Here is a 72089-nt window from a genome sequence, read left to right on the forward strand (position 1 = left end):
TCGTGCAAGCTCCAGGATGTGGTGAAGGACAGGGAAGCCTGGCATGCAAAAGTCCATGAGGTCGCAAAGAGTTGGACATGTCTGAGTGACTGAACAATAACCACAAAGCATCTGCAGGGTGACCTAAGGATGGGGCACTATACAGTTTCTGAGCACTGGACACCGGATCTTCCTTTTTGATAAAATTTCCCTCCATCTTCTGCCATCACATTCATAATACAGCTAATCTATGGATTGAGCATAAACAAAAATGAGATGGAAAAACTCACAACAGTGTCGGAAGAGGACTCATTCCATGAATTGATTGACTCATTCATCAGTATAATATTTACCAAGCACCTAACCTACTGTGTGTCAGACACTTTGTTGAATGATGATAGTATAAGGGCTAGTGAAAAGACTAGCAGATATAGTGCTTGTCCTTAGTGAATTCATCAACCAACAGTGGAGGCAGACAAGTGAATGAACAGCTACAATAATGGAAGTGATAGATGCCAAGAGAGAATAATACATAAGGCCAATATCTAATTTCTTGAGAAACCATAAATTCTTTGAAATGGCATTTGTCTTTCACAGTTTCCAGCTACATGATGTGTAGAGGGTAAGCACTCAGTAAAGAGTCAAAAGGCCTAGATTCTGGTCCCAGCTGTCTTTGACCAGCTATCTATCCTTTCCATTAGTTATTTCAGTTTTTGGAGCCTCAGTTTCCTCATCTGTAGAACTGTGACTGATAATATCAGTCCTGATTAACTCACTGTGTAATTGTGAAGATCAATGGTCATGAGAATGATATTTTAATTAATTGTAAAGATCTCTACAAAATAAAATATGTAATCATGTTATACCTTTAATTTTTTTGATAAAACAGATGTTCAGCACTTCAATAAGTACTGAATAATTCCTTAAAAAAGAAAAAAAGCAAAGGAAAGAAAACCAGCAGGTAAGGATCACTGTTGCCACCTTCACAGTTCAAAGTAGGTCTAATTTGATATTTTCAGCACTCTAGATAAAAATTTTAGCTCTTCCCTGGTGGCTCAGACGGTAAAGATCCCGTGGAGGAGGACATGGCAACCCACTCCAGTATTCTTGCCTGTGGCCCACCAGGCTCCTCTGTCCATGGGGTCGCAGAGTCGGACATAACTGAGGGACTAAGCAGCAGCAGATTATTATTATTATCCCCATTTTACAAATCAGAGAAATGAGGCGCCAAAGAATTTATGCAAGAGCACAATCTCTTCAAAACCCAAGCCTGGGCTGCTTGCCAAGGCTTTTGCTGAAGCTTAGTCTTGATGTTGTGCCTGAGTACTTCGGGTGACCCCACGGACTGTAGCCTGCCAGTTGCCTCTGTCTACGGGATTTCTCAGCAAGAATACTGAAGTGGGTTGCCATTTCCTACTCCAGAGGATCCAATGTAGGGATCGAACCGGCCTATCGCAACCAGATTCTTTAGCACTGAGCTGCTCTTCAACAAAAGCCAAAAGGATCGAACCCCAGAACTCCTTAACATCTTTTCTCTGAAACTCCGCTTCCCCAGCCTGGAAGGAGCTGGCCGAGGCGTCGACTCCGCCCTATGACGTACATGGCCCCGCCTTCAGGCCCTCCACCTCTCGCGGGATCTCTCGGGAGGACGGCTGGGGTCAGGTCCTATCATGGCGGCTGAAGAGGCGGATGTGGATATCGAAGGGGACATAGTGCCAGCGGCGGCACAGTCTGGGTGAGCGATAGAGACTGGGCTTGCACAAGACGAGGAGGGACACGGCCGTGAGGAGGTACCCTCTAAAGCCCGCGGTTCCGGCAAGGGCCGGGGGAGTGGAAAACCATCCGCTGGGCCAGGGTCTCCTGCCGGCCTGAGGCGCGCCTCGCCCATCCCGTCTGTTGGCTCCTCCTGAACCCAGAGGGCAGGTACCGTAGACTAGCGTGGGACAGCCCTTTTACCGGGATCCTGTGAGGGCGCTGACCGCGCCTAGCACATTGCATACTCTTAAGCAATTAGATTGCTTCTTCCCTTACTGCCACCCCAGAACACGCCTCCTTGCCACCGCCCAAAAAATAATTAGAACAGGGGCGGTCCCTGGACAGAACCGAGCTTAGGTATTCTTGTTCCCTCGCTTGCAGGCCGTGTGACCTTGGGCATGTCGTTTTGTCTCTACTAGCCTCTGGTTTCCTCTTCCACGTAGGGATAGTTGTGAAAAACTTCCCGACAGGCAGCGTGATCTAAAAGAAAGGGGTGGGACTTAAGAGTTTGACAGCTGTGTATTGACCCAGCTAGTTACTAGCAGTGTGACTTTGGGCCTCAGACAACTCATGTGTAAGCTGACTATCACTTTATGTACCTCATAGGGTTATTGTGAAGATCAAATGAAATTATTTGGGGATGTGCTCTAGTATAAGAGAGGTGCTCTGAAAGTGTGTTCTTTACCTTCCCACCACGGATAGTATTTTGAGGACCCAGAGAGAGGTCACCATTTGGTACCAGTTCCTGCAGAGCAGGGCAGTGTGACTTTTAAAAAGCAGCCTCCAGCTTGAGATATCTAGCTGTTTGACTCCTTGCTTGCAGAGAAAAAGAAATTGATACATGCGGTTTTAAAGATGTGCTTTCAGAATTGTCTTTTAGTAATAGAAGAGGCTTAGACTGGTCAGGATCAGAAGACCTCAGTTCTCAACTCAGCCAGCTGTGTTGCTTATAACTATGAACAAATTCATTAGAAGTCTCTACATTGAGCCAGGTAAAATTGTGAGGCTTAGACCATTTTTGACCTGTAAAATAACAATTTCACATGATCCAACCTAATAATATCATCTTTGTAAATTGTGAAGAAGAGTACCAACCCTGCCCATGAGGGACTGAAACAGAGCCGTTTAGTTTTCCTGAACTTAAAACACTATAAAGTAACTAAGTCTCCTTCAAATGTTTAGGCAAAACAGTACAAGTCTATACAAATGAACAGAAAGCCTTTGATAACAATCTTTCACATTTGTGTAGATCAAGTTAATCTTGACCAAGTGCTTTTGCATGCATGGTTTGATTTACTTTCCACAATAAGTGTATGAAATAAGTGTGAGGGATTCTTATCTGAAGTTCAAGAGAGATGAGCTGCCTTTGGAAACTCCAAAGATTATCTGAGAGCACTGACTCTTCCCCTTTTTCCATAGGTTTTTCTTTATTTTTATGATTGTGTTTTATTTCTGTTTTTCTTTTTTCTTTCCTTTCTCTTATTATTCTGTTTGAGCCCAAAGTCTACTGGTGGCACTTGTCGTCACATTAGTCTCATGAAACCAGTAACCGGTTGTTGGTTTCTGGTGGTCATCGTCATTGTCTCACACAATTCTGTAGAGCATCATGAACAGTACAGTCTAGTGACAGTTGTTCCCTAGTGTTGGTACTCTAATCGTGTGGAATTTGGTGTGAGTAAACACTTAGATGCCCCTCTGAATTGTTCAGTTATAGCTGATCATGACATCTTGAGGATTAATTGAAAACACACTTTTAAGTCCTTGGTAAGTGCTGGTTACCAAGGTTAGAAGATGCATTAAAATGTTTTGTTTTCCTTCTACCATTCTTTCTTATCCTCTGTTTCTTCTACTTGTTCTCTAAATCACAGTATTTCCAAGGAATTTTTGTCATAAGACTTCTTACTGACCATACAGTCCATCTCTCAAGGCTTAAATTTCTGTTAAGTTGGACCATATGAAATTTTCCCAATGTTCCACCAATTTTGACCCACACAAATGACAGTTAATCTTAAATTCCATCTAATAACAGGCTGATATTGCCCAAATCTGTCACCAACTCAAATCTCTCTCATGATCATCAGATCCATTTATCCATTTTCCTGAATCTATTTGCCCTTGGGTGAGCCACAAGCTCCTCAATCGCACTTTATAGAAACTTTCCTTACCCAACCTGCCTCTTCAAGTTCCCTAGTTCAATAAAGGGCACCATCCACCCGCTCATACAGGGAAGAGATCTAGATTTTAACCTTTTTCCTTACCTCTCTCCTATCAGAGAGTCTGTTGATTCTGAGTATTCTCTCAGATGTGTTCACTTCTTCCTATTCACATTGCTTGTGCTTCAGGTCTAAGGCTTTAGGTCTACTGTCACTTCTCTCTAGTATCTATGTAATCACTCCCTCTTAACTGCTTCCTGTCTCTTTGACCCTCTTCTAGTCTTTTCTGAAGTTAGAGTAGTCTTTTCTTACATCCAGATCTGATGATGGTACTCCCAACTCCCTAGAGACCTGTCTGATCCATACCCCACCTACCTGTTCATTCAGTCATTCAACAAATATTGATTATCGTTTATATGCCTAGCTCTGGGTTTATAGCACTCATCCAAACTAAGTTCTTGCTCTTATGGAACTCACATTCTTATTGGATGAGACAGACAATAAACTTTATATTATAGCAGTTTCTAAGAGGTATAGCAGTTTCTAAGAAGTATAGACTGGGAAAAGTCACTAACTAGAAAACTTTTATAACTTCAAAACGTATAGAAGCAAATTTTAAATCATATCACAGATTGGGCCTCCTCATATGAAGTGAACACTGTGACTTTCAGTTCAGTTCAGTCGCTCAGTCGAGTCTGACTCTTTGTTAGCCCAGGGACTGTAGCATGCCAGGATTCCCTGTCACCAACTCCTGGAGCTTACTCAAACTCATGTCCATCGAATCGGTGATGCCATCCAACCATCTCATCCTCTGTCATCCCCTTCTCCTCCTGCCTTCAATCTTTCCCAGCAACAGGGTCTTTTCCAGTGAGTCAGCTCTTCACATCAGGTGGCCAGAGTATTGGAGTTTCAGCTTCAGCATCCATCCTTCCAATGAATATTCAGGACTGATTTCTTTAGGATGGACTGGTTGGAGCTCCTTGCAGTCCAAGGGACTCTCAAGAGTTTTCTCCAATACCGCAGTTCAAAAGCATCAATTCTTTGGCGCTCCGCTTTCTTCATAGTCCAACTCTCAAATCCATTCATGACTACTGGAAAAATCAAAGCTTTGACTAGATGGAACTTTTTGGCAAAGTAATGTCTCTGCTTTTTAATATGCTGTCTAGGTTGGTCATAGCTTTTCTTCCAAGGAGCAAGCGTCTTTTAATTTCATGGCTGCAGTCACAATCTGCAGTGATTTTGGAGCCCCCCCAAAATTAAGTCTCTCACTGTTCCCATTGTTTCCCCATTTAACAGTGGAAGTAACTATGACTCTCTTAAGTGTGACTTCAGAGAGTTCTAAGTAGTTAAAAGGCTGAGAATTAACGAAGTTGAATCCCTCATGGACATAGAAAAGCCCCCAGATAACTCGTTAATTTTTGTTATGTGAGTTAAAACATCAGATTTCTTAGATCTCTTCACTGTTCTGTCCTCCTTCAAGTATTTTCTTTTGTTTCTTGTATTTTGTCTTGCTTTTTCTTCCATTTTGAGAGTGGTACTATTAATGGGTGGCTTTTATGCTTTAGATATAACCAAATGAGTCATAAAGTTGAACTCCTGTATAGATGTGTGTATTCATCAAAAGAAATCTGAAGCGTTGGTTCATAGCCACAGAACATGTTGTGTGTGGTTGCTGTTTGGAGGTAGTTTTTTCCTCATGGAGTTGTTTATTCTTGGGAAACAGAGGAGTAAACAAACTTTATATTTGGCAGTTGAAATAGGATGGAGAAAGGAACTAAATATTTGTTTAACATATGAAACCTGTCAGTCACTGTGCTGTGTAAATTATGTTCATTAACTGGTATAATTTCACTGTCATACCTATTTTCTCAATTATTACAGAAGTGATGAAAATACAGCATCTGTTTTACAAGATCATTATCTTGATTCATCATGGAGAACTGAGAATGGTCTTATTGTAAGTATTTTATGGAAATATCAGGTATATTAAGCTATTACTCAGTGCCCAGAGTATCTCTTTTTTTTTTTTAACTTGGTGGTAGTTCTCAGTGGTCACAGAGGTAATATAGTGAAACCTTTTTGTTAACTTAAAAATAGAAGGTATTCTTTTTTCTTTTGACTGAAAAAATGGACTTCTGGGAAACAACTTTGTTGCCAGCTAGATTTAGGTACAAATTGGTGCTCTACCACTTATCAGATTTAGGAACTGCAGTTTCTTCATCTAAAATATGGGGATTGTTACGCTGTTCATTTCTTCATTTAACAGTTATTTATCGAGTACTTGGGCTTCCCTGGTGACTCAGTAAAGAACCCCCTGCCATTGTAGAAGATGCGGGTTCGATCCCTGGACAGGAAGATCCCCTGGAGGAGGAAATGGCGACCCACTCCAGTATTCTTGCTTGGGAAAGCCCATGGACAGAGGAGCCCGGTGGGCTGCAGTCCATGGGTTCACAAAAGAGTCACACACAACTTAGTGACTGAACAACAGCTATTGAGTACTTACTATGTGCCACACACCAGGCCAGGTTTTGGGGAATACAACCATAATCAAGACAGACATGGTGAGGGAAACTGAGAAGGTGACATTTAAGTTGAAAATAGGAGTAGGAATGTGAAGAGTAGAGGAAAAATACTATATGCAGAAAGAACAGCAGCACGAAGGCTGTTGTTGAAGTCCAGTATCTAGAATATAGTAGGGAAGGGGGAGAGGTGAGAGCTCTGACAGGTTGGGGAGGCAAATGATGGCCCTGCCACACCAACAGGAGGCAGGGAGAAAACGAGAAAGGCTAGTTAGGAAACGTTTGTAGGGACCTAAGCAAGATTTGGTGATGGCTTGGCCTCAGGTTGTGGCAGAAGTTGACAGATTTGAATTATGTTTTGGTGGTAGAAATGCTTGTTATATTGGGTTTGGGGATTGAGGGAAAAGGAAAGAATCCAGGATGATTCCTGGGTTTCAGGTTAGAACAGCTTGGTGACTAGTAAGTAATGCTGCTTACAAAACTGGGAGGGCAGGAGAGAAGCTGGTGAAGGTTCTGCTTTGTTAAATTTTGTTTTGAATATGTGAAGTTTAAGAAGCCTATTAGGTATCCAAGTGGAAATTTTGAGTGGGTAGTTAGTTATAACAGTCTAAATAGAGCTTGGAAAAGAGACTTGGCTGAAAATGTTTACGTTTTAAGAGTTAAAAAGAAGTACGCAAAGATTGTGGCTTAAGGGGAAAAAAGGAATTGTGGTGAGTTTTGGAAATATTAATAGGTGAGGTATCTAGCAAAATCTTAATAGTATCTTAATAGATCCTCATACAGGATAACCATTATTACTTTATCATGACTAGGAGCCAGAGCCTAGGAATCTAAGGCTCAAGTCTCTTCTTTCCCGCTTGAAGCATTAGTGAGTGCTTCTATGAATGCATCTGTGAAGTAGTGATGCCTGTCTCAGCATTATCATGGGAATCCAAAGATACGTCTGTGTGCTCAGTAAATGGTAGCTTTATTATTTGTAATCATATTATTGTGTATTTTCATTTAACAAAACAGTAGTTGGTTTCAAAAAGCAGTAAATAAAAAAAATTATTCTTCCTTTTTTTTAATAGCCTTGGACTCTGGATAGCACCATCAGTGAAGAGAACAGAGCTGTCATTGAGAAAATGTTGTTGGAAGAAGAGTATCCTTTATTGACTATGAGGAAAGTAAAGATTTCAGGGTTAAAAATCCGTTAATGCAAAACTTACAAAAGAGACCACTGTTAGTTGCTAGATATAATGCTAGTATATAATGTTACCTACCTATTCTGTTTTACCACTAAGTCTGAGATCTGACCCAATACTTCTGAGTTTCTGTTGTCAACCAACTCTTTTAATTACCTTAATATTGGACAGAAATTATAGAGTTTTTTTTGTTGTTGTTGTTTTGTTTTTATTTTGTTATCTTTTTGCCATGCCACATGGCATGTGGGATCTTAGTTCCCAGACCAGGGATTGAACCTATTCTCCCTTTAGGGGAAGTGTGAAGTCCTAACCATGGACCAACAGGGAGTTCCCTATAGCGTGTTTTAAATCAGCTAGAATCCTTAGTTTAAGTCCAAATTTTCTAGTCCAGACCTCCATTTTCAGTTGTATGAGATATTACTTTGTCCAAAGACACAAAATTAGAATATGTAAAAGTTCTCGGTTCTTACTCTACCAATTTATAGGTGTTATTGGGAGCAATCTAAGTAAAAAGCACAAAACTATAGAATGAAGATTTTTTCCTCCCAGAAGTTGTAGGTCCTTATTCACAGTTCAGCCACTGGCTTATTGCCCTGTTTCTTTCATCTATTTGTGATATTTGCAACTTAAATTTTGGGGAACTCATATATTTTTTTACATGTAAAATAAAAGGATTGAATAAAAAGTTTTCTGATTTTCTGATTTGTAAAAATTATTAATGTAACTCTAAGTAAAGTAGTGAGTGGTTTGTTTTCAACTCATCTGTGTTTCATGGATTTTTATCTCCTTTTTAAGACAGAATTTCTGTTCCTTTTACTCCCAGTTATTGCTGTGTTGTTTTCAGGGTGTCTGTGTACCTTTAATTCTCATAGGTAAACCCCTTTTAGGCTTTCTTACTCACCAGCTGTCCCCAAACGTTACAGCTATAGCCTGGATCATTGCTTTTCAGTAGAAAATAGTGCACGTCACATATGTCATTTACAGTTTTCTAGTAGCCATGTTTAAAACAGGGAAAATTAATTATAATAACATTTTATTTGACCCAGTATATTTAAAATATAGTTCAACATTTAATATGTAAACATTGAGATGTTTTGCATTCTTTGCTTTATACTCTTTGAAACCCAGTGTGCATTTTATATACTTACAGTACATCTCAGTTTGTGCTAACCACATTTCAGGTATTCAGTAGCTACACATGTGGCTATTGGCCAATGTGTTGAACAGTCTCATTCTAGATTAATGAATATTTAGGTAGTCAGTGGTTCACTTCCAGACTTGGGAACAAAGTAATGATAGTAAAAGCCATGTGAGCTCTTCGATAAACAAGGATAATGTTTTCTTCTATCCTTGTCTTCAGCACCTCATATCTGCCATGATGCCTCATGTACATGATACATAGTCAATATCTGTTAAGTGAAGAATCTAAAAGTATAACAGTATAGGTTAGGTTTAATCAGTCTGAGAGGTAGATTTGACCCAAGCGTTCGTTATATTTGTTAGGGTAGAGAGCAACCCTAAACTCTTCTCTGTTACCTTCAGAAACATGAAAGCAGATACTCCTGAATTATCCTGGATGACCAATCAGATTCATCTGTTAGTTCTCCATATGTGTTAGGAAAAAAAGATTTAAATAAAACATTGAGGATATATCTTTTCTTAGCCACTTCTAACAGGGAAGAAAGAGAAACTACCATTTAGGTAGTATACATTTTGTGCAGATACTGTGTATGTGTGACTTCACATGTAATATTTAATCCAGACAAAACCCTGTAAGATAGAAACATTTTTGTTATTACACACCTGGAAAATTTTTTGAGAAGAATTGGTTTCACTTGAATTTAAGTGTGACTTTCAGGATATGTGAGTGCCTGCTTTATACAAATTGCATAAGAATTTATAGGACTTTATTATTGTTTTAAAAGTTTCTTTAATAATTATACAGGTATTACTTATCCAGTAAGTCACTTCCAGGAAAATTCTGGCTTGATCAAAAGGAAGATGATAAAAAATACTTGAAGAGGTACAATCAATTTATAATACTTTTAAAAGCCTGAATTGTATTTTTAAAAACTTCACAAGCTTCCTTATTTTCTTTTTTCATGTGGTGCAGTCTGCAGAAAACAGCAAAAATCATGTATGTACTTATGTTTTATACTTTAAACTCTTTTTGATTAGTTAAAAATTATGGGAAAATTAAACAAGTTATAATTGGCCTGTGGAAAAATCCTCTTGACCTTTGGTTTACACAAATATAAAATCAAGTTTTCTTGTACAAATGTTGGAATGTTACAAGATAATTTTATATTATTTATTTGTCAGAATCTTTATGGCCCTACATAGGCAATTTTATTAAACTATGGAAAAGGTGGTTTTCTAGGGGTTTGTGGGGAAATTTTTTTAAGCTGCCCTCTAATATATTATGGATTGACTTGATTTCTGTTGCCCCTGTCAGTTAATTTTCAGTTGTTTCAAATAAAACTTTAATTTAAATTTGTAGTTTTTAAAAATTATCTAGAGAAGTTAAGTATTAACTGTTTTATAAACATCCTTTCCCTGTAATTGAAGAAGGTTTGATGTTATTCAGTGTTTCTAAGCTTGCATGTTTATAATCCCTTAGAGGGTAGACTTGTAATTACCAAGAGTTTGAGCACTGAACAGACTTTGGCTTTTGCATTTTGCTGAACAAGCAACAACAACTAAAAAATGAAGTTAAAGGAAAGATTAATGGTTCACGTCAATCAAATTAGCTGGCTTCATCTCAATTTTATTTTTAATTTCTTAATGTCCTGCATTTCAAAAGCAATAATTATAATGTCATAGTACTTTTACCTCTTTTCCAGCTTGATATTTACATAGATTTACATAGAAGAATCGGATGATATTTCTAGAGCCAGTTTTATCTCTGACAAGCCTCTCAGGTTTTGGAGATGTATTAACATTTGCTGCTTTGTGTCCAATCTAAGGAAGCCTATTTGTTATTTCCTTTGATGTCTTTTAGTGTTATCTTCACTCAGACCCAAGGATTATTATGTCTTTGGGGGCTCCTGTCCTGAGCTAGAGAAGTATATAAGACAGGGTAAATCTGGTCCCCCAGGTGGAGGCTGCGGCCTGCTTTTTCTTCTCTTCTTTTTAATTCTTAGACTCAAAAAGTATTAAGTTTAGCCCATGGCTATCTATAACCTTTAGCTGCATAAATATGGAATGTTCCATTTCAGAAATTTTTTTGCAATTCCTCTTTTTCCCCTCAGGGTACACTCTCCTACAAAACCAGCCAGTTACTCAGTAAAGTGGACGATAGAAGAAAAAGAGCTGTTTGAACAAGGGCTGGTAAATAGAGCAATTTTTAATTTATAGTGAAATAATTCTAGAAGCAAATATTGATAGAATTATAAGGTTAAATTAATTGAGACCGAAAATTTCATTTTAATTACGGTAATCACACTTATAGTTTTTCTGTAGTTAAATGATGTAGTTAGTTAGAATGATTATGTTTGTAGTGTAGTATGAGAGAATTCCTTTTAACTCAACTTACTAAAATATTAAAATATTGATAGATTTGACTCAATATTTTAGGTAGTTTTTCACCCCTTTTTTGGTACTAACAAAACCCAAGAAATTGTACTGTGTCTTTATACGTTTTACCAACCACCTGTATTGAAAGGCAAACTTATTTAATTACCTGATCTTTTCTCTTGGGGAAAAACTTGTGTATTTGGAACAGTCAGGTGATCAGCTGAGTTTTTTTTCAATTCCGATTTTGGCATTTGTGCACACAATCTAAATATTTTAGTGGATATAGTTAAAGACCAGAAGCATTCCTTTTGCATGAATGTTTCACTGAGATCTATTTAAATGTCCACAGTTGCATAATGGAAAAAAAAAAATGTACACAAGTTTCTAATTATGAGAAAGTGCCTTAATATAATGAAACTTAAAATATTTGCAGGAATTTTTTTAATTGTCTATAGTAGATTATATTTTTTTCTTTAAGGTATATATTACCCAATATTAATTAATTTTGAAATTATATATATTTATATATTAAATGTATATGTAGAATATTTATGTAATATTATGTAGGATTCATGAATGCAAATTGAAACATAGTTAGCATAACTACAGAAGCTATTTTGAGGGTTATATCTCCTCCTGAGATTTTTCTCCTTTACTTTTGATGCTTTTTATACTGATATTTTAGTCTGTCATGTGATTATCATTTATATAATCTAATTAACCAGTCGTATATTTAAGATTGCTGACAACTTTGGTGTTTTGTCCATTACCAAAGATCAGAATGTACACACAAATGGATTGTGAATTTGGGGGTTGTTATTGTTGCCATTGGTGGTAGTTATAGAGGCTCAGCTCCATGGTTCACAACTCAGATGGCACCTGAAGTTGTAGAGTGTTAAGTCTCCTTCTGACTCCTGTCTCAACCTTTAGTTTTCTTTGCCTGTCACCTGTTCTTGTGAATCCTTCCAGAGATAATTTGTCCCTATAAAAGCAAATGTCTTTATTTAGGTACATGTGTAGATATCTGTATCTATCTGTGTATATATAAAGAGATATTTTAAACCTAAAATATTTTCCCACAAAAATACATGGAACCATTGGTTGTATTCTCAGCCTGTATAACCCATTAGTATCATTTGCTTATAATCTGAATTCTCTCAGGCTTGAGAGTAGGAAATTACATGGTACTGAATGATGGAAGATTTTTTCCTTCTTGTCCCTTTGCTCTGTTTTTAAATTGGTGAATGTTTTCTTTGCTTCTCTTGGTAGTGTCCCCCTCTCCAATTTTCATAGTGCCCAAGCCCCTAGAATCTTAACTAGTCACATTTATCCAGATCTTTCCTGTTTCCAGAAGTGCTCCATGCTACCAGATTATGTATTTGCCTTCATTACACAGTGCGTGTGCTCAGTCACTCAGCTGTGTCTGACTCTTTGCGACCCTATGGACTGTAGCCAGCCAAGCTTCTCTGTCCATGGGATTTTTCAGGCAACAGTACTGGAGCAGGTTGCCGTTTCCTACTCCAGGAGCTCTTCCTGACCCAGGGATCAAATCTGCTTCTCTTGTACCTCCTGCATTGGCAAGCAGATTGTTTACCACTGCACCACCTTGGGAAGCCCTTAGCACATAGTGCAGATAACTAAATCTTCAGGAAGTTGATCTCAGGTATTAGTTAAGAACTATCATAAGTTATTAATTTATACTTACTGATTTTCTCAGAAGTGCTTTCAGTTTTAATAAATTGTCCATATGTCAGATTTTCTATTGAAAACCAGAAATAAGTATGTAAGTTAAGATTTATCATTTAGGTCAGGATAATTTCTTGCCATTAGTCATGACTCTCTGGCATGTAAATCTGGCCCTGAGATCAACTTCTCTGAGTTGTTGTATTTTTTTTTTTTTTTTTTTTTCTTTAAATAGTTTTAGGAAATCTAAAAAAGGATTGTTGAGCTTCTTTGGGAAATGGAGAGTATCTTGTGTTAGAGTTAATGTAGGAGATTTATGTATCAAATGATAGACTTGATAATTAAAAATACTTTTAGCTTTAAAATTATACTGCATTCATGTCTGTACTTGAAAACACACCAGAGCTCCTTCAAGTTCTCAGTTTTTCCCTTCACAGCTTCAATGTTAGTAGGTACACAGCCTTTGACAATGAAGGGAGGTGTTGGTTGGAGGTCACTTTATTTGTGATTCAATCTTTTAAGTCAGTTTACTGTGATATCTGAACAGTGTAAAAGTTTGAATATGTAATGGATGTTTTACTATGGAATTTGAGTAAGAAAATTTTTTTGAAATTAGTGTTGGAACATAGTCAATTGATTCTATAATTGGAAAATAGAAAATACAACCCACCTCCCTTTCAATGCACTTTTTTGTTGAGTTATCCTTAATTTTGGAACATCATAATGTAAAATACTAATACATACTGTAGGAGTACATAGAAGTGATGGATCTTCATTTAGGTAGCTATAAAAAGAAATTTCTAAATCATCTTGGTCTGCTTTCAGAAGTCAAGATTCAAAGAGAAGATCGTGGGCTTTGATTTTAAGAGTCTTAACTATATATGAGACTTGTGTGTTTTAGAAAACAAAAATAGATCATTTTAGTTTTTTTTTAATATGGCAGTAATTTGGAATGTTAATTAAGCTAATCAAAAACCATTTCCTTTCCATTTTGATAACATAGGCTAAATTTGGCCGAAGGTGGACCAAAATTGCAAAGCTAATTGAAAGTCGCACTGTTTTACAAGTGAAGAGTTATGCGAGACAGTACTTTAAAAATAAGGTAAGCAGGATAAAAATATCCTAGTGATCATATTTAAAATAAATAAAATTAATAAGCATAAATAGTTCTTTAATTCAGGCATGCTTGCATACATGCTAAGTCTCTTCAGTCATGTCCAACTCTTTGTGACCCTATAAACTGTAGTCCGCCAGGCTCCTCTGTCTGTGGGGATTCTCCAGGCAAGAATACTGGAGTGGGTTCCTCCAGGGGATCTTCCCAACCCAGGGATTGAACCCATGTTTCTTACATCTCCTGCATTGGCAGGAGAGTTCTTTTCCACTGGTGCCACCTGGCATTAAAGTCTTAATGTTCAAAGTGTTTATAGTGAAAATATTTTATACCCATAAAGTACCCTATAAATGTTTGTCTTCAAAAATCTCAAGGCATATCTTCAATGTATTGAGTATTGCTGTTAAATTGGTATTATTATATTACTCCACTTAATTTCATGCAGTTAAATAGGGCAAATTATTAGTTGCTCAAAAACATCCTATAAAGCAAATAGTATTCCAAAGAGAAAACCTTAGAGTTCATTGCTTCCTGGAAAATTTTTTTCCTTTTTAAATATTTGCATTAAACTTTTAAGAATTATTAGAGCTTAGGGGCCAAAAATGCTAACATGATTCCAAAATCTTTTTAATAGCAATGAAACTTGTACAATTATTATGAAGAACTGTCTGAAAACTCTAATAAATTGCAGTGTTCAAAAATGTACAGTTACAGTCTAGTTCCTTAGTCTTGAAAGTAATTTGTGTTGTATTCAACCATGTAGTTCTGATATTTAGAATTTTTCTAATATGTTCTGCTTGAGTACTGGAAGCATAATTATATAGAATTTGAAAGTGTCTTAAGTGAAATTTGGTGCTTTCTTTTCATGTAAATTGGGTTGACCCTTGAACAAAACAGGCTTGAACTGAGCTGATCCACTTATATGTAGATTATTTTCAATAGTCAGTAATACAGCACTGCACAATCCACTGAGGTGCAATTGCAGATGTGGAACTGCAGATGCTAAGGAACTGCATAAAGGGAAGGCCAGCTTTAAGTTATATGCAGATTTTCAACTGTATGGAGGGTTGGTGCTCCTAACCCCCTGTTGTTCAAAGATTTACCCTATATACAAGACTTATCTAATTTAGTGTCATTTGGTCATAGGAAGTAAGTAATGGAATGAATTTATTATAAATCAATCAGTCTGCTCCCTCTTTTAATCAGCAAAAGCATTTTCCAGACAGCCTACTAAGGTCAAGGTATTACGAGACAGAATAAGCCTCATTTAGTTATTCTTAGCCGTGCTGGTGTGTGCAGGACTTCTTGCAATGTCAGTTTTACTCAGAGGCTTGAGATGAAAGGGTACATTTTAATATTAAAAAAAATATTAATATATAATGAAATACAGTGCAAAATTTTGTCAGAAATTTTAAGCTAAAAATGAGAGACTTCAAATAAATAGATTGTTAAAGGCCATTTCAAGCTAAATGTCCAAATTTCATTTTCCCTCCTGCTACCCTTTCCTTTTCCTCTACATAGTAAGCCAGTTAACTACAATGCAGTATTCTCAGAGTCTGTTGTGATAAAGGATCTATACATAATCTCTTTTCAGGAGCTGTTATGTCTTGGATGTGTTAGTCATTTGCAAGATTTTTCAAAATTATATGTAACAAAGATTTTATTTCAAATCATACATACTCGTTAGCATTCATTTTCTTTTCCTATTGCATTACAACATATTTATGTTTATAATAGCAGATATGATAGTTTCATGTCTTAAATTATAAGCTCTATAATATTATAGCTACATTAAATGAATGTGCAAAAGCCAGTTTGTTTCTCTTGTTTTTATATTTAAATGAAAGATGATTTTAATTTACTCAGTAAATATATGTGAGATAGACTCCTTTAACTAAAAGGAGTTTTTAGCATTATAGAAAATGATCTGCTGAGGTATCAGATATTCTGAGAAATAAGCCTTCACATTATCTTAAATATACCTTGTATGATGGTTTTTGGTTAATTCTCTATGGTTGATCTGAGCCAGATTCCCATTTTAAGCTTCGTACTGAAAATTAAATAGTAGGTCATCATTATTTGATTAATAAAAGTCACCAGACCATGAATGAGTCAAATATGGAAATTTGAAGTGATGATCTTTTACATTTAAAATGTAGTTGTAAACCCTTCAGAAAAAAGCACAGTAAAGATATACCATTGACATGTACTCAGTTTAATAACTTTGTATCTTATTTTTTGTGTGTGCCAATGATTGCATTTTTAAAATGTTAATATTATGGAGATTTTATCTTGATTTTTAATAAGGTAAAATTAGATGGTCCAGAAAAGGAAACACCAAATCAGAAGAATAGCAGTGGCTTCCAGATGAAAAATGAAGATGAAGGGACAAAGGCATGGACACCATCAGGTTTAAGGGGACGTGCTGATCCCAACTTGAATGCTGTAAAAATTGAAAAGTTATCCGATGATGAAGAAGTAGACATCACAGATGAGACTGATGAATTGACTTCTCAAGTTCCCCAAAAGGATCTTAGCAGTGTTCTCTTGTTAGACATCTCTAATAATAAAAGACCTGAAACCAGTAAAGCACTGGTTTCTGACAGCCAAGAAGATCCCATTTCTAAATCTTCCAAGGATTATCTTCAGAATATAAAGCAAGGTGAGATGGAAGCACTTTCAAGCTCAGGAATTAGACTTTGGACTGAAAATTACAATACCAGTGACCAAAAATTAGTTGAATTAAATGATCAGAAATGTGATAAGCTGATGAAGAACTGTGATAAACATCATGGGAATGGAATAACAGATGATGCCAGACAGTTGCCTTCTCCAGAGCCTTGTGAAGTTCAGAAAGACTTGAGTGATAATGAATTGCTTTTTCATTCCTCCTGCCAAATGGAGGAGGAAAGCCAAGAGGAAGAAGAGCTTAAGCCACCAGAACAAGAAATAGAAGTTGATAGAAATATCATTCAAGAAGAAGAAAAACAAGCAATTCCTGAGTTTTTTGAGGGGCGCCAAGCTAAAACACCAGAACGCTATTTGAAAATTAGGAATTATATTTTGGATCAGTGGTAAGGAAAAATTGTATTTTAGATGCTATTTTAAAGCGTATGCTACTCTAAAGTATGTACGTGTGCCTATGCAGAATTTTTTATTTTACAGTCCTAGTGTTCTAGAGAGCTTTAACATATTAATACATTTCAGTAGGCAAGACTTGGTTTCTCATAGTGAAACCGTTTGAAAGTTTTGGGAAATGTTGTCATCTATAGCTGTCTTAACCCATCTGTCTGTTATTTTATTAGAGTCTGTGGTCCTAAAAGAAAAGGGATAAATCATTACCTTAAAAAGCAGTTTTGTAGGACAATGTTAGGAAGATATAGAAAACACTACTGAACTGGAAGAGGGGAAGAATGTCTATCTTAGTTTATGGTGTACTTTGAAGTACAAAGAGAAAACTTTGGTGACAAGGATAGTATCATTTAATGTGGCTTGATTTCAGAAGCTATTCTAAAAATCTGCCTTAAGTGCTTTTGACTTTGAACCTGTGACATAATGTGTTAATAATTCCTTTATCAGAATATAGGAATTTTTTTATATATTCAGTTTACCCTCTAAATTGTCAGTACCTTTTATTTGAATTACTTAGTGAGGGATGGGGAACAAGCCAAAAAACTTCCCACCTTATTAGCTTAAGTGCTGTGAAAGTGATTTGCATTTTTCGTAATAGTTTAAGACATCAAACATTCATGATTGTTACTGCTTCAGGAGCTATAAAATTGTGTAGAGCCATCTTTACAGAGGGCTTCTGTTCTGACCTAGGAAGATTATCAAAGGAAAAAACCAGGCTTGTTAAATCAGTAACTTTCATTTTACCCACATAATATTAAGCATTTTGACATCTAAAGAAAGGCCTATTCAAAAAGAAAAAAAAAATTTTTTTTTCTTGCTCTTAACTCTTGGTTATTTTGCAAATGATTGAGGTTGGGAAAATGCTAAGTGAGGGTGGTATCAAAGTAAAAGAATACCTATAAGGAACCACTCCTGACATTTACATAGTGTTTTATTGTTTACAGAGAGCTTTTCTGTATCTTATTGCTCAGAACAATCCTGTAAACTAGGCAGGTGGTATTTTCTCTCTTTGATAGAATGAGCTTGAGGTCAGGAGAGGGTTAGGGAGCTGCCTTGGATTATACAGACCAGTTGTTGACAAAAGAAGGACTTCAACGCAAGTCTGAACTCTGTAAATCACTCTTTCCGTTATTCTACATTGCCTAGTTCACACTTAAAACAGACAAATTAAATTAAATCTCCCTTGGTATCTAATTTTGTTTTTGGAAATAAGAGCATTGAATGGCCAAATTGAAGTACTTCAAAATAATGACTAAATCAAAAGTGTCTATGTAAATTATCAAAGAATTTAATGTAACTTTAATCAAATTTCACTTGTTACTTTGAATTTTGGATTTACAGGCAGAATAATTTATATGGGTAGCATAAATTATATGGCAATAGTTTCCTAATATCATAGCCTTAGTTCATGAAACCAGTTAAATATTGCTGTTTCAGTATGATGATTTAGCCGAACAGTATGAAAGCAAAAAGAAATGTTTTGAACAGGAACTCAAACCTATTCTCTTCAGAAATAGAATGGAGTATTTAGAGACTGGAGGCGGTGTTAAAAAAAAATGGAAGAGTTCAAGTTTTAAAGATAAAAAAAGCCTTGCTAGATTTGTTTGTAGCTAGAAGATCCTTTCCATAAAAGCGCATGCAGTTGACTCCCTGTTTAGGGGGCTATTTTATTAAAATAGTAACCAGTATCATTGAATATGTACTAAATGCCCCACATTGTATTTATCTCTAGTCCTCTTTGACAGCCTTGTCCTCATTTTACAGATGAGAGAAATGAGGTTGAGAGAGGGAACAGAGCTGGTTCCAGGTCACATTAGGTGGAGGCAATTCCAGAGAACGCAGTCTTGACCCGTTACTTTTCACACTTAACACTCTGGGCCTTGACTGACTTTTCACACAGCCTTGAATGTTTTTCCCCACTGGATTTTGGTGAATCTCACTTCCTCTTCTTTTTCAGTTCTGCTCAAGGGAGATTAGACGCCTTCTTTCTCTACCCTGTGTCTACAATAGCTCACATATCTCCTCCCTCTCATTCTCTTACCCTGTATTTTATATATCTTACAGAACTTTTTACCACTGAAAATACTATATTTTTATTGGTGTTTTGTCTCCCCTCTCCCCACCCCAATGATAAATATAGGCTCCATGTTCATTGTTAATTGTTTTGTCCCTCCTGCTTAGAACAATGCTTGGAATACAGAGACAGATTGAAAGAATGAATCATCATTATATCATAAACAGATATTTCTAGAGGCCTTACCATTTGTTCAGTGCTGTACTAATACTAAGCTCTTTGTTTAAAGCCTTCTGATTTGTGTAATCTTTAATTAGACCAATACAGTTTATAGTTTCATAGTTTTTTGGTAGCTGGGTATACCCTGCCCATTCCAGCTGTCCTGCCTTCATTTGTGTAGTGTGTGTACTTTCCACGCAAGACACACTGAAATCCCACTTTTTTAATGGAACTTCTGATATCCTCCCACATCCCAGATTATCAATACTTTTTACCCTCACTGACCTTCAGAATTTATGATTTTAAATTTGGTTTCTGGTTAGGTCTTCCCTGAACCACCCTATCTAAAATAGTCTGTGCCTCTCTGCCCTGCTGTATCCCCTTATCCTTCTTATTCTGTCTTCCTAATGCTATTGCTACCTGACAATACAGTATATATTAATTCATTTATTGACTTACTAGAATGTAAGGTCTGAAACTTCAGGAACTTCAGATTCATCTCTGTATCTGTGCCTAGAACAGTGCCTGATATGTAGGACACAAAATATATATTTGTAGTATAAAGATTAAGGAATTCCTATGTTATGTAATATATCTGAACACTCAGTTTATAAAGTCTGTGAATCCTGTCACTTCCTTAACAAAGTGCTTTAATTTCTCTTACCTTCTTGTTTCTTCATCTCAAAAGTAAGAATAATAAAATCTACTTTGTAAAGTTGTATATAACCCTTAGTGTGGCATCTGTTATAAGTACTCAGTAATTGTTTGCTACTCTTACTAAGTTCCACTACTAAGACTTAATGTTATACCATCTAGCGTAGTATGTTAAGTATATTTAGTTGTCGTTCAGTTGCTCAGTCATGTCCAACTCTTTGCAACCCCGTGGACTGCAGCATGCCAGGCTTCCCTGTCCTTCACCATCTCCCAGACCTTGCTCAAACTCATGTCCATTGAGTTGGTCATGCTATCCAACCATCTCGTCCTTTGTCCCCTCCTCCTGCCTTCAATCTTTCCCAGCATCAGTGAGAAAACTGAAAGTGAAAAATCACTCAGTCAAGTCCAACTCTTTGTGACTCCATGGACTGTATACTGTATACAGGCCAGGATACTGGAGTGGGTAGCCTTTCTCTTCTCCAGGGGATCTTTCCAACCCAGGGATCGAACCCAGGTCTCTTGCATTGCAGGCAGATTCTTTACCAGCTGACCCACAAGGGAAGCCCAAGAATACTGGAGTGGGTAGCCTAACCCTTCTCCAGTGGATCGTCCCAACCCAGAAATCGAACCAGGGCCTCATGCATCGCAGGCGGATTCTTTACCAACTGAGCTATCAGGGAAGCCCTCCCAGCATCAGGGTCTTTTCTAATAAGTCACCTCTTCATATCAGGTGACCAGAGTGTTTAGTAATTGTTTTATTTTGTAAACCTCTTCTTTCTTTCAGTCTTTGGGTGTTTCTTGATTCTTTAGCATGGAATATAGTATCTGTTTTCCACTGAGAGCACTTAATGTTACTGGCATAATGATTAAAACTAATATATAACTTTTAAGCATTTATAAGGTAGCTTGTAATTAAAAGATGCTGTCCAGCAAAGTTAAAGTAGATGAACCTAAGCAATGTATTAAAAATTGGAATGTCTAATACTAAGCATTTTCAACATATTACGAATGTGCCCTTTTTATTCAAAGACAGGCTTGCATTTGGGTCTGTAGATAAATATGCTTCTAACTTCAAAGTCCTGGGATCTATGGAGTTTAATGTTGGGAAAGAAATGATACTTATAAAAGTCACACTGTACTTGTTAATGAGTGTATCATTGAAAAATATTTCATTTCAGAAAAAAGTACACTTGGGTATTATGTATTAGCATTGTATTTACTACACAGTTACATATTGAGAAGAGGGTACATTTAAAAAATATTTCAAGTATTAAAAGTTTCCCTCAGAAGTCTTCTTTTATGTTTTTATTTATCCAAAATAATTGTACTTCTGTCTCTTAGGGAGATATGCAAACCGAAATACTTAAATAAGACCTCAGTACGTCCTGGCCTGAAGAACTGTGGGGATGTTAATTGTATTGGACGGATTCATACATACCTCGAGTTGATAGGAGCAATCAATTTTGGATGTGGTAAAAATAAAAACCCAACAACATCTTTTACTCAACGTTTTTTATCCTTACAGCACCCATTAATTTCTTTGATAGTCAGAATTCAAGGAGATTTAGTATTGATAGAGAAAGGTGATTGATAGAGAAAGGTGCTCTAATGTTATAGAATAAATGTATTGATATTTTGTTTTAAAACAGATTTCTGTTGATAAACTATATTTCCTTTTAACCTGCAGTCAAAATTGGTGCTTTTAAAGGAAAAAATATTAAGTAGTAGAAATGATTTAAGGATGCAGTTCTTTATCAAGTAAAAGTAAATTTTATGAAAAGTCCAATAAGGCCCATTTAATTTGGAAATACTGTATTAATGCTAGACATATTATCTAGCAGTATTTAAATAAAATAATTTATGAGCCTTTATACCTAAATGTAATAAAAGTGCCAAAATATTTTTTGTGGTAGAAAGTTTCTTTCACCCTAGTTTTTCTCAAATGTAAAGTCATGCATATTTTTAATGTATTCTGCCCTTTTATTGAATTAACATGACATAATTTTGAAGAAAGATAATAGTTATAATAGTTGGAAAGTGATAAGTTAATTAGAATGTTGTAACCCATGGTTTGAGTGGAGTATATTCTGTGTTCTGTGTCTATGAAAAGACAACCAGAAAACTTCCTACCAGAGATTATTTCATTTCATGTAGAGATAGATAGAATTTATAGTCTTCCCTGGGGTCTGTCCTTCATTTTAGTGTCTTTTCTTGCCCAAAGCAAAGTACCAGGAATGGCTTTATAGGAAAACTAAGATGCCATAGCCACGCAAAGAAAAGTGAAATCATGTTTACTGTATTAGAATACCAAAATTAGCAAAGTGGGCTAAACTCATTTAATCAGAAATTAAACAAATGAGCCATTTCCTAAATGTTTCATTTTACTGAGATTTCCTTATGAAAACAGCATTACTTGCGTGTGAGAACTACCAGGTAGCACATCAGATGTGTATTGTGGAATAAGATAGAAACACCGATACTTAAAAAGAAACTTAGAAATTGGCTTATAATTGTAGATGTGTCTTCCTATTGGACAAATAATTCTACAAAATAATAGATTGTTTTGTTTTTTTCTGGATTCCAATAGAACAGGCTGTATATAACAGGCCACAACCAGTTGACAAAGTACGAATCAGAGACAGAAAAGACACAGTAGAAGCATACCAGCTTGCCCAGCGCCTGCAGTCTATGGTAAGCTGCCCCGTGGCTCACTGAATGATGGGGTGTTCACTGAATGATGCTCTGTTGAGTAGGCTGTGCCTACTTCTCTTCACCTGTTTAACAAATGGCCATCTAGTAGAAGAAGATGTTTTCTTTCACCCAAGCCATTCACTTTTCTCTTTCCATTCAGTTTAATGTTAATTTATAGGCAAAAAACAAACCCCCCAAATCTAAAAATCATTCACAAACTTTACACAGAAGCATGATGTTTTGCTTTACAGTGGTCTTAGACTGCTTCATTTTGATATCCGTATCTAACATATCTTTTAAAAACCATACATTTAAGCTCTTTTTTTGTTTCCATTTTCTTTTTGTTTGTTTAAAATTCTTTCCATAAGATTTAGCTTTTCGGAGAGCTGTTAAAAATATTTTAGTCTTTTTTAATTCTTGAGGTTAATGAGTTTTACAAGCTTCCATAGTTTTACATGGCTCAGTGGTAAAGAACTCACCTGCCATTGCAGGAGCCGTGGATTCAATACCTAGGTCGGGAAGATCACCTGGAGAAGGAAATGGCAACCCACTCCCGCATTCTTGCCTGGGAAATCCCATGGACAGAGAAGCCTGGTGGGCTGCAGTCTGTGAGGTCGCAGAACAGTCAGACATGACTGAGCAACTAAACAGCAACGAGCTTTACAGTGTTTTACAATGCATGCATCTTATTTTAAAAATAGGTGATCCAACAAGTCTCCCAAAAGGCAGAGTCATGCTGTGGTCTTGTTGGCTTTTGCTAATTGTTGCTGTTGATTAGTTGGTAAGTCGTCTCTGAGTCTTCTACGACCTAGTGGACTCTAACCCACCAGGCTTCTGTGTGGGATTTCCCAGGCAGGAATACTGGAGTGGGTTGCCATTTCCTTCTCCAGGGCTTTACTAATAAAATAGGTGAAATTGGTAATGGGTAAGGTAAATAGAAAAGAATAGAAGATGAAAGAGCAGGTTTTTTTGCTCAGAGTATTTAGGGTATAAAACGTGTCTACCCTAGTTTTTTTGTTTTTTTTTTTTAAGGAGAGAATGTTTTCATGTGCAGTTGCTGGAGTTGGTGCTAGTCATACATATTCATAAGTCTGAGATACAGTTATTTTGCTTCTAGTTTTCATTATTATACCTCTGGCTGTGTGCTGTTTCTAGTTTTCTACCATGAAGTCATTTTTGTGGTGGTTCTTCTTGGCCCTAAATAATACTCTTTTCCTACAGTTGTAACTCCCATATGGTGAAAGGAAATGAAAATTAAAGGAGAAATCAGAATAAAATTTCAAAGATCATTACTTACTTATTTTTGAGCCAAATGCTAACTATTGAACATAAATTAATAAAATATAGTCAGGCATTGCCAATCAGGGATTACAGTAATTTAATGGAGAAATTGATGTTTAGGAAATTATCATTTTGGTTTTATATATGAATGTGCTGTGATTTCTCCAAGCTAATCTTGTTACCTTTTGCTTTATTTTTAATTCCATAACAGCGCACAAGGAGGCGCAGAGTCCGAGCCCCTTGGGGAAATTGGTGTGATGCGAGAGATTTGGAAGGGCAGACGTTTGAGGTAGCTTTGATCCTTTCAGATGACTCAGAAGTAACAGTTGTTTTGTCAGTATACATTTGTGTATCTTTAATGTCACATATATTATACTTGTTTTATATGTCTACATGTATAGATCTCTTTCCCGTGTTAATTTATTTGTCTAAAAGTAATCAATAAACAACAAAGAAAAAGATATTGAGGATGCAGTTAACTAGAAGTTTGACTGATTTTCAGAACTGTAATTATCTGTCCCAATATTCTGGTCTTTAGCTCCAGAATATCTGTCAACGTGCCAGGGAGAGTTGTGCCCTGTTCATTTCAGTAAACAGTTCTTGAATGATGTTCTGATATACCAATTAAAATGTTGTTCAGAGCATTAGACATAAATTGAATTACAAATATTGAAGTATTATTTCTACTAACAAAAATTACAGTTCTATAAAGAAACATAGGCAGTGAATTATGTATATACATGCGTGCACACACGCACACCTTCTATGACTATATAATCTGTGAACAACCAGTGCAGTTAAATGGGAAGAATGTATGTGTACTACTGGCTTTGTTACATTGGGTAACTGTATCGAATCTCAGGGTTTTATTTATAATCCCCTCAAAGGTTGAATTAAATGAAATAAAATGTATGAAGGTCCTAATACTCGGTACTCGGTAAGTCTTGCATATACCAGATACTCAATAAATGTTAGTTCTCTTCTTTCTCTCTTCCCCATTCCCTGCCCCCAGCCTCACACCTGAGCATTATTCTAGGCACAGCAATTAGTGACACATGGGCCCTGCCTTGAAGGAATTTACATTTCTAGTAAGAAAGATAACACCTTTGGTGAGTTCCATCAAATTGGTTCCAAGAAATAAAAGACTGACCTAACAGGGTAGGTTTCACAGAAGATGTGATGTTTCATCTGTGACTTAAAGGATGAGCAAGAGAATCTCACAATGTGGAAATGTAGATGAGGGACTCTCGGCTGAGAGACATATAAGTAAAGGTACAGACATGTACCAGACATTGGAAAATACCAGGTATAGTCTGGAAAAGGTGTGTAGTTCATATGGGCTGGAGTATAAGACTGATACGTGAGTGTGTGCTTAGTCGCTTCAGTCGTGTCCGACTTTGTGACCCCATGGACTGTATCCTACCAGGCTCCTCTGTCCATGGGTTGCCATGACTTGCTCCAGGGATCTTCCCAACCCAGGGATCAAACCCATGACTCTCATCTTCTGCATTGGTGGGCGGGTTCTGTACCACTAGTGCGACCTGGGAAACCCAATAAGACTGGTAGTAGATAAGAAATGAGAGTTATTTTATTTTATATTTATGTAGGATTTACTACATTAGACACTACTGTCAGTATTTCACAAACATTAATTCATTTAGTCTTCACAGTAACATCATAGCGTTGTTATTATTATTGTTCCCATTTTAAAGATGAGGAAAACAAACACAGAAAGCTTCAGTAACTTGACCAGAGTCACCCAGCTAGTGTGAGGCAGAGCCAGGCATCGTCTTTGCGGAATCGGTGCACGGTAGCTTTATGCTGTGATGTCTCTTTATTAATTCTCCCTTCAGTGGTTGATGGATGCTTTGATCAAATGGTGGGTTTTTGTTTTTTTTTTAAGCACCTCTCTGCTGAGGAGTTGGCAAGAAGAAGAGAAGAGGAAAAATGCAAACTTAGTAAACCTTCAAAAGTACCAAGACCAACAAAAAGGTATAATGTGACATTATGCAAGTGTGATTTTGTTAATAATCATAAATGATTAGAAAATGTATAGAAGGAATATCTGATGTTGCAGCATTATGTTGTTCACTTATTAAGTTTAAAAATACTGCTGAAAGTTAAATTTTTTTTTATTTCACTGATTGTTAATTTGGGAGACCGTAAACAAAAGTTTTAATTTGTTCATGTTCAATAAACATAGGATCCAACATATGTTTTGAGGGCCTTGTTTATGACAGGTGGTTATTTAGCTCCTTAGACATTATAAACCAGTAACCTCATGAAATGACTAGTTCCCTCTTTGGTTGGTGCTGAATGTTAGTGAGGCTCTCTCTCTCTCTTTTTTTTTAATAATATAAAATATTTAGCTTGTAACATTAAGGGTCACTGTATAAATTAAATGCCTTGATTTTCTAGACCCTCACTTCCTGCAGATGACCCATGAAATAGACTGTAGTTTTGTCAAGTGTCCCTTTTAAAACAAGATATCCAGGAACACCTCTTGGTTATTTTCAGTGGAAAGAGCCCTAACACTCAGCAGTTAGATGTTCCTGGGTAAGTTACATAATGCCTTTATAAGCCTTAGGTCCTCATTTATAAAATAATAACTTTAACAGCACTGTTAGCTGTTTTAAGCATATCATATATATTAACTCATTTAATCCTCATAACAACCCTGTGAAGTAGTTAATATAATCATTCCCATTTTATAAATGAGACTGAGAGGCACAAAGAGGTTATATAACTTGCCCATGCTTGTTAATGGTGGTGGTGTCATTTAACCCAGGCATTAAGGCTTAAGAATCCGTGTTCCTAATCATTACATTGTATATCACCTCTCTAAAAATTAAAATCAAACTTTAGAATTGTTGTGAGAATAAATTAAATGAGATAAGCTACAGTCATCCATAAACTAGGACTCCTCATCTCATGTCCAGACATTTGATTTTCTGAATCTAAATGTGAAACATACTGTAATTTTCAAGTCATTCTTCCAGGTAGGATCTTTTTGAATCCAGATCCACTTTTTTCATATTAGTCTTCGTAGCTTTGAATCATCAACATTTCAATAAGCTTGCCTTTTCCACCATTGATCACTGATTAAAATGTTAAACTGAAATGTGAACCTCAGACGTCATTGTTGAATCAGCTATATATTACCACAATTAACCCAATTAACCCACTCTTCATCATATGCAGAAGAATAATCATAGCAGATGTCTTGCTTACATTTAATAACTATATTTGAGTCTTTATGAGTCTGCTAGTTTCTAGCATATCTGCTATCAAAAGTGAAATTTAGGTGTATCTATCATGACTTATATTTTCATAAGCCCATTATTCTTAGTCACCTCCTCACTTGCTAAAGGCTTGCAAAGTAGTGTTAAATAACCCTTTCTAGAATTTTCCTCTGCTGCTTTTTTGGTGTTTTGAAAACAGGCCCAGTAATTGCCTATTCCTAGTCCTCCAGTAATTTTCCATTCTCTACAGTGCCTCAAAAAGTGTTGATGGTGGTTTCGCATGATGGTTCTTCAAAGTGCTCTAGGATGTAAATGCTTTGTTTCTATTTTCTTAACTCTCTTGACTTTTTTTTCATTTTATTTGCGTTGATTAAGCACTTTCTAATTTGAACATCTTCCTCACTCAGCAAACCCTTTTTAAATGCCTACTGTTCTCAGTGTTTGGAATATAGTATTCAGCAAAACAAAGTGTCTCATCTCCTAGCACTAAGTCTCTGGTAGAATAGGAACTAAATAGTTCTGCTCTTTTCCAGTTGTTAACATGAACATATTCCTTGTTTATTTGCTTTCTCTGGATGTAGCCTAACAGTTTTTATTTTTCTCAAACCTCAATTCTTTATTGGTCAAAGCCTTTCTAATATTTCTCTCATATTTATACATGTTTTTGTGTCTAGCTTTGGTTAGGTGGCCCTCTTTCCATCTTTTATACTTCATTTTAAAAGATGAGTCTACCATAGAACTTTGTATATACATTAATTTCTTTAACAGAATTGTTTGTCATTTATTCATTCAGCAAAGATTTACTGAGTGCTTCCTTTATCCTGAACACATTGTACTGACAGAGATGTTTCTGAGAAACGTCTATCATGAACTTCCTTTCCTATCTTATGTCAGAGTTAGGTTTCCATTGAAACCTGCTTTCAGTGTAGGACACGTCTGGCCATTTATAATGTTCTCTTTGGGTGTTGAAAGAAATTAAGACAACAAAATTACTTTCTCAAAGGTCCTGTTGTTTCTCAAATTTTTAGTCAAGTCCAAAAGAACCGTGCTTCTTTCCAAAGGGTTATATCATAAATTCTCCTAGTTTATTATTTTTCCACTTGGACAGAATTTAGGTTTAGATTATTGGTATACATTTCCAAATTTGTTAATAAATTATGTTATTGAAATTGTATTAGGAATGATTGTCTTTTCTTTTTCCTTTTCCAGCTCATTTGATCCCTTCCAACTGATACCTTGTAATTTTTTCAGTGAAGAAAAGCAGGTATTATTCATTCATCACAGAATGACCATAAATAATACCCTCCTCTCTGGCATGAAATATTCTTTTTCTATGTGTGCAAGGCATGTGTATATGAAAGGTTGGATAAGGCAGGGTACACTAAGGGTCAGATGAGTAATACAGATAGAAAATGAGAAAGAATTTCTCCATGCTAGGGCTTTGAATTATACATATATTTCTTTAAAAGTCTGATTTGTGCTGAGCCTTGGTTGGTAGTGAGAACTTAGTGTGATAGATAAAGGAGAAAAGGGTGGACATTCCAGTTAGAATAAAATCTCTATTTTTATGCTCCCCCATTTTTTTTTTTTTTTTTTTTATATTTCAGGAGCCATTTCAGGTGAAAGTAGCTTCAGAAGCACTTTTAATAATGGATTTGGTAAGGATATTATATTGTGTTTACTTAGTTATTCTGATTTCCATTCTTGTGTATTTTTATTGCAGGCATAAGAGAGAGTATGGAAGACGTGTATTTTGGATCTTAACTATCCTCTTTTACAAGGAATCTAAAAATAAGTCTTTTCTTTTGGAGAAAAGCCAAACAATTGCATGTTTCCATATTTTAGAGAAAATAAATTAATGTGAGTTTTTGCAGACTGTTTCTCATCATTAACCCTATTTTAATTTCCTAGTATCCTTGTCTGCTGCCTTCTAGATATCTGCAACAAAGCACAACTCTTAAAATTTGGAGGCTCCTTGTTTTGCACTAAACTACTGAGATCTCCAATAGTTGTGTGTGTGTTCATGGTATTTTTCTATAGGAGGACCCAGAGTAGTTTTACTTTGTATCCTTATGATACCTTTCCTGTGTAGGGAGAGCAAAACAGTATCTTCATTTTGCAAATGTAAAAAATGGCATCTTGGAGTGTTTAAATGTTTGGTTCAGTTTCTTAGCCAGCAGTAAAGATAGGTCTTAAATCCTAAGTCTGTGTATGCTGAGCCTAGCATCTGGTTCCTCTACTGTGTTAATTCATTTTAGAAAAGTATAATTATCATACCTGTAAATGACTCTCCTATGATAAGTGAGATTTGTTCTGGTATTTTGTCAGATGGATTTGGTTTGTATGTTTGGACTAAATCTATCTCGTATTTCTTTTAGCATGCTCATGTTTCTATGGCAGAAGTGATTGGTCTGTTAGGAGGAAGATATTCAGAAGCTGATAAAATAGTTGAGGTAAGTTTTCTCTTAAAATCTTAAAAATTATTTAGTCTTGCTGCTATACCAAGTGTTTTTATAGATTTCAGTGGATATTTAACATATAAACTTTATGATATAAATGAGAATATGCGAATGTAGAAAGTTATTTGTTCCCTGGGACTTCCCTGGTGATCCAGTGGTTAAGAATTTGCCTTGCAATGCAGGGGATTCAGGTTTGATCCCTGGCCTGGAAATTGAGATCCCGCATGCTGCGGGGCAACTAAGCCTATGCTCTGCGTCATGCACTGCCACAAAAGAGCCTGCATGCCACAGCTAAGACCCGATGCAGCCAAATAAGTAAATATTTTTTTTAAAAGGAGAAACAAAGTTATGTGTTCCTGGAGTTTTCTGAACATTCCATGTATTGAACACCTGTTTCCCTTCTCCACCGAGAAGGAGGGAACATTGCCAGGCCTTGGTTCCATATTGCCTTCGCCAGTAAAAGCTTTAACTCCTAAGAGGTCACCTTATCATTGAAACTTGGTATGCATCATTTGCTAGAAATTACCATAAATAATAGGGGTCATTGAATGACTTTTTACAAACATTAATATGGGCTGACCAACACTTCACTTGTCTGAATAGAAAAACAGATTTTGAGTTCCTAGCATACGGTCACACTTTTGGAGAGTACTTCATTTGCAAGTTAAAGGCTGCCTGTGATAGAGATAAATAAAAGACTTGGCTTTAAAAAGTTTGTGTTCCTGTGTATGAATTCTGTGTAGAATTAACAGGATTTCAGTATAATCATTTAAGGATTAATCCTTTATAGGTCTGTGCAGCAGAACCATGTAACAGTCTGAGTACAGGACTGCAGTGTGAGATGGATCCTGTCTCACAGACACAAGCCTCGGAAACCTTGGCTGTCAGGGGCTATAGTGTTATTGGATGGTATCATTCTCACCCTGCCTTTGACCCTAATCCTTCCTTACGAGATATTGACACTCAAGCCAAATACCAGGTGTGTTTATAGGTCTTTGTGTATACAGTCTGTAAATAATTGCACATTCTCTCCCCTCTCATTGTTTTCTATTAATTAAATATGCTTAGAAATAACATTTCTAGCAAAGTAATTACAAGAGTAATATATGTATTTTGTTTAATACAGATAAGCCATTACAGTACGGTGATAATTCTTTCCAGAGCCTTTAAAAATGATGGGCTGACTAGGACAGAGACTGGGTACAACTGAAATAATTGGAAATATCATGTATTTTGCATCTCTGGAAAAAAGTTTTGTTTTATTCTGCAGTTTTATGTTTGATATCTGGATGTTTTCGCTGTTGGCAACTGATTGTAACTTGTTACCATATTGGTAAAGATTACAGCTGAAGGGTAGTGAATAAAATTTGTAAATGTATTCATGGAAAATGTAGATTATGTAGGCCAGGTGATCTTTTCAGGTTGGGTTGGACATATTTTGCCCTGAAGAGTTTAGGGTATGGAATAAATTTAATCTAGTTGCTGTTCGGAAGTGAAGTTTCTAACACACCTTTGCATTCCCTTTTCCTCTATTAGGTGTATAAAATGTTGGTATGGTTAAATACTGAGTTTTAAGTTTATGTAGTTGAACTAATTATACCTTTTTTTTTTAATTGTAGAGTTACTTCTCCAGAGGCGGTGCAAAGTTCATTGGGATGATTGTTAGTCCTTATAATCGAAATAATCCTTTACCTTATTCTCAGATTACCTGCCTGGTTATAAGTGATGAAATTAGCCCAGATGGCTCTTATCGTAAGTTTTCAACAAAAACAGTTCTACTTTTACTTTCATTTTTTGGAATCTTACAAATCACAGAATTTATACCTAGGCAGAGCAATTTGATGGAAAACTCTGTGTCCTCAACTAGGGAGTCACTGTTCGCACACCACGTAGTACAGCCTCTTTCCTTTTATGATTTCCTCCTACAGTGAAGCCCCCACTGTTACCACGGCCACTGGGCGAAAACATTACAATGCAGTGATAACTTACAGCCAGCTAGTGTGTATATGAGGTCCTGGAGACACCGCAGGAAGCAGAACAGGCAAAACCTCTTCTGTTTTCTTGAACATTTTTTGGTAAATGCAGTTTCACTTTCTCTGCAGTGGCATTCAAATGAATAAAAAGATAAAAAGAACAGTGACCACCCTACCACATGCTCTCCATGACCTCCGAGTTTAGGCTCAACGGTGCTTATTTTTATATCTATCTCAAGAAAGAATTTGGGTTGGTTTAGCCCACCATGACTCAGTTCCTTTGGGACTTACGTCCACTGCTGTTCCAATCAGCTCTGGCTGGATAGGGAATTAGACTAAGAAAAGTAGGGATGTTTAAGATGGGAATGCAGATAGAAGTGAAAGATTAGAGGAAACAGCTAACATCTCTAGGATATTTTCTTTTCATCCTAATACCACTGCTCTATGGTATTAGGTATTAGGTATAGACTGACTCGACTCTATCTGGATGCTGTCACTCTACATTATATTCTTTCCCATTAGCTCATGAGCTCCTTGAATGTAGATACTATATTGTACTCATTTTTTCTACTCTCAGTTTCTAGCCCAGCGCATGGTGTAATGTAGATTTAATAAATTAATTTCTTCATTCCTAATGATGTCACTTGGATGCCCTTTCTGTGGTAAAGACCCCAGCACCACTGCCCTCCATCTCATTTACTATTAGTTTCTGTTCTTTGTGCACCTGCAACATTTGTTTCCTGCCTTCATGGTTATTTTCATCTTTTAATATAATTTATGTAGCCTGTCTCACTAAACTGTGAGCCCCAAAGAGCAGGAACTACATCTTTGTATCTCCGGTAGCACCTAATCAGTTGCCTTACATGTAAGAAGTGGTCAGTGCTCTATATAGTTTTATTGAATGAGTAATAGTGACATTAACTTTTCCAAAATGCCCATTTTGAACATATCACACACACATACATATATATGTGTGTGTATGTGTATGTATCATTCTTTACCCCAGTATAATTTTACAAAAAGTTACAAAAGGAAGAGTCACAGTAAAATTGTTCTCAGTTTAAATCATGTCTTAATATCACATACTGCTAGATTTTGGGAGTGAACCTCTACTGTGCTGTTTATACATTCACCTGTAGCTACATATGATGGCTTAAATTAATTAGAATTAAATGAAATTTAAAATTTAGTTCGTAGAATCCTACTTCTGGTCAAAATGAAGTAACAAGGACCTGTCTGATACAACCGAAAAACTGGACAAAAGAAAACAATGGTATTTATAGCATCAAGCAGTGAAGGATATGATTGTTCAGAGATGGGAAGCATAAAAGCGAGCCCAAGTTACCCTGGCTTATTAACTTTAAAAGAACTTCCAGGTATGGCACAAGGAGGAGAAACCCACCCAGAATCTAGCTGACTCTGAGTTGACATGATGGAGATAAGACCAAGGAGACCAGGGCAACTAAATGTGCAGGACAGAGTACCAGAGAGCAGAATGCCACTTGGAGAAACTCCAGAGATGTATAGAAGGTTCAGATTTAGTGTTTAGCAAGATATAGACCAATGCTTGTGTGTGAAGAAACTACCCCAAATGAGAAGGAATCACCCAAAAGATGAGCGGGTCCAGTGCTGGAGGCTCACGTAAGCGCCTGTCAGACAGCACACAAGTGTCCATGTGAACAGCACTGCAGAAAGTTCTCTTGAGTAGAGATGCCTCTTCCATTGTTAACACTGCTTATTAGGTCTTAATCCTTGGTCCTTTGCTCCTCTTGGAAACCTTCTGGTTCAAGAATTAATTAAAATTTCTCATAAGCCATATGATACCTTGTATTACAGTACTTTGAACTGGGTGCTTGACATATTTATTTGTTTGTTCATTTATTCATTAATTTATGTCTGATGGCTAATCATTTCTCTACTTGTAATAGGCAGGAAATATACTTAGTGATTAGTTTTATTCTGACACTTAAGTGGATAAAAATAATCAGTGCATATATGTGTAATTGAATCATTTTGCTGTATACTTGAAAATAGCATATTATCAATTAATTTATACCTCAATTTTAAAAAATAATAAGCCTATCAAAAGTAATCAGTACAAAAGGAAATTTTTACTGGTTTAGTACCTTTTTTTAATTTATAAAATACTCATTACCAAATAGAGATGTATAATAAGTGTGTGTGTGTGTGTATTTTCTTTCTTATGAGCACAGACTGCAAATGCATTTATTTATTTACCTCTATTTTGGTCTCATTTTTTACTTCCATTAAGAATAGGAGTTGCTTACCTGGATTCAGATCCCAGCTCTGACATGCTTTTGTTATTTTACCTAGGGCAGGTTACTTAATATCGCTCATTCTTTGCCACATCTGTAAAATGAAAAAAAATGATTACCTTGCTTATGGGGCATTGTAGAGACTGTCAGTAATGCATGTAAGTGCTTAGTAAATAATAGGTCTAAAGTTGGTAGTTACAATTATAGCTATAGCCTGTGCTTACTCGGTAATCAAAACATATCAAGTAAATGATTGTTATCACAAAAGGAGTTTGTGTAGTAGCTTATGTACTATCATGTGTCACTCAAGTTCTTGGAGGGGGAAAACAAAATGGAAGAGAATTGAAAAATGAAAAAAATCAGCTATCATCATGCTGTTTGTTCCCTTCTTTCCTTCCATATACCTGAAAAAAAATGGAGAGAAAAAGCCTTTTTAGAGCATATTGACAAATTATGTTTGCATTGTATGGAAGTATAGTTATGATTCTTTTTTTTTTCCCTAGTACCTTCTGATTTGCTGGCATTTTATTTACTTGAAAAGCTTTATGATGGCAAAAATGCAAGTTGAGAGGCAGTATGATGTAAAGGTTAAGAACATAATCTTGAGCCAAACTGCCTGACTTCAAATCCTGGCTCTCTCTCTTGCTAGTTATGTATGAATAAGTCCAAGAACAGATTATTTAATATAGCCTTTCTGTGGCTCAGTGTCATAAAAAAAGAAAAGGGAATAATACTGGTTGCTAGTTCATGTGGTGTTAGCTTTAGTCGCTCAGTCATGTCCCACTCTTTGCAATCCCGTTGACTATAGCTCCTCTGTCCATGGATTCTCCAGACAAGAATACTGGAGTGGGTTGCCATTCCCTTCTCCAAGCTAGTTCATGTAAGTGGCCTTTATTGTTGTTATTCAGTCGCTAAGTCAAGTCTGGCTCTTTGTGACCCTGTGGACTGTAGCACACCAGGCTCCTCTGTCCTCCATTGTCTCTCAGAGTTTGCTCAAATTCCTGTCCATTGAGTCAGTAATGCTATCTAACCTTCTCATACTCTGCCACCCCCTTCTCCTATTGCCTTCAGTCCTTCCCAGCATCAGGGTCTTTTCCAGTGAGTCAGTTCTTCACATCAGGTGGCCAAAGTATTGGAGCTTCAACTTCAGCTCAGTCCTTCCAATGAATATTCAGGACTTCCTTTACTGGTTGGATTTCTTTAACTGGTTGGATCTCCTTGCACTCCAAGGGACTCTCAAGAGTCTCTTCCAACACCACAATTCGAAAGCATCAGTTCTGTGGTGCTCAACCTTCTTTATGGTCCAACTCTCATTTCCATACATGACTACTGGAAAAACCATAGCTTTGACTAGATGGACCTTTGTTGGCAAAGTGATGTCTCTGTTTTTGAATATGCTGTCTAGGTTTGTCATAGCTTTCCTTGCAAGGAGCAGGCATCTTCTGATTTCATGGCTGCAGTCACCATCTGCAGTGATCTGGGAGCCCAAGAAAAGGAAATCTGTTACTGCTTTCACTTTTCCCTCTTCTACTTGCCATGAAGTAATGGGACCAGATGCCATGATTTTCATTTGAATGTCAAGTTTAAAGCCAGGTTTTTCACTCTCCTCTTTCACCTTCATCAAGAGGCTTTTTAGTTCCTCTTCACTTTCTGCCATTAGTATGGTATCATCTGCATATCTGAGGTTGTTGAAATTTCTCCCAGAAGTCTTGATTCCAGCTTGTGATTTATCCTGCCCAGCATTTCACATGATGTACTCTGCATATAAGTAAAATAAGCAGGATGACAGTATTCAGCCTTGTCATACTCCTTTTCCAGTTTGGAACCAGTCCATTGTTCCATGTCCAGTTTTAACTGTCCCTTCTTGACCCACATAAAAGTGTCTCTGGAGGCAGGTAGGGGTGGTCTGGTACTCCCATCTCTTTAAGAATTTTCCACAATTTGTTGTGATCCACACAGTCAAAGACTTTAGTGTAGTCATTGAAGCAGAAGTAGATGTTTTTCTGGAACTCCCTTGCTTTCTCCATGATCCAGTGCATGTTGGCAATTTGATCTCTCATTCTCTGCCTCTTTGAAACCCAGTTTATATATCTGGAAGTTCTCGGTTTGTGTACTGCTAAAGTCTAGCTTGAAGGATTTTGAGCATAACCTTGCTAGCATGTGAAATGGGCACAATTGTATAGTTGTTTAGACATTCTTTGGCATTGCCTTTCTTTGGGATTGGAATGAAAACTGACCTTTTCTAGTCCTGTAGCCACTGCTGTGTAAATGGCCTTACATCCATACAAAATCCATACAAAAGTCCCCTCTAGGGACTTTTCTGGTGGTCCAGTGGCTAGGACTTCATGCTCCCAATGGAGGGGGCTCAGTTCCAACCCCTTGTCAGGGAACTGTATCCTGGATGCCATAGCTAAGACCCTGTACAGCCAAATTAATTAATTAAAGAAAAATACTTTTATATAAAGCCTGGCACGTAATAAGCATTATACTAGTGTTACTATTATTGTATTGGCCTTTGGTAATGAATAACCTGAGCTTTTTAAATATACCACAAATATAACTACATGGGGATTTTGAAGGATATATGAGAAATTTCTAAGTAGGCTCATCTTTTGGTATTTTTGCCTTTCTAACTTATGTAAGTGATATCTACCCTTTGGACTTGTTTCCTCCAGAGTTTATGTGACTCAAGTGTAGTTACTGCCTCTCCAGAATTAAATCTAGTCCCTCCCTGCCTAGTCTTAGGTCAGCACACAGAGGGAGGTGGAATGAATGTAGGCTTAGAAGTCAGACAAGACTGCTGGAATGTGAAATCCAAGCTCTTCGCTTTACTAGTGGAAACAGCTTGTTCAACCCGTCTCAGCCTCAGTTTTATGTGTTAAATAGGAATAATGCTACCTATCTTATAGCACTGTGTTGATAATCTGTGTTTTAAAAAAAGTCATTGGGATGGAACATAGCTTGGTTTGCCTAAATCAATCCCTGTTTAAGCCTATGGTTCTGGCAAGTACATCTAAGTGCCCACTTTGACTCCAGAAGCCTCTTGCTTTGGATGATGATTTATATGATCATCTTAACTGTCACAGTTCTTTGCATAGAATTGTCATGCAAATGGCACTGTTACTTTTCTTTATTAATTGCTTGGCATTAATAGGCTTGATGGACCGAGTTCAACCAGGCAATGCATAATTAATGAATGCCTCCTATGTTTAAAGTGCTGCTTAGTGGGTCTGCCAAGTTGCGATTGTGAAAACACTGATGGGAATTGTAAGTAATTAAAAGGAGATTGGAGATTCAAGAAATAGTTGGTAAAAATGTGCTTCTTTATGCTGTTCTAGGTTTACCTTATAAATTTGAAGTACAACAGATGTTAGAAGAACCTCGGTGGGAGTTAGTGTTTGAAAAGACAAGATGGATAATAGAAAAATACAGGCTATCCCGGAGGTATGTGCTGTGGTTTGAGAGGGTTGCACATCTGCAGTGTTCTCATTAAACTATATTTTAGGGAAAACCCAAGTTAAATATAAAATTGTGATGTATGGCATCAGTGATAGTTTATTACAAAACTAATGTGTTTATAGTATTTGTTTCATTGGTTTGTTTTCATATTTCTTCCAACAGCAGTGTCCCCATGGATAAAATCTTTCGCCGAGATTCTGACCTGACTTGTTTGCAGAAAGTAAGCTTCCTTCAGTTTAATTGGTTTCATTGTTCATAGATTCTAAAGCTGTTCATCTTGATGTGTTTTCCCATGATGCCTGATGCTTTGTGGATACATTTTCTGTGTGTTTCTTTTATTGCTTTTTCCTTTCTAAAATTAATTTCTAGGAGATAATTAGTAATGTGTTTTGTTGCCCATGCTTGCATATAGAAATAATATTGTTTTAGAACAAAATTTGTCAATGTTGGTTGATTACTATTGTACACAATGGAGAGCATTTTTCTTATTTAATTAAATTCAAAAGCACCATGTTCCCATTTAGCTTTAACAATTGATCATTTTTAAAAGTGGTAGTATAAATCTAACAAATTTAAATGGTCATTTCACTTAACTTCCGGTAGAAAATAAGAGTCTTGAATTATTTTATTTCATTTCTAGTTTTGTTTCTATGAGTATTGAGAGATTGGCAAGATTGGTCTTTCTTTTTTTCTTTTAGTAACAGTTTGGAAATAGAAAATTTTAACTTACTAAGTTTCTTCTTTAATATTTTTTACCCCCTCCTATTGTAGTCACTTTCTCTTTGTTCTATTGGAAGATTAATATACACATTTCCCAGGAACTAGACTCTGGCATCCTATATTTGAAATGGTAGAATCTTGTATTTTAATGTACATAGATTTTTATCCCATAGGATTCTTTGCTTTGTAAATAAAACTACTTAAAGCAAATCCACAAGTTCGTAGAAAGCATGATACATATAGTCTCAAGATTATCTCTTTATATAAAATCAGAAGGAACTAATCTAAGCATTCCTCAATAATGGTTTCCTACACTTCAGCTGTACAATTATTAAACACAAATTTATCCTCAACCTCCTAGGAGAGTGTTTCTAATTTAAGCACTAGAATTTTTCTAAGTTAAGCACTATAAAATAGATTTGGAAAGGGATAAAATGATAGTAATGCAAACCCTCTTCTTATACTTTTATGTATTTAAATATAAAACTTTTCTTTTCAACTAGCTTTTGGAGTGTCTGAGGAAAACTCTGAGCAAAGTGACCAATTGCTTCATTGCTGAAGAATTCTTGACTCAAATAGAAAATTTATTCCTTTCCAGTTACCAAAGCAAGCCAGGGAATGGAGTGGCTGAAGAGAACTGTACTGTGGGGCAAAAGGAATTGTTAATGTAATTATCTTAAAGTAAGATATTTTAATCTTGACACAGTAGATCCTACTTTGAGAGTTATAACCTTGAAATTATTGTTTAACTGTGGTACAGCTTTGATTTTTTTTTGCTAGTTCATGAAATCCAAACTTCGCCACATACACCATCTGGCAAGAAAGAGAGCTGGACTTGTTTTCACATGTGGTACTCAGAGTGTTGTGTGATGTGGGGTCGGCCTGCAGGTGCAGTCTTCCACGGCCAGTCAGGGCGTGAACTGGAGGGCGGCCCCCCTGCTGTCTTCAGGTTGATGAATGGATTGTGTCTCAAATTTTTGCTTCCCCTGAACTAGTCATTCCAGTTTTGCTGTCTCGTGTCTCATTAGGAGCAGCTCTGTTCTCTTCATGTGTTTTTTTGAGGCTTGTTTATGGTTGCAGATGAGATGCGGGTGGGTGGTCACTGAAGTAATGAACATGGTTGAGAACTGCTGGTTTAATGAATCTAACAGTATGCTATGCGAGGCCAGGGGAGGCCTGGAGAAGAGACCTAAAGGAGAGAATCAAATTACCAGCTGTTTAATTACAGATATTTCCTTCCATTTTACTTGATAACCTCACTGCTATAGGATATGCCATTTTATCAGCTGTAACATTTTGTCAGGCTTTCAGATACATAATATAAGGAGCTTCAGCTGTAGGTGCCACTTAACTAGTGTTTGTGATAAAACTCAGTTAACTAGAACACAGGTAATCATAACCCTTAAACTAGATTTTTTATTTTTCCTCCTCCTACCTGCTATGAGGAGAAAGAGGCAAATTACAATAAAGCTTAAATACATCAGATTTAATTTTAAAAACAAAAAAATCCTTCCAGGACATATTATGTATTCAGCCCAGTTTTGTATACTTGCTGAATCCAGAACAGGGGTCAGTGGACCTTTTATGTAAAGGGGCGGTTAATAACTTAGGCTTGGCAGACTACATACCATCCCTGTCGATCATTCTTCTTTATATTTTTTAACAGCTCTTTCAAAATGTAAAACCATTTTTAATTCATGAGTCTCACAAAAGACAGGTTGCTGGCTGTTGTCTTCCAAACCCTGCTCCAGAGGATTGCAAATATTTAGAATTTATTTTCAAGTGCATGAGCCTGAGCCACTGAAAGGTCTTGCATCATCTTCATCAGTTTTATTGCATCTAATCTGTGTATGATTCTGTAGTTTTACCTTTTTTTGGTTTAATGAATATCCAAGGAAAATAAGTCCGTGTTGGAAGGAGCAGTGAGCCAGTTTTAGATGATCTGGGTCTTGACTCAGTCTTATGAATTAGGGGAATATAGTCTACCTTCTCTGGGCCTAAATTCATGTTTAACTGAGGTCTACATTATCTTTCCTGTGTCCTACGAGGTCTAAAATCTTATGATTCATTCTAATCGTTGGACTTATTCACCTGGAGGTTATATTTTGAGATGGTACAGTTCCAAAGTTAATTTTAAATGTTTTTTAAGGAAAGTGGTAGTATTTTCCGTTTTTCTACATTCATTTAGGATAAACAGTGAAACATAACTTACAAAGCAGTTACTTTGGGGACCAGGGATATTAGAACTGTAGACCAAAAATAGGAAACCTGAGTTCTTACCCGAATTCTCTTACCAGCTTTGTTATGTGACAATCACATAACCTTCTGTATCTCAGGCTCCTCACCTGTAATTCAAGGGCAGAAAGTGTGCTTCTGTAAAAGGTAGTGGTTCATTCCTTTGTACTCTTCCTTCTGACGTGTTTTCTTCATTATACCTCAGGAACAGACCCTAGAAAGTGGTATTAATTAGCTTTCTTACTTGACATTTCCCTGTTATATTGATGGATTGGGGTTGGAAGATAGTGAAAATTAAGAGCTCTGTTCTCAGTCTGGGTCCTCTGCATGCTTGTGGGTTACTACATTTAGTAACCTAAGCCATACTATGAGGAGCTCAAACATGGTACTGTTCAGAGTTTAGTGCTTTGGGAGCACAGTTTTTTTAAGTAATACTTCCTGATTTTTTTTTTTTTGATGATAGAGTACATTTATCTTTTTAGAAGATAATTTTTAAAAAACAGAAACCATAGTTAACATTGTAGTATAAACCTTTCTTTTTTTTTTTAACATCATGTAATTTTGAATACAGTGTGTGATATTTTCCTCCCCTCCTCCCTCATTCGTTCCTTTATATTTTTCTTATGATAGTCTTAAAACATTTTTGCAGCTCTTGGTGCCCACATTCCTATTACTGCCAACCTTGGCCTGCCAAGGGCAGTAGGAGTCAAGCTTTGAGAAGCACAGGAAGTCTCGGACTGAGTGGCAGTGTGGGAGTTTAAGAAGCAGGGTCTCAGAGGGAAGCCTACCTCTAGCAATGTTTACAGAGTGGAGATAGGACCTGAAAACATCAGAGTCTCTTCGTCCTGATTTGTTCCTTACTTTTGTGCAATGACAATAAAATAAGGAGCTTCGTTTTGTTTTTATTTTTTTCTTTTTCCAGCTTGCCTACTGGAAATTGACATTACGATTACTTCACTAGTATTAGCTCTCTTTTAGTCTCATCCCAAAGTAATATTCAAAAAAAGAAAAATCAGTGGAATAAGATCCGCAAGACCAGAGGCTGCCCCTGGGTCATTTCAGCCTTGGCCCATCGGCCCTCAGTGCTGCACTGTAACTTCCGTGGGCCTTAGACACTTTGGCCTTTTTGATCCTCTTCTTCCACAAAAAAACTACTAAAAATCAGTGTTACAACTGCATTTGTATAAAATGAATTTAATATTGTATATGCATACATCCTCCCATCTGAAAGTGTTTTTTGTGTTATAAATTTAAAAGAAATTAAAACATTTGGGAGGGCCTCTAAATGTATTATAAACATGAGACCTGGTGCCTAATAGCTCAATTGGCCCTGCCTATATTCTGTTACCCCTCCCCTATAAACTGACCTCACAAACCCTAGCAGAGCTTTGCCACACAGCCAAAAACACTGCAGTTCCTGTGGCTTTAGATCCATAGACATGAGCTTTGGTCTCGACTCTACCAACATTCAGGACTTAGTTGGAACCATTCATCCCCCAAAGAAAGATGGGCTGCAGTGGCTAATTTTAGTTTTCAGGTGGATATTTTGTTCTGATTCTTATTACGAGTCACGGCTCCTGCCACCCTTTCTTCCTGCCTTTCCCTCAAGCTCTTTTTTTTCATCCCCACTCCCTCACTTGTCACCTGTCGGTGTGTAGGTATGAGATCCGCCATTGTCATGTGTTGAAAGCAAGGCCTGCAGAATAGAAGTGAACAGAAGCATTCTTGTTTCCCAGAAGCTACTAATGCTGCCCCAGCCTTCTCTCCGTAACTTTCCTCCCCCACAGGAGTGGGGCAAGGGCTGTGACGCACAGGTTGTTTGGGCAGCGAGGAGACTGTGGGCTTGGCATGCCACCCTGAGTGGGCCTCCTGCTCTTCAGTTTACCTTCTTCCTGTTTATCTTGCTGGGTCCTCATGAGCTGAGCTGGAGAACCTGGAGAAGCCAGTACAGGCAGGAGGCCCTAGGACTGATGCTCTGTCCCATCCCTACACCACCTGCACGGTAGCTACCATCTCAGGACACACCCAGCTGGTGTTACCTATCCTCTTCTCTACCCAGAGCTAGAGGCTCAATCTAGAATCACATGTTGTGACATTTAGGAAAACTTACTTCACACAAGCACAAAGATAAAAAGACATACATTTGTGTCATCATCTCTTCCATCAGAGGTAATACAGCATTTAACAAAGAAATGTGATTATTTCCAGTTTACAGTAGTTTAATAGCTTTCTTACAAATTAATATCATATTTTGCAATATTTCCAGAAAACCACTGTGGAGAATAATGTAATACGCTTTAGCATAATTCCTTACCTTTTCTTAAATGGCTTTAAGCATGCTGTTCCCTCAAACTCTGTTTTTTCATTTAACCTGTAATTTGGGCTTTCTGGTATTTTCTAAATCTTTTCTTTTAAGCTTCCTTAAATCCTTTCTAGAGCAAGGCAAAGAGTAAGTATGTTATCCCAGCTAAGTCAGGAGAAAGTCAAATATCCCAGAGAAGCTGTGATTATGCCAGGGGCTCTATACCAAACTAAATTTGAGAAGGTAAAATTAATTCATGATATGTGGGTTGTTTTATTCCTTTGACTATATTTATGAATATATTCATAAGAACTCTTAATTTCTGCCAAAAAAAAAAAAAAAAAAAGCCTGATCTGCCGTCTTTAAGGTTTCCTGGAGTACTCTCTTAGGAATTAAGAAATATGTTAACTACGATCTTACAGTTTGTATTCCTGTTCCATAGGTTACCACCGAACATTTGTTTCATATGAATTATAAAATAATATTTAGATTCCAGCATGAATTAAATAGATGGGTCATATATATCTTTAAATTTGTGGATCTGATGTGTAAATTGTGTATTATGTACAAATTTACCATGATTATTGATAAGCCTGTTGCTGTTGTTTTCCTCAAATGTTATTAATATCGGTGTTTATGGAATTTCTTTTATTAGTTTGAATCTTGGAATGTTCTGTACTAAAATAGAATTTAAACCATTTTGTACAATTAAATATGATGCCATGTTGTGTATATCTGTATTAAAGAATATTGTAAATATTAATGTTGTACAATTAGGAAAGCTTTTCCTCAAAATAAGTGAATTCTCCTCCTTGTACTTAAATTGTGACATAAAATAACTGGTTTTAAACTTTGGGGTTTTATCTTATAAGAATTTGAGGGAAACATTCTAAAGATTCTATATAAATAAAATTTTGAAAATAAAGTGGTGAATCATTTGGTCTCTGTCTAAATTATTAGCAGCATACACGCTGATTACAAACAATGCCCCCATTAATTCAGCAAATATTTGCTGAGCATTTTAGGGACACAAAGGTGAATAAGGTCTTGGTTCCTTTCCACAAGAATCCTACTACCTAATCCTACTACCTGATAAATGAGAAGCATATAGAACCTGACATGGGTAGGTAAGACACTAAGATAAAAACTGGAACTGATTATAAATGCCTGTAAGGCTTCAAGGGTAAGAGGTGTGTAGATAGATAAATGAGAATTCTTTAGAATGTAAGCAGTGAGATTGATTGCCTGAAAGAGATCACCTTTAAACCTTAATGATATTTGGGGAAGATGTTCCAGGTAGAAGATGTTTCAGAGATAAGTGACCTTGGAGCATAGACATGGAGGTAAAGAACGAGCGAGTTAGAGAATGATGAGTCTTGGGTTTAAGAGAAAAGTCTCATGCGGAATTAACTCATTAACTAGTCCTTAACTTCCCAGTTCTTACTTTCTGCAAAACCTATCAATTTGAAAAACTGAACAACAGGGTCAGACTTGTGTATATTCAATACATACATATCTTCACTGTCTGGCCTTTTATTGAGGACTTCTTTCCATTCAGCACATAAACAGCTACTCATTCTTTGCCAACAGTGCGTAGCACTCTATAGCACAACTTTGCCATTATCAGCTTCGAACTGAAGAACTTCAGATGTTCCTTTTTTCTATGGAAAGTTATTTTTGTTTGCACACTTCTAAAACTCTGAATAGGTTCCTAGATACTTCACTGCTAGATGAAGATCTGTGTATAAATATAAATAGATTTACATTTTGTTGGTAATAGAAAGTTTTCCATTTCTACAAGTGAATTTTTCTCTTAGTAGTACAGTTCATTATCTTGTTTACAGAACCAATTTGAATTCAGGCTCCTAAATGGAAATAATTTAGGTGGCAAAGTATAATCTTAGGAGTTCTAATTCCATGAGACATTTATTTCATCGGACGTTCATTCCTGTGTACAGCTGTTATGGATTCCTGCTAATCAAGCATTTGCTATAATTTTGATTGGCCAGCATCATAGTCTGTGTATGGCTCCAGACCAGGATTGTCCACAGACCTATTTGTACTGTAATAATGGTTTTTCTCACTGTTGCTGATGTGTTTCTACATCACTGATTCCCAATTATCTTCCCATAGAATGCTAGCTTAAAAGAAAATAGTATTTGCAGCAGCTGCTGCTGCTAAGTCGCTTCAGCCGTGTCAGACTATGCGACCCCATAGACGGCAGCCCACCAGGCTCCCCCGTCCCTGGGATTCTCCAGGCAAGAACACTGGAGTGGGTTGCCATTTCCTTCTCCAATGCATGAAAATGAAAAGTGAAAGTAAGTCACTCAGTCGTGTCCGACTCTTAACGACCCCATGGACTGCAGCCTACCAGGCTCCTCCATCCATGGAATTTTCCAGGTAAGAATACTGGAGTGGGTTGCCATTGCCTTCTCCTAGTATTTGCAGAGTTATAGCTAAATTAAAAAACCTGCTTTTGTCTTCTGTATTTTTTCTGCTATCAAAAACAAGCTTTATCAGTTAATAACTCTGATACTTGTTACCAGGTATAATCAAGGATTCCTTGCCACCTTCCTCCATTAACAAGTTAACCTCAAAATGTGGAATTGGATAGTTCTGAAAGCAAGTTAACTGCTTAGATTATTTTACCCAGATTAGTGATTACTGAACTTGTGTTTCAAAACATCTGTTAGCTAGAACTCCACAGTAATTATGGTATCTTTAACCGTCAATAGGCTTCCCTGGTGGCTCAGATGGTAAAGAATCTGCCTGCAATGTGGGAGACTGGGGTTTGATCCCTGGGTTGAGAAGATCCCCTAGAGAAGGAAATGGCAACCCACTCTAGTCCTCTTGCCTAGAGACGTCTATGGACAGAGGCTACAGTCCATGGGGTCGCAAAGACTGAGCTTGGAACCATCAATAACTAGGAGATTGTCCACATCAGGCTCCCTTTGTGTAACAAAATACTTTAAAGGAAATCTTGAACAGAATTATCTTCCTAATCACAAAAAATGAGTGGACTAATCTTCCCTGCCTCTCAAATACACACCCTCCCCTAGAGAGAGTTTGCTTTTGTGCAAAATCGAATTGGATTGTAACACCATAGAGTAGGAGGGTATGTTAGGAAAATTAAAACTAGCTGTTGTAACACCCTCCCCCCCCCCTAGTTTTCAATGTCTTAACAGTAGGTTTATTTCTCACACTGCAGTTTCTCTGCCTGGCTCCCCTGGGCAGCTCCCCTCCCATGGGTAATTCAGGTAACCAGATTCTTTTACATGTGGCTCCTGTGACTGTAAGTAGCCCAGGTGTCTTCCATTTGGGGACAAGTGGATAAGAAAGAGAATCAGACACGATAATTTACCTTGGCTCGGAGTATCCACGTCATCTTTGGTTTCAGTTTTTTGATAAGAACTAGTCATATGGTCCCACCCTGACAGCAAGAGGGGCTGCTCAGTAGAGTCCTAACTGTGCAGCTGCTTCCCAAAATTCGACACTGTGGAAGGAGAACACAAAACTTCGTTAGTGACTAGCCATTTCTGTTACACGTGGCTAGGGTTGGTTTTTTAAAACATGAATCCATCTTCACATGGGCTCTAAATTACTGTGCCAGAGCCCTAATATTAAAGTAGAGGGCATTACCTGGTGGTCCAATGGTTAGGGTTCTGGGCTTCCACTGCAGGGACCATGGGTTTGATCCCCAGTCAGGCAACTATGATCCCACAAGCTGTGTGACATGGCCCAAAAATAGAGAGGGAGGGAGGAAGGAAGACAAGAAATGGATGACTTACCCCCCTCAAATCAGAGTCTTAAAAGTTAGAAAGGACCTTGGAAATGTTTGGGCTTAGATTCCTATCTTCTAATATGAATAAACCAAAGTTCACAGAAATGAAGCAACCTGTCCAGTCACATAGGTCAAGTTTGTAGCAAGGTTATTTCTAGAAAAACTCCAATTTTGCTATTGCACCATCCTTTTGAGTGATTCCAAATTATTTTTAATTTCACAGCAAAAAGTACTACTTTGAATATTTTACATGAACTTCAAATGTTAAATATAATTTATGTTTTAATTTAAAATATAATTTTGTCTTTTAGAACTGCCAGGTCTAATAAACTCCCAGAATGTGAATTTTATGGAAAAGTTGACTAAAGAATTACTATTAGAGTCATATAATTAATGGCACTTTATTGGCTTTATGTAAGATTAGCTTTATTAACTTTATCTAAGATTAAAGAACACCAAATTTTGTGCTTGCTTATTTGCTTATAAGCTGCTTATAATCCACAAAGCTACATTTGTTCCATCATTTTAATGAAAATGTTAATATCTAAAATCCACTAGAGGGCGCTCTATCACAGTCTATGAACTCGACGATCTCGGTCCTGTAGTGTTGATTGGCTTTGCAAAGTCAGGGAAAGTTGCACATTTGGCTAAACTTACAAACACTGTAAAACATTCACTTGTCTAGTACCTTGAGCCTGTGTGATCTTGGGGTGAGTGTCCTTGTTTCTTGGTATCTCTAAGCCATTTTCATTTTTGAAGTTTTCATTTTGAAGATATTACAGTAAAGCATGCATCCTTCTAAATGCTGTACATATAATATCACATTTATTCCCCACAACATCCCTGCAAGAAGTTTTATTATTCTCATTTTAAACTTTAGGGAATTCTCTGGCGGTCCAGTGGTTAGATGGAGAAGGAAATGGTGACCCACTCCAGTATTCTTGCCTGAAAAATCCCATGGACAGAGGAGCCTGGTGGGCTTCTACAGTCTATGGGGTCACAAAGAGTCGGACATGACTGAGCACACACGCATGCCAGTGGTTACGATTTGGCGCTTTCACGGTCAAAGGCCTGGGTTCAATCCCTGGGCAGGGAACTAAAATCCCACAAGCTGCACAGCACAGCCAAAAATAAATAAATAATAAACTTAGCTTTAGAATGTTTAAGTAACTTATGCAAGGTCTTACAGTAAGAAGTAGCAAAAACAGAACTCAAACTGTTCAAAATCGGCTCACCAAACTATCATGTTGCTGGTTTCAGAGCTGCAAGAAACCTAAGAAACAATTTAGTTCTTAATGAAGAACTGAATTTAGTTCTTTAGTTTTAGATGAGAGAAATAGTACCCGAAGATGAGGAGTGACTCGTTCAAGTCACAGATTCAGTCAAGGCCAGACTGAGAAATCAAGGTCTTCCTATTGTCAGGGTTCCTGGATCACATTGCTTGGGAATCCCCGCCTTCTCTAGGGCAGTCAAAGAAATCCTGTGCTCACAGACGCCGCACCATGCTGCACCCTAACATGGCAGACGAAGTCATTGGATTATACATAGAATTGTCTGTTGCCTAGACAATAGGGCTTCCCAGGTGGCTAAAGAATCCGCCTGCAATGCAGGAGACTCGAGTTTGATCCCTAGGTTGAGAAGCTCCCCTGGAGAAGGAAAAAGCAACCCCCTCCAGTATTCTTGCCTAGAGAATCCTATGGACAGAGGAGCCTGGCAGGCTATAGTCCATGGGGTCGCAAAAGAGTCAGACACGACTTAGCAGCTAAACAACAACCTAGACAAAAGAAATGGCCCTCACAGATAGAAATTTGCTCTAGTGTGGTTCCCTGTCTTTCCTATTGCAGCCAAGTCTGAAAGAAGCAAATTCATAAAAACACCTTGCATTTTCAAAAGTGATTAATCTCTCTGCCTCCAATAGGTCCCCCTACCTCCTCCACACTCCAGAAGGATTTTCTTTTTTATGAAGCACGGATCTGAAGCATGTCCTTTCTCTGCTGAAAATTCCCCAATGGCTTACCAAGCTTTCTGCACCAAGTTCAGCTCAGAAGACCCTTATCCATCTCACCTCTTACCAGTCCTCCTGCCCTTCCAGTCCAACACACAGACACAGACACACACACACACACACTTGCACTCTTTAGTCACACGGAACTATTGGATAAATCCATACACGCGTCAGCTTCCCCTGCAGCCTGCCCATGCTTCTCCCCCTGCCTGGGACACCTGCCCCTGGTCCCACTGTTGTCTTACTTCTGTGAAAACTTCAAACTCAGACACCACTCCTGCCTAGACTCCTGTTCTTCACTCTTCTACTCTTCCCTCCAGACTGGGCTGATCCCATTCCCTGAGCCCCTCTGACAACCTGTTCTTACCCAGGCACGCTGGATCTCACTTGTCTCTCTACTTTTCTGCCACCTTCGCTGGCTTGTGAGCTTCTGAATAGCATGGACCTTAACTTTTAAAACATTTTATCCCCAGTGCCTATTATGATGCCTAACACGGATTAACAAGGCACTGAGTGGCAATCTGACGAATGAATAAATGAGTGAATGAATGAAAGAAAACAGAAAGCAAAAGAGGAAGGCAGATCTCTTGGTCGGGGGTGGAGGGGGAATCAGTTCTTTTAACTCAGATACCAGGTGTTTTTGTTTCCCACTATAAGGAGGGGAAAGAACAGGCAGGGCTGTTTGTTCTGAAAAATGAGCCCTAGAATGGAGTTGGGGGTGGGGTGGGGGGAGGAGCTGAGGGCCCGGGAGAAGCAGCATGTCTTCATTAGCCTAAGTGACTGAGAGCTTCTGGAGACAAGAATCAACTGATTAACCAGGGCCGCTTGCTCCAGAAGACGTATCCTCCTGCAATTTCCTCAGAAACACAAAGACAGGTGAGATTATAATGCTATAAACATAATTGCATTTTCTAATCAAAAGTGCAACAGAACTCGGGTAATTATGAGCCTTCAGTAACTTAACCATTTTACATGCTTGGTATTTTTATCACTGAGAGCTGCTGGAGTGGGGTCGGGGGAGGTGGGATGGTGCTTGAGCATTTTGATCCATCGCTTTGTGTTCTTTTCTGCGGCATCTCCGTGGAGGAAACAGCTCGCAGTGGAAGAGCAAGCAATGAGGTAGCAGCCATTTCAAGATGACAGCACGCCTGGGTAACCTGAGGCCAGGCAGTGAAGTGGGCTCCATGTTCGGGGGGCAACTGGTGTTTCTCTGTTGGGCAAATGCGGACCATCAGGACTTCATCTCAGGCCGTCTGAGTGGAGCAGGACGGGCAGCGCCAGCTAACGGCCACGCCCTTTCTCCGCCCTGACGCAAGCCCGTGAACTGCAGTGTCTTCTCAGCCAGGGACTCAGCACAGCCCTGGCAACAAATGGAGGGTGGAGTGTGCTCTGGGCAGACCCAGAATGGACTGATCTCTCCTCTGCTGGAGAGAGAAGAGCGACAACAAAACCCAGAAAAACAAAAACACAAACCAGGCCTTTGTGGAACTGGAGGGCTCTTTTTATGGCTGTAGAAGGAAAAGAAAAGCATCCTGCTGAACTTTGCTGGTGGTCCAGTGGATAAGACTCCATGCTGCCACTGCAGGGGGCATGGGTTCGATCCCTGGTCTGGCAACTAAGAGTCCATGAGCTGTGTGGTGTGGCCAAAAGATCTTTAAAAAAGAAGAAGGAAAGGATCCTGCCAAGCCCAACTCCTCTCCCCAAGGTTTAGGTATGGAACAGCACTTCCTCCTGGCCCTCAGACGCAGGACCCAACTGTGAGTCTTGCAAGGCTCTACATAGCAGGCATTTTTTTTGGTTTTGCAGATAGGCAGGGCCACATGGAGGGAGCCCTGGAATTCCAATGAGATTTCTCTGTAAAACAGAGCACAGTCAGAGAAAGCCAGAAGGTACTGGAGCAGCAGTGACGTGGTGGTAAGAGAAGACAGTGCCATGTGGGGTGACGTGATGGTTCCACGCAGTTGGTACACACAGTATGTAGGGCCATGACCCAAGATGTGGAAACGGGGTCATGCCTTGAGGTTGTCAGGTGCCATCCTAGACAGAGGTGTATCTGTGATCCTCGTGAGAAAAGATTCAGGTCGTCAAGAGTCACCATCTTCAAATCCCAAAATGAAAGGGTTCTGCTAAGTCAGTAGTGTTCAGGCTTTTTTTTTTAGGTGGAGATCTTAAAATTTTAAGGCTTTCCAGGTGACTCAGACCCCACTCCAGTACTCTTGCCTGGAAAATCCCATGGATGGAGGAGCCTGGTGGGCTGCAGTCCATGAGGTCGCCAAGAGTCAGACACAACTGAGCGACTTCACTTTCACATTTCACTTTCATGCATTGGAGAAGGAAATGGCAACCCACTCCAGTGTTCTTGCCTGGAGAATCCCAGGGATGGGGGAGCCTGGTGTGCTGCCGTCTCTGGGGTTGCACAGAGTCGGACACGACTGAAGCGACTTAGCAGCAGCCAATGCAGGAGATACAGGTTCGATCACCAGGTCAGGAAGATCCTCTGGAGAATGAAACAGCAACCCACTCCAGTATTCTTGCCTGAAGAATTCCATGGACAGAGGAGCCTGGCAGGCTACAGTCCATGGGGTCATAAAGGTGGACACGACTGAGGCAGTGTGCACACTCACATTTGAAAGCTTACATAAAAACCAAGCTCTTGTGACAGATGATAAAACAAGTATTATACATAAAACAGATAACAGCTCAAAAGTAGAAATAATCAATTGGCCATCAACTGGAAAATGGATAAACAAAATGTGGTCAATCCATACAATGAAATGATATTCAGCCATAAAAAGGAACAAGATACCAATAGACAGTAAAACAGAGATAAGCCTTGAGAACATTGTGTTCAGTGGAAGAAGCCCGTCACATTCATGCATGTGAAATGTCCAGAAAAGGTCAATAACAGAAAGAGAAAGTAGACTGATGGTTGCTAGGGGCTCCAGGGAGGAAGGAATGGGGAGTAGCTGTAATGGATACAGGGTTTCTTTCTGGAGTAATGAAAATGTTCTGGAATTAGGTGGTGATGATGATGATGATGATGGTTGAACAACCTTGTGAATTTACTAAGAACCACTGAATGTACTAAAACCGTTACTTTAAAATGGTGAATTGTATGGTATGTGAATTTTTGTCTCAAAACCAAAATAAAACAAAAACCAGATAAAGCAGGACTGATGTGGGAGAAGAACAGCCTGTAGCCTTCACAGCTGCTTTGACCATTTTGTGTCTCTGCCCATCTTCCATCTACAGCTTTCTAGCCTGGCTTTCAGCGCCCTGGGGAGCGAAGTGGGGGGGAAAAGTGGGACTTGTAAAATTGAGAAAGTAAACTTTCACTTAATTTTCCTGTTTTCCCCCAATCCAAAAAAGTTTTGCTTTCCTAGTCTGCTTTCTCCAGATGCCAAACAGACAGTGACCTAGTAGGGTTGGGGAGGGTCAGTTGCCCACTGAGCAGGGAACAGGAAAGCACCAAGGGGCAACTCTTCTTAAATTGCTTGTTTTTGTTTTTGTTTTTTAAGCTGGAGTGGATTGCTGTTTCCTCCTCCAGGGGATCTTCCTGACCCAGGGAACGAATCCCCATCTCCTGCATCTCCTGCGTTTCCTGCATCTCCTGCGTCTCTGGGAAGCCCCCTTAAACTGCTTCTTGAACTTCTCTGGTACTTTCTCCCTTCTCTGCTTACCAGTCCTCACCCTTTTAGCCCCAGCTCCATCCCCAATTCCAGCTGCGCTGAGTGCTGCAGATTCCTGACCCTTGAGGGGTTAGAGAAGATCTACAGGTAGATGGGTTACTTCTTGCCTTTCTCTGACTTTCCCTGGTCTGCTGAGTCAGGCCTCTCCTGTTTCTCTTCTATGTCACACCCATCAGTACAAACCAACCACTGCCACTTTGCTGTGTTTTTCTGATGATGTTCCAGGAGAGATCAGAGGTTAACTGTGCATAGTCAGTCTTTCATCTTTAACCCAGAGTTAAAGTCATGGCTTTCCATATTTCTTAAATTCCCTTCAATTAGCACACAATTTTATAGTTGAGAAAAGAGAGAGAAGGAGAAAGGTGAACATTTTGGAGGTCAATTTGAAAGCACTTGGAAACTGCAAACAGATTTGAGAGTGAGGCAGGAGTCCAGAGAGACGGGAGGGCAGAGGTGCCATTGGCAGAGATGTGGAGTCAGATTCCAGAAGCAGGTTCGATGTGGTGAGTCAGTTATGTTTCTCTGTTCTTCAGGGAGGGATCCAATTTTGAGCTATGACCACAGGACACATGGGGAAAGACCAGCTTTCCAGAATGAGCACTTGGGTGCACAGTGTCACCAGGGTCTGACCCAGTGCCCCAGCTGCCCTTGACCTTGGAAGTTGGAGCCATGTGACACCCTATAACCCTGAACCCAGGCTCATCCCTTCCCTATATTTTGGAACTATCTAACTCTAGTGGGGGTGGGTGAGATACAGGCCATCCTGGGCTCTGGAGCGTTTAGCATCCGGGAAGCCCAACCACAAATTCCCCTCCAACTCATACCTCAACTCTGATAACCATCCAGTGGAAAAGGCCCCAGCTTACAGCCCAGTTCTAGCACCAGCCTACCCAAACATACTTCCAAATCCATATGATCTGGGCCTGCTACCAAGGCCTAAAATCAAAGCCAGAACACACACCCTGTAGCTAGATCCTTGCTAACCTGCGGTCAGTTGTGTTTGACACACCCTTTGATGATTCTCAGGACCTCCTACCTAGCTCCCATCCAGAACCAAATGCTGCTTCACCCAGGCACGTTCATGATCAGTAAGGCAGTTAAAGTAGCCAACATCATCTTCACCCCTGGAGCCTTGAGGTCAAGACTCAGGAGTAAGAGAAAGAAGCAAGTCTCACCTCAGTCAGCTGCTCCAGGCTTACCCTCAAGTGGATCTCAACCCCTGGGCTAAGTCCAGACCTGGCCTGTCTTTCCAGAGCTTTCTGGAGCACTTAAAAGCTTCATGAAGAAAAGAAGCTCATTATTAGAGAAGTGAAAATCAAAACAACAATGAAGTATCACCTCACACCTGTCAGAATGGTCATCAGCAAAAAATCTACAAACAATAAATGCTAGAGAGGGTGTGGAGAACAGGGAACCCTCCTGTTGGTGAAAATGCAAATTGATACAACTCTGGAGAGCAGTGTGGAGGTTCCTTAAAACCTAAAAATAAAACTACCATAAGACACAGCAATCCCACTGCTGGTCACATACCCTGAGAAAACCATCACTGAAAAAGACACATGTATCCCCAGTGTTCATTGCAGCACTATTTACAATAGCCAGGACATGGAAGCAACGCCGATGTTCACTGACAGATGAGTGAATGAATGAAGAAGATGTGATATATATACAGAATGGAATATTACTCCACCATAAGAAAGAAAGAATATGAGTCAGTTCTAGTGAGGTAGATGAACCTAGAGCCTATTATACACAGTGAAGTGAGTCAGAAAGAGAAAAACAAATATCATATATTAATGCATGTACATGGGATCTAGAAAACTGGTACTGATGAACCTATTTGCAGGGCAGGAAGAGAGGTGCAGACGTAGAGAAAAGGGACTTAGGGACACAGAGGGGGAAGGAGAGGGTGGGACGAGTTGAGAGAGTGGCACTGACACATACACACTACCATGTGTGAAGTAGATGGCCAGTGGGAAGCCGCCCCACAGCACAGGAGGCTCAGCTCAGTGCTCCGTGATGGCCTAGAGGGGTGGGCTGGGGCTGTATGAGGAAGGCTCAAGGGGGGGACTTGGGTACAGCAGCAACTGACACAACATAGCAAAGCAATTATATTGCAATTAAAATAAACAGATTCAATAGATAAAAAAAAAAAAAGCCTCACGATTTCTTCCCGAAGACAATAGATACATTTTCCTGCTGCCCAGTTCAGACCTGGGAAGGTCCCATCTAGAGCCTGCTCAGCCAGTTTTGCAATGTAAATTCAGAGGAAAGACTACACGGGAACCATAATAATAAGATTGCATTTTCTATTGTAATCGGATCTTGCTGGTTCTCCACTAGTAATTACAATAAGTGCTTTTTAAATGGTTAAAGCCAGTGAGGGGTCAGGGAGTCCTGGGATCAAGTGGAAGAAACAGACAAGATATCTAAGAAAGACATCTTCCTGGCTGTTGTCATTTTTGCGGCACTGTACAGGTTTAAATCCATGCCATCACTCACTACGTGTGTGACCTTGGACAATTATTCTGCATCTCAGTCACCCATACTGCCTGATTCATATGGTTGTTGCAAGGAAGAAATGGATTAATACATGCAAAACACTTAGAACAATTCCTAGGATGAGGCAGGAGCTCCATAAATATTGGTGATCATCATTATTGACTTTATCATTCATATTATGATTATAAATGATGTTGGTATTATTTAAATACAATTATTTCTTTATTGTGTGTGCTAAGTCACTTCAGTCACGTCTGTCTCTGCAGCCCCATGGACTGTAGCCCACCTGGCTCCTCTGTCCATAGGATTCTCCAGGCAAGAATACTGGAGTGAGTTGCCATGCCCTCCTCCAGGGGATCTTCTTGATCTAGGGATTAAACTTGCCTCTTCTATGTCTCCTGCAGTGGCAGGTGGGTTCTTTACCACTAGTGCCAAAATTGTGAAAGTGAAATCATTCAGTCGTGTCCGACTCTTTGTGACCCCGTGGACTGTAGCCTACCAGGCTCCTCAATCCATGGAATTTTCCAGGCAAGAGTACTGGAGTGGGTTGCTATTTCCTTCTCCAGGGGATGTTCCCAACCCAGGGATTGAACCCGGGTCTCCTGCATTGCAGGCAGATGCTTTACCGTTTGAGCCACCAGAGAAGCCCACCATTACTATTATTTAAATCACTCAAGTTTCATTGTGGGAAACAGAAACCACTGTAGGTGTTTTATGCAAGAGGGGATTTAACACAGGAAATTAGATGCTTACAAAACCACTGGGAAAGAGCTGAAGGTGTGGGCTACAGTCAAGGCCTCCAGGAATGACCACCAGGTGACTGGTCAAGGTTGCTAGAATCTCTGAGGTTGCCCCTGGGGCCTGCTGGAATTAAAATCCCACCACTGCTGCTTCCGCTGTCTCTGAGTGCTGGGAGGTCATGTCAGTCACCACCCAGAGGATGGGACGCTGGTGAAGGAGTCCGTCAGCAACTGATGGACAGACAGATGGTAGATGCACAGAAAACTCTCATCTCCACACTTGCAGCAAAAACATCCCAAAGATGCAGGAAGATGGCTTTCCCCTCACATCTACCGGCCAGGTCTCCTGAAAGAACATCCAAACGACAGGACCCAATTAGCATGTGGAGCTCTAAGGGTCTGGAAGTGAGGTTGTTTGTTTTCCAATTGTTCCAATGAGAAGGAACAGGAACAAAGGTAGGGAGAGACATCCAGGCAGGCAGCCAAATGAGAAGAACATCCTAAGCCGAAGGAACCCCTCTGTCCAGAAAGTGGGCCTCACCTGAAGGGAGAGGCCATTCCTAGCATCCATCCATCAAACCAGATGGGGAGGGAGTCCTGCGGCAGTCCAGGGGTTAAGACTCCCTACTTCCACTGTAGCAGGGATGGGTTCGATCCCTGGTTGGGGAACTGAGATCCCACATGCCATGCAGCATGGCCAAAATTAAAAAAAAAAAAAAAAATTAAAAGGGAACCCTCTTACACTGTTGGTGGGAATGCAAACTAGTACAGCCACTATGGAGAACAGTGTGGAGATTCCTTAAAAAACTGGAAATAGAACTGCCATATGACCCAGCAATCCCACTGCTGTGCATACATACCGAGGAAATCAGAATTGAAAGAGACACATGTACCCCAATGTTCATTCCAGCACTGTTTACAATAGCTAGGACAGGTAAGCAACCTAGTTGGCCATCGGCAGACAAATGGATAAGAAAGCTGTGGTACATATACACAATGGAGTATTACTCAGCCATTAAAAAGAATACATTTGAATCAGTTCTAATGAGGTGGATGAAACTGGAGCCTATTATACAGTGAAGTAAGTCAGAAAGAAAAATCCCAATACAGTATATTAATGCATGAAAGTGAAAGTGAAGTCGCTCAGTCATGTCCCACTCTTTGCGACCCCATGGACTGTAGCCCACCAGGCTCCTCCACCTATGGGATTCTCCAGGCAAGAGTACTGGAGTGGGTTGCCATTTCCTTCTCCAGGGGATCTTCCCGACCCAGGGATCGAACCTGGGTCTCCCGCATTGTAGGCAGACACTTTACCGTCTGAGCCACCAGGGAAGTCCTATTAATTCATATATATGGAATTTAAAAAGATGGTAATAATAAACCTATATGCGAGACAGCAAAAGAGACACAGATGTAAAGAACAGACTTTTGGACTCTGGGGGAGGGTGGAATGATTTGAGAGAATAGCATTGAAACATGTATATTCCCATATGTGAAACAGATCACCAGTCCAGGTTTGATGCATAAAACAGGGTGCTCAGGGCCGGAGAACTGGGATAAGCTTGAGGGAAGGGATAGGGAGGGAGGTGGGAGGGGGGGTTCAGGATGGGGAACACATGTACACCCATGGCTGATTCATGTCAATGTATGGCAAAAACCACCACAATATTGTAAAGTAATTAGCCTCCAATTAAAATAAATAATTAAAAAAAAGACACCTACATTAAAAAACAAAACAGATTAGGATAGAGAAAATGTGTAGGTATGAACAGTGGAGGTCTCAGTCTCCTGGCCCTTACCATGAAGTTGGGTCTGTCATGAGTAGAAATATTATCACCCAAGAAAACACAGGAGAGTGTTCTTGGAACACTTGCCTTTCAGGCAAAGCACAAAATTCAGAAGCCACAAGAAAAAAGACTGACCTATTCAACCAAAGAAAAAACCTAAAATAGAAAGACAAGCGAAAGTTTGAGGGGAAGTATTTACAATTCAAATAATCAGTTAATATCCACACTGTATCAAGAGCTCCCATAAGACAATAGGATTCAAAACTTTGGCTGGAGCAGGTCACCGAAAAGCTTTTCATAGGCTGGTGGGTTGTATAGGCTGTGTCCTCTGTCAAGAGTGCCTTTCCCCCTACCCACCTGGAAGAATCTCTATTAATATTCAGACACTAATAATACCCCCTCTCCTTGACTTATTACCTGACTTCCCCTCTGAGGTGGATACCATGGTGCACAGCCAGATTCCCTTCAGAATGGAGGCATCGTTGTCCTCAGCTACAGGATAGCTGAGTCTTGTACAGGAATTGCTCTTGGCGAAAAGAAGTTGCCCTCCCAAGTCCACATCACTTGCCTGGGGGCAGCCTGTATCCAAGACGGTGGATACAAGAGTACACGTATCCAGAGCCTTGGACAGCTAAGACAAGCGGTAGAGCCATGTGAGCTCCAGAGATGCCCACAGGTAAAGCTAAGGCTTCTGTTCCTATTTCTTGTGTCCAGCCAACTGTGCCTCACTCACCCCTCACAAGTATTGGTTCAGAGAGCACTTCCCAATAAACCTCTTGCACACAAATCTAAGAGTATTGGGATGTTTTCCTGAGAATCTGAACTATGACAATCTCCTATTGATGGCTTATGGATTTTTCCATAGTGATACGTGTTGATTTACTTTAATCCATCTTAATAGGATTTTATTTTACAAACATACCACGGTTTAGTTATTCTTCTCTTTTTATGGATATGTATTTCATTTCCATTTTTTTGCTATACAAGCAGCACTTTAATATTGTTTTTTATTTTTTATTTTTTTATCTTTATTATTTTTTTTAATATCATTTTACATATATCCATGATCACTTGCAAGTGTCTCTGGGATGCACACCTGGAGAGGTGAAGCTGTAAAATCAGAGATATATGAAGTTCCAAGTTTAGAGCTTTCACCAAGTTCTCTGCAAAGTTGTAATATCCACTGACACTCCTACCAGCCTTGCATCAGAGCTCCTACTTCTCCACACCTACCCAGGTGTTGTCAGACTTTTACATGGTTGCCAGTCAAATGGGAGGGAAAGGGCATTTCATTGTTGCTTGAATTATAATTTCCTTGTGACTAGTGAGCTGGAGCATCTTTTTGTGGAGGGTGGTGGCATATTCCTCTCTAGGAATTACTTGTTCATACCTTTGACCTGTTTTCATATGAAGTTGTTTGGTTTTCTTACTGATTCTTTAAGAGTTGTTGAATACTTAGGCTAAATAGGGACCATTTGTTGGTCAAATGCATGACAAAGTTACCTCCTTCTCTAGATTCTCCATTAATTTCTTAGACCTTTTCACATATATAATTTTTTCCAATCCAAACTGCTCTTCTGCACTCCAGGCCCTGTTCCAGACATCTGGCATGACCCACAAGCCTTCCAAACATCCTGTCTCCAGAAAGGAACTCAGTGATCTCCCATTCCCCATTGATCCAAATCAGGACCTGCTCATCCTCCAAAATTGCCCATAACAGTTCACGGCACCACCACCTACCTAGTCAGCTAGGCAGAAACTTGCATGGCAGGCTATACTCCTTTCCCTCCTTCCCATATACCTTCTGTCTATCTAGTTTCCTTGCAATGCCATATCTCTCAGATCCTCTTCTCCAAACCTCTTCTTGCTGTGTTAAGTCAGGCCCTCATCACATCTCCTGGGCTAATGTGTTAGCATGGGTGCTATTTCAACCTCCTGTCCTCTCAATCACACTCTTACCCTGTCCTACTATAGTTCTCCTCCCTTCTAGACTACACATTGGTCTCTATACACACCAGTTTAATGGTATCCCTGTTCTCCTTTAAACCATTCAATGTCTCATTATTATAAGGACACATACTAAATTCCTTTAGCTTATCTTGACTCCTATTTTCAACTCAGCTCTCCTAACTTGCAGGCTTGATCCCAATCTTACTCAGCTATTCATGGCTCACTAATGTGCCCCATCTCTCAAGATTCCATCCTTATTGCTATTTTGTTCTTTATGCCTGAAATTTTGTTCCTGCTCTTTCTACCTGGCTGATTTAGCATCATCTTCTCCACTGAGTTTCACCTGTTTTCCCTGGTCCCAACACAAGACTAAGACCCATAGCACATTTGACTGAGCTCCAGTGTTTACTACTCGGATATGAATTGTGGTTTTGTCCCTTTTCTACTAGAGGGTTTGTTTCTTGGTGGTTGAAATTGCTCACCCCCATCTCTAGGGTCTAGTAGAGTGGTTGGGTAGATGGGTGGATGGATGGATGGATGAATAGGTCCCCTGTTCAAGATGGCATAGTCAGCAGATAAAATGATAAAGCCCCAAACCAAATCTTTTCATATTCTTACTTCTGTACTGCCTATCTTTAAAACCTGTTCATCAACTTCCCAGTTTTCCCAAATTACACCTTCCACTGCAGGCTGCTGCAAACGACGATGATATGCCCTGAGAGCTCCAGTCGTTCAGACGAAGGGCTCTGTGCCCAGTGACTACAAGGTGGTAATTTCCAATGGGCTTCTGATGTACTGGACTGAATGTTGAAGAACCAGCTAATGAAACCTACATTGTAATTAGGCAAAATATTCCTGCAGCAGGTTGGAGAGATAATTACTGCCTAATTGTATTTTCCCCCAAGTATTTTAGCCCAATGGTTTAGAAAAAATAATTTAGAATCATGATTTTTATAATTGTCTTTTTTGAGAGGTCTGTCCAGAATTGTGATTAGCTTCCAACAGGTTTGAGAGCTAGCTATGGTTTAGGCACTAAAGGCCTGTCTAGTCAAAGCTATGGTTTTTCTAGTAGTCATGTATGGATGTGAGAGTTGGACTATAAAGAGAGCTGAGTGCTGAAGAATTGATGCTTTTGAACTGTGGTGTTGGAGAAGAAGCTAGAGACCCTTGGACTGCAAGGAGATCAAATCAGTCAATCCTAAAGGAAATCAGTCCTAAATATTCATTGGAAGGACTGATGCTGAAACTGAAACTCCAATACTTCGGCCACCTGATGTGAAGAACTGACTCATTGGAAAAGAACCTGATGCTGGGAAAGATTGAAGGCAGGGGGAGAAAGGGATGACAGAGGATGAGATGGTTGGATGGCTATCACTAACTTGGTGGACATGAGTTTGTGCAAGCTCCAGGAGTTGGTGATAGACAGGGAAGCCTGGTGTGCTGCAGTCCGTGGGGTTGCAAAGAGTCGGACACGACTGAGCGACTGAACTGAACTAAACTGAACTAAGGGTTTTATATGTATTGCCTCATTTGATTAAAGATCAGTTTTCATTCCAATTCCAAAGAAAGGCAATGCCAAAGAATGCTCAAACTACCACACAATTGCACTCATCTCACACGCTAGTAAAGTAATGCTCAAAATTCTCCAAGCCAGGCTTCAGCAATATGTGAACCATGAACTTCCTGATGTTCAAGCTGGTTTCAGAAAAGGCAGAGGAACCAGAGATGAAATTGCCAACATCCACTAGATCATGGAAAAAGCAGGAGAGTTCCAGAAAAACATCTATTTCTGCTTTATTGACGATGCCAAAGCCTTTGACTGTGTGGATCACAATAAACTGTGGGAAATTCTTCAAGAGATGGGAATACCAGACCACCTGATCTGCCTCTTGAGAAATCTGTATGCAGGTCAAGAAGCAACAGTTAGAACTGGACATGGAACAACAGACTGGTTCCAAATAGGAAAAGGAGTATGTCAAGGCTGTATATTGTCACCCTATTTATTTAACTTCTATGCAGAGTACATCATGAGAAACGCTGGACTGGAAGAAGCACAAGCTGGAATCAAGACTGCCAGGAGAAATATCAATCACCTCAGATATGCAGATGACACCACCCTTATGGCAGAAAGTGAAGAGGAACTCAAAAGCCTCTTGATGAAAGTGAAAGAGGAGAGTGAAAAAGTTGGCTTAAAGTTCAACATTCAGAAAACGAAGATCATGGCATCCGGTCCCATCACCTCATGGGAAATAGATGGGGAAACAGTGGAAACAGTGTCAGACTTTATTTTTTTTGGCTCCAAAATCACTGCAGATGGTGACTGCAGCCATGAAATTAAAAGATGCTTTATCCTTGGAAGGAAAGTTATGACCAACCTAGATAGCATATTCAAAAGCAGAGACATTACTTTGCCAACAAAGGTTCGTCTAGTCAAGGCTATGGTTTTTCCTGTGGTCATGTATGGATGTGAGAGTTGGACTGTGAAGAAGGCTGAGCGCTAAAGAATTGATGCTTTTGAACTGTGGTGTTGGAGAAGACTCTTGAGAGTCCCTTAGACTGCAAGGAGATCCAACCAGTCCATTCTAAAGGAGATCAGTCCTGGATGTTCTTTGGAAGGAATGATGCTAAAGCTGAAACTCCAGTACTTTGGCCACCTCATGCGAAGAGTTGACTCATTGGAAAAGACTCATGCTTGGAGGGATTGGGGGCGGGAGGAGAAGGGGACGACAGAGGATGAGATGGCTAGATGGCATCTCTGACTCGATGGATGTGAGTTTGAATAAACTCCGGGAGTTGGTGATGGACAGGGAGGCCTAGCGTGCTGCGATTCATGGGGTCACAAAGAGTCGGACATGACTGAGCGACTGAACTGAACTGAACTGAAAGCTCCATCAGGTAGGTCCTATTTGCCTTATTTTATAGATGAGAAATTTGAGATTAATAGTTTGCTGCCAAAGAACATGATCTTATCCACTTCTCTCTGCTGCCTCCACAGTTCCCAAATAATGCCTTTATTGAATTAATTTAGAAATTGTTTATCATTAAACAGCAGCAGGTCCTGTTTTAGTGCTAGAGATACAATAGGGAGCAAAACAAAGTCTGTAGTTACATGGAGCATATGCTCTAGGGACAGAGGAAGGCAAATAATGAATAAATAAATGTATGGTATATTATATATTGGTAAATGCTATGTAAAAAGGTAAAGAGAGAATGTGTAGGGAGAACTGTTTAAAGAATGGATGTCGGGCTTCCTGGTGGACCAGTGGTTAAGAATCTGCCTGCCAGTGCAGGGGACAAGGGTTTGATCCCTGGTCCCAGAAGATCCCACATGCCACAGGGCAACTAAGCCCATGAGCCACAACGACTGAAGCCCATGCTCCCTAAAGCCGATGTTCCACAACAAGAAAAGTCACCAAAATAAGAAGCCTGCACATTGCAGCAAAGAGTAACTCCCACTTACCACAACTAGAGAAAGCCAGTGCATAGCAAGGAAGACCCTGTGAAACCCAAATAAAAACATAAAAAATGGGGGAAAAGTGAGAAAAAAAAGAATGAATGCATCTAAATTCCAAATAAGTAATGTTATCAGAACTTAGTCCAAGTTCCCTAGAGACACACTCCAAGCCTGAGTTGCCCTGCAAAAGATTGACTGGGACGTGCTCTCAGGAAAGGTACCTATGAGGGAATGAGGACAGCCAGATTGGGTGGGGGGAGAAGCTGAGCCAAGATGTGATTGCATCTGAACTCTCAGTAGATGCTACAGAAAACCTGACATTGTGGGAATTCTTCAGGGTTGTCTAAGTCAAGGCACAGGGAGCTGGGTCTTTGTGTCTCCACATCACCAGGCATTGACCCCTGTTATCGCTATGGGGAAGTGAAGCCTCTCCCTGTGGCCAAGGACAAAGCCCAGTGAGAGGCATTTTCTAGAGTCCTGGGTGTTGTTCCTAGACAGTGGGTATTTTCCATCAAGTCTTTCTTGTAGGGTTATTGGCTGATGCCAGAGAATTTTTTGCCCGAGTCATCATCCTTCATCTCTACAAGAAAGGATAATAATATCTCTATCAGAAAGGTGGCTGTAATGATTGGAATGGTTAAATGATGATAAATGACCCTACAGAAATATAATAAAGATGAGATGAATTAAGGTCCTCTATACTGTAAAATGGGTGCTTCCCAGACAGCAATAGTGGTAAAGAACCTGCTTGCCAATGCAGGAGACATGTTAGACGCAGGACCCCTGGGTCGAGAAGATCCCCTGGAGGAGGGCATGGCAATTCACTCCAGTATTCTTGCCTGGAGAATCCCATGAACAGAGGAGACTGGTGGGCTACGGTCCACAGCGTCACAAACAGTCAGACACGACTGAAGCAACTTAGCATGCTCTCACACACTGTGAAGTAGTAAAGATCACGTGTGGGGAAAAAAAAAAAACACAGTACCATGAGGATTCTAATGAAACACAGCAAGCCCTTGTCCATCCTTGGGTCCACGTTCCAAAGGTAACCTCATTTAACCCATTAAGCTATCTCACCAGATACTTCTGTATTTCTAAACAGTATGGTTATTTTACTGTTTCCTGTTTTATTGAGTTTAGACAGTATCTGTTGTCTTTCTATTATGATCCAAACACTTAGCATTCTTGTACCACTCTCCCATCCCCCATCTGTCCCACAGCCTAAGTAAAGTTGAATATTAGGGTTTATATTATAACTGTGTAAATGGTTCTCTAGTTTTTTAAAAACTCTTCATCAGATCTCCCAGCTACCTACTCTTTGATTCTTGTTTTACAAACATTCTCATATTGAATATTCTATTTGCCATTTACCGTATCACCTCCTCTTTCTGTTTCCGCATGGGGGCATCTCTCTGGGGGCTTCCGTCCTGCACTAGACAAGTCACTCTCAAGGTCTATCACACAGCAGCCATCTGGGGGAGCCTCCTGTTGCTCTCCTGGGTAGAATCCTCTATTGCCTGGATTTCCTGTCTATTTTTCTCCCCAGTTTTGCTGGAACACATCCTTTAAAAAAGGAACTTGGCAGGAAGGGGTGTAAGTTTCCTCTTTAATCATCCTCTGGATTTGCACTTGGCCAGAAGCAGGAAGGTGTTGTCCTTAGCAAGGTACTTTACACACCTGAGATTAAACAAGTATAAACACAGTGTTACACACTAATCCATTTATTTAACAAATATGGACTTGGATCCTGCCCAAGGATCTAAAATTAATAAGACAGGAACTCTGCTCTCAAGATGTTTTTTCATTGAGGAAAATAAATAAACAGGCAATGACTTAAAGTGGTCAGTATTATAGTAGACACTTCATAAGGTGCTAAAATAGCACTCCACCCTCACCCAAAATGGACTTAACTTAGGGAATTCTTAGAAGACTTCTTAGAATTGGAACTACCTAAATTGAGCCTAAAAAAAGAGAATGTATTTTTATGTATTGAGTTTATGGCTAAAAATGTGTAAGATATTTTGCAAAATGTTTATAACTACTCAGGTATACTTCAATTTAGGCTTCCCAGGTGGTACTAGTGGTAAAGAACCCACCTCCCAATGCAGGAGACATAAGAGAAGTGGGTTCGACCCTTGGGTCAGGAAGATCTCCTAGGGGAGGGCATGGCAACCCACTCCAGTATTCTTGCCTGGAGTATCTCACGGACAGAGGAGCCTGGTGGGCTATGATCCAGGGGTTGCAAAGAGTAGGACATGATGGAAGTGACAGCATGCACGCACAGATTGAAATTCTTCCAGGCACCACAACTGTGCTTCACTCTCCCTGGCCTTCTGAGTTTCAACATTTTGCTCAGTGACTTGAATACTGCCTGGTACATGATATATAGTTATTGAATGAATGGATGTCCAATGTGACATTATAAATAAGTGGAGGAAGCAAGTTCTTTTAAAAAGAACCTTTAATAAATGGTTCTGGGACAGCTTACTATTAACTCACACAAGAAAATAATGAAATTAGTTCCTTGCTTTTCCTTATTTACAAAAACTTCAGATGGACTAAAGATAAAATTTTTTTCAATGTTTTGAGGACAGTACAAAATAATATCTATATGACAAAAGAGTAGGGAAAGATTAATTAAATAGGACACAAGGCATAAATCAGAACATTCAGATTGAAAAGATGGAACCAAAAGACACTTATCACAGACAAATGTCAAACTTGTCTCTTCCCCTGGACTTCAAAGGTCACATTTGTCAGTCCAATAGACTTTGACTCTAAATGTGACCTTGCTGTTTACTAGCTGTGTGAGCTTGCTCAAATAACTTAACTTCAGGTTGCCTCTCCTGAAAAGAGAGATATCATTTTGGAACATTAAGTGATAAGACAACCGTGAAGATCTTGGCAGAGTGCATGGTTCATTTTAGGTGTCCAGAGTGCTAGGTGTTGAGGTTTTCGGGATAACTAAGCTGTGATTGCATCCTTCATCCTCAAAGAATTTATAGTCAACTGGGCAATCTAGACAAACACTTAAAAAGTGTCATCACAGTTCTCTTTACTTTGGCCTCTTGTAGATCAAGAAGCCATGGGACCCTAGTCTGGGGTGAGGGGAGCCTCTCTTGGGCTCCTCTGTTGGTCCCATTCCTTAAGACTATTACAGCTCTTGTGTTCTCACCAAGCACTTCTGCCCACATGATCTCATCTACTTCTCTGGCTATGAATGCTTCTTCTGCATTGAAAATTTCAAAAATTGTCTCAAGACCTGATACATCCATTTGAATTTCTAATACACATCTCACACTTAGTATGTCAGAAACTAAACTCTTAATCTATGTCTCTAAATAACCTCTGTCTGTCCACTGGCCCAGCTCGACAAATGATCCTCAATCCATTCATTTACTCCCAATACTCATCACAAAAATCTGGGACCTGTCTTGATAACTGCCCCTTGCATATTGCCTACACCATGTTCCTTCTCCCTTCAAAATACTTTTTAAACCCATCTACTTCCCTCCATCTCAAGTTAACCAACCTGCTCTAAACCATCATCATCTCTTACCTGGATTCCTGATGGAAGTACCTAACAAACTTCCCTGAATCCCCTCTTATCCTTCTTCCCTTCCTCATTCTTCATGCAAATAGTTTGAAAATGCAAATTGTATATTTCCCTACATGAAGTCCTCAGTTGGCTTCCCATCATATATGAATGTCTCAATCTCTTGCCAAGGTCCACAAAGCCATGAACTACCTGCCTTCCACCCACTGCTCCTGCCTTGTCTCACTCCCTTTGTTCATCAGTCTTCCCAGACACTGGTCTTCTTCCAATTTCTTCAACACACTACACTCTTCCTGCTTCAGGCCATGGGCATGTATTTTCTTTCTGCCTTAAACAATCCCTACCTCCTCCTTGGCCTAGCTAACCCATATCATCTTTTTGGATCTCTTCTTGATTGCCATTTTCTTAAAGGAAATTTGCCTTTTGCCCCTATCAAAATCAGGTATTTAAACTCTCTAATCATCTCCTTTTATTCCTTCCCTATATTTGTTAATTTTAAAATATCTATTTATTTTTTATATTTATTGAATATGTTCATCTCACTTAAGAGACTAGAGTTTGATAGGGTACAAACTATGTCAAACTTGTTCCCTTTACTATTTGTCCTTTGTTATAGCTTATATCCAGCATAGTTAACCATACATGGTAGGGATTTGGCTCTCATCCTGGCTGAACAGGAGATTTTATAGGGTGTTATTATAGGCTGAATATTTGTGTCTTCCCTCTAAATTTGTATGTTGAAATCTAAGCCCCAATGTGATAGTATTTGAGGGTGGGACCCTTGGGAGGTTATTAGGTTTAGATGAGATCATAAGGGTGGAAGCCCCATGATGTGATAAGCATTCCAATCCCAAAGTAAGGCAATGCCAAAGAATGTTCAAATTACCATACAATTGCATTCATTTCATATGCTAGCAAGACTATGCTCAAAATCCTTCAAGCTAGTCTTTAGCAGTACCTGAACTGAGAACTTCCAGATGTACAAGCTAGTATTAGAAAAGGCAGAGGAACCAGAGATCAATTTGCCAACATACACCAGATCATAGAAAAAGCAAGGGAATTCCAAAAAAATTTTGCTTCTGCTTCACTGACTACATTAAAGCCTTGACTGTGTGGATCACAACAAGTTGTGGAATATTCTTAAAGAGATAAAAATATTAGACCACATGCCTCCTGAGAAACCTATATGCAGGACAAGAAGCAAGAGTTAGAACTGGAGATGGAACAACGAACTGATTAAAAATTGGGAAAGGAGTAAGTCAAGGCTGTATATTGTCATCCTGCTTATTTAACTTATATGTACAGTACATCATACAAAATGCTGGGCTGGATGACTCACAAGGTGGAATCAAGATTGCCAGGAGAAACATCAACATCATTGCCAATGAATATTCAGGACTGATTTCTTTCAGGACTGATTTTATCTCCTTGCAATCCAAGGGACTCTCAAGAGTCTTCTCCAACACCACAGTTCAAAAGCATCAGTTCTTCGGCACTCAGCTTTATTTATACTCCAACTCTCACATCCATACATGACTACTGGAAAAACCACAGATTTGACTAGATGGACCTTTGCTGGCAAAGTAATGTCTCTGCTTTTTAATAGGTTGGTCATAACTTTTCTTCCAAGGAGAAAACATCTTTTAATTTTATGGCTGTAGTCACCATCTGCAGTGATTTTGGAGCCCCCTAAAAAAAAGTCTGTCACTGTTTCCACTGTTTCCCCATCTATTTCCCATGAATTGATGGGACCAGATGCCATGATCTTAGTTTTCTGAATGTTGAATTTCAAGCCAACCTTTTCACTCTACTCTTTCACTTTCATCAAGAGGCTCTTTAGTTCCTCTTCTCTTTTTGCCATAAGGGTGGTGTCATCTGCATATCTGAGGTTATTGATATTTCTCCCAGCAATCTTGATTCTAGCTTGTGCTTCTTCCAGCCCAGTGTTTCTCATGATGTCCTCTGCATACAAGTTAAATAAGCAGGGTGACAATATACAGCCTTGACATAATCCTTTCCCAATTTGGAACCAGTCTGTTGTTCCATGTCGGGTTCTAACTGTTGCTTTTTGACCTGCATACAGATTTCTCAGGAGGCAAGTAAGGTGGTCTGGTATTCCCATCTCTTTTAGAATTTTCCACAGTCTGCTGGGATCCACGCAGTCAAAGGCTTTGGCGTAGTCAATAAAGCAGAAGTTCTTCTGGAACTCTCTTGCTTTTTCTATGATCCAACTGATGTTGGCAATTTGATCTCTGGTTCCTTTGCCTTTTCTAAATCCAGCTTGAACATCTGAAGCTCATGGTTCACTGTTGAAACCTGACATGGAGAAGTTTGAGCATTACATTGCTAGTGTGTGAGATTAGTACAATTGTGCAGTAGTTTGAACATTCTATGGCATTGCCCTTCTTTGGGATTGGAATGAAAACTGACCTTTTCCAGTCCTGTGGCCATTGCTAAGTTTACCAAATTTGCTGACATTTTGGCGCAGCACTTTCATAGCATCATCTTTTAGGATTTGAAATAGTTCAACTGGAATTCCATTCCTTCACTAGCTTTGTTTGTTGTGATACTTCCTAAGGCCCACTTACCTTCACATTCCAGGATGTCTGGCTCTAGGTGAGTGATCACACTATCGTGATTATCTGGGTCGTGAAGATCTTTTTTGTATAGTTCTTCTGTATATTCTTGCCACATTTTCTTAGTATTCTCTGATTCTGTTAGGTCCATACCATTTCTGTCCTTTATTGTGCCCATCCCATGTCCAAGGGCAAAGGAAAAGCCCCCAGAAAGATGGTGGGAGGGGCAAAATAGGGTTTAGAATCAAACCCCATACTCGCCAGAGACGCTCAGAGGGCTCAAGCAAACCTTGTGCACACCAGGACCCAGAGACCCCCCAGAGACTGAGACAGAACAGTGTTTGGGTGTCTCCTGAGGAGGTCAGCAGTGGACTGCGGCAGGGACAGGGGCTCTGGGTGCAGCAGACCTGGGTATGGTAGAAGCTCTTTTGGAGGAGGTTGTCATTAACCCACCATAGAGCCACCAGAACTTACACAGGACTGGGGAACTGACTCTTGGAGGACACAAACAGAACCTTGTGCACACCAGGACCCAGGAGAAAGGAGCAGTGACCCCACAAGAGACTGATCCAGACTTGCCTGTGAGTGTCCAGGAGTCTCTGGCAGAGGTATGGGTCGATGGTGGCCTGCTGCAGGGTTGGGGGCACAGAGTGTGCATGGGACCTTTTGAAGGAGGTCGCCATTATCTTCATTACCTCCACCATAGTTTGACCTCAGGTCAAATAACAGGGAGGAAACACAGCCCCACCCTTCAACAGAAAATTGGATTAAAGATTTTTTGAGCATGGCCCCATCAGAACAAGACTCAGTTTCCCCCTCAGTCAGTCTCTTCCATCAGGAAGCTTCCATAAGCCTCTTATCCTCTCTACCAGAGGTCAGACAGACTGAAAACCACAATCACAGAAAACTAACCAATCTGATCATATGGACCACAGCCTTGTCTAACTCAATGAAACTATGAGCCATGCCATGCAGGGCCCCCAAAGACAGATGGTTTATGGTGAAGGTGAAAGCGGAGAATGAAAAACCTGGCTTAAAACTCAACATTCAAAAAACTAAGATCATGGCATCCAGTCCTATCACTTCATGGCAAATAGATGGGGAAAAAGTAGAAATAGTGTCAGATTTCATTTTCTTAGGTTGCATAATCACTGCGGACAGTGACTGCAGCCACGAAATTAAAAGACACTTGCTCCTTGGAAAAAAAGGTTTGACAAACCTAGATAGTGTATTAAAAAGCAGACATATCACTTAGCCGACAAAGGTCTGTAGAGTCAAAGCTATGGTTTTTTCAGTAGTCAGGTATGGGTGTGAGAGTTGGACCATAAAGAAGGCTGAGTGCCGAAGAACTGATGCTTTTGAGCTGTGATGCTGGAGAAGACTCTTGAGACTCCTTTGGATGGTGAGGAGATCAAACCAGTCAATCCAAAAGAAAATCAACCCTGAATATTCATTCATTGGAAGGACCTGATGCAAAGAGTCAACTCATTGGAAAAGACCCTGTTGCTGGGAAAGATTGAGGGCAGGAGGAGAAGGGGACGACAGAGGACGAGATGGTTGGATGGCATCACTGACTCAATGGACATGAGTTTGAACAAACTCAGGGAGATAGTGAAGGACAGGAAGCCTGGTGTGTTGCCGTTCATGGGGTTGCAAAGAGTCGTACACAACTTAGTGACTGAATAACAACAAGAAGAGAAAGACAGATACCTCTCTCACCACATACATGCACAGAGAAAAGGCCATGTATACTAGGAAGCAGGCTCTCACTAGGAACCAAATCTGCCAGTACCTTGATCTTGGATTTCTCATCCCCAAGAACTATAAGAAATAAAGGTTGTTTAAGCCATGCATTCTATATTATTTTGTTATAGTAGCCCAAGCTAACTAAGATAGGTGTTTAATGAAGATATTTATTCATTGAACATGGCTTCAAAAACATGTTGAATCAAGACTTTTTAGGAGAGGAGCCCAGAAATCTGTATTTTTAACAAACCCCCAAAATGATTCCTACTTAGACAGCCCAGCTCTGATGTTTAGAACCTACCAGTCTAGAGAAAACTGACTAAGATTGGATATCAGAAAATGCAGGTTTGAATTCTGCTCTGTAAATTGTTGTGGGTGACACTCAGGGAAGTGATTTAATATATCTAATCTTCAGTTTCTTTTTCTGTAAATTTGGGATAACATCTGCTTCAAAGTGTAGCTGTGAGGCTTCAATGCATGATTTATTTTAAAACATTTTGTAAACTGCATAGTAAAGAAATAGACTTTCTACTTGCTAAGGATCCCTTCTATGTTGTGCTTAACTTCATTATCTCTGACTACCTGGTGTAACCCACACTTCTCCAGTGAGATAGTATCCCTGTCTTCTTACTTCTGAAGGACTAATAACAGTGATTCACAGGACCTTTTGCTTTTCCAAAGTTTTGGGGGGCCATCATTATTTAGATATACATCATCACACACCCACAGCCTCAATAGCCCTTTTGCTTCTGGGGAGGAAGCTGAGATCAGGCAGCAGCAAAGCTGGGAAGAGAAAGCTTGGCCTCACCTATCTGGAGATGGTGAGTGTTGTCTATGGAAGATAACAAGGAAAAGCCACCACCTTTTCCTTTTTTCTTCCTTTTTTTGGGAGATCTCTGAGCAGTGTCTTTTTAAAAAATAATTTTAAAAATTAAGGTGTAAATGCTTTACAATGTTTTGTTAGCTTCTGCTGTACAACCATATGAATCAGCCCTTTGTATACATATACCCCTCCCTTTTGTGCCTGCCTCCCACCCCCTCATCCCACCCCTGTAGGTCATTACAGGGCACCAAGCTGTGCTCTCCCTATGCTATACAGCAGCATCCCACTATCTGAGCAGTTCCTTACCTGATATTCACGTGCTGAATCCTTTGAAAGCTTATTTTTGGGGAGTGATGGCAAATTCAAGAAAACTGGCAGAGGTATAATTTTAAAAAAATGAGCTGTCAACTTTAAGCAATTTGCTGTGTGAATCTAGGAAAATCCTCTCATCAACTTGGCTTTCAGGTATCTTACATGTGGAACAGGTGGTAGACCAGATACACATATAAACGAATGAATGAATCAGCTCCTTTGCCTGCAAGACAGCCTTTTGTTTTAATACGGCACCATGTAAACACTGCTATATTTTAAATGGATAACCAACAAGGACCTACTGTATAGCACAGGAAACTCTGCTTAACACTCTGTAACAACATAATTGGGAAAACAATTTGAAAAAGGATAGATACATGTATATGTACAACTGAATTACTTTGATGGACCCCTGAAGCTAACACAACATTGTTAATCAATTGTACTCCAATGTAAAATAAAAAGTCTTTTTTTAAAAAAAAAGAATGACTGAAAAAAAAAAAGAATATGGCATCAACACCCAGTCATCCAAGTCAGACATGTTTATTCCCTGATTCCTCCCAGATCATCTTAATTTCCCTCATCTTCCCTCCCTTCTCCATCCCTGCTAC

At 39.1% G+C, this 72089-nt stretch overlaps 1 protein-coding gene and 2 long non-coding RNA genes across 13 annotated transcripts; 2 read left to right on the forward strand and 1 right to left on the reverse strand.

Annotated features, from left to right (window-relative positions):
• The first annotated feature begins 1571 nt into the window (after positions 1-1571).
• MYSM1 (Myb like, SWIRM and MPN domains 1) lies at positions 1572-43490 on the forward strand. Of its 7 annotated transcripts, none has more exons than XM_055585709.1 (21): positions 1572-1714; positions 5769-5844; positions 7477-7547; positions 9536-9613; positions 9704-9727; positions 10842-10920; positions 13793-13891; positions 16208-16974; positions 21261-21391; positions 22507-22610; positions 24103-24180; positions 25795-25883; positions 28343-28397; positions 28741-28791; positions 29512-29586; positions 30383-30571; positions 31212-31344; positions 37180-37285; positions 37463-37520; positions 38524-38701; positions 40905-43490. In XM_055585709.1, the coding sequence occupies exons 1-20, from the start codon at positions 1650-1652 to the stop codon at positions 38689-38691; spliced, it is 2496 nt and encodes an 831-aa protein (XP_055441684.1). In that variant the 5' UTR covers positions 1572-1649; the 3' UTR covers positions 38692-38701; positions 40905-43490. The 7 variants fall into 7 exon arrangements, 6 of the variants coding, with proteins under 6 accessions (XP_055441684.1, XP_055441681.1, XP_055441683.1 ...); XM_055585706.1 differs by having other exon boundaries at positions 38524-38687; XM_055585710.1 differs by lacking the exon at positions 1572-1714 and adding an exon at positions 1723-1902 and having other exon boundaries at positions 38524-38687.
• Positions 39071-48930, reverse strand: LOC129655384 (uncharacterized). 5 transcript variants are annotated; one of them, XR_008715969.1, is made up of 7 exons: positions 48711-48930; positions 47682-47850; positions 47027-47143; positions 46197-46281; positions 45919-46050; positions 40366-40469; positions 39071-39209 (listed from the first exon to the last, which is right to left on the reverse strand). It is a non-coding gene; the product is annotated as an uncharacterized LOC129655384 (long non-coding RNA). The 5 variants fall into 5 exon arrangements; XR_008715968.1 differs by lacking the exon at positions 47682-47850; XR_008715970.1 differs by lacking the exon at positions 47682-47850 and having other exon boundaries at positions 47027-47181.
• A 354-nt stretch (positions 48931-49284) lies between these two features.
• On the forward strand, positions 49285-53837 carry LOC129655385 (uncharacterized). Its single transcript, XR_008715971.1, has 3 exons — positions 49285-50257; positions 51862-51999; positions 53059-53837. It is a non-coding gene; the product is annotated as an uncharacterized LOC129655385 (long non-coding RNA).
• The last annotated feature ends 18252 nt before the right edge of the window (positions 53838-72089 follow it).

Source organism: Bubalus kerabau, chromosome 6 (genome assembly GCF_029407905.1).
Source record: "Bubalus kerabau isolate K-KA32 ecotype Philippines breed swamp buffalo chromosome 6, PCC_UOA_SB_1v2, whole genome shotgun sequence".
Classification (NCBI taxonomy): Eukaryota; Metazoa; Chordata; class Mammalia; order Artiodactyla; family Bovidae; genus Bubalus; species Bubalus kerabau.

Coding starts and splice junctions, on each gene's coding strand:
- MYSM1 (XM_055585706.1), top strand. CDS start 1,650: ATGGCGGCTGAAGAGGCGGATGTGGATATCGAAGGGGACATAGTGCCA. Junction 1,715..5,768: donor CCAGCGGCGGCACAGTCTGG/GTGAGCGATAGA, acceptor CAATTATTACAG/AAGTGATGAAAATACAGCAT. Junction 29,587..30,382: donor AAGCTGATAAAATAGTTGAG/GTAAGTTTTCTC, acceptor AATCCTTTATAG/GTCTGTGCAGCAGAACCATG.